Genomic DNA, 66,966 nt, shown 5'->3' with positions numbered 1-66,966 from the left:
CCCCCCCCCCTCCCCTCTCCTCCCCTCCCCTCTCCTCCCCCTCCCCAGAGGCAGCCATCCCCCATATATGACGTAATCTTCGCTTTGTTGGTGTTCGTGTAAGACAGCTAAGCTCTTGCCTTCGTGTGCCTGCCTTCTTCATGCACCAGATGGCATTGGGCATCAGCCTCATTCCGTTTCTCATTCCTGTCCTTCATTTTTTAAGCCCACCTTTTACTGGGGTCTAATAACCATACAGAAGGGAGCATGAGTCCTAAGTGAAGAGCTCCATGAATTGTCACAAAATGGACTCACCATGTAACCACCCCCCAGAGGGTTGAAGGGCATGTTTCCAGCACCCCAGGGCCACCCCCCAACCTCCCTCCCCATCAGGTGGTTCCTCTCCTGGCTTCCAGTAGTGCAGGTTAGTTTTGCCTGGTTTTGAACAGCTGTTTTTTTTTTTAATTAATTTTTTTAATTTAATATTTAATAGATATTTAATAGACAGTGCAAACCATAGTTTCATCTGATTATAAATGTATGAGTTATCTATCAGTTATCACAAACAGCAACAAGGACCTTAGAGCTACGTTAGAAAAATGTATAGCTGGGACTTAACTCTAACAATCTCACGCGCTCTCAAGAGAACACCATCCGTTTCAAATCAGTGTCACAAACTCCAAAAAGACCAGGGGAGTGGGAGTGAGGAGTGGGCCAGAGTGGGAAACACAGGGGCCAGAACACAGGTGATGGACAGAAATACAGCTCTCAAGGAAACCAAAATCAGATGCATTATTACAGCTAAGGACAAGGAAAAGCTTATGGCTTTTAAAAAACAACTCCTGGGCTTCCCTGGTGGCGCAGTGGTTGAGAATCCGCCTGCCAAGGCAGGGGACACGGGTTTGATTCCTGGTCCGGGAAGATCCCACATGCTGCGGAGCAACTAAGCCCGTGTGTCACAACTACTGAGCCCGCGTGCCACAACTACTGGAGCCCGCGTGCCGCAACTACTGAAGCCCGCATGCCTAGAGCCCATGCTCTGCAACAAAAGAAACCCCCGCAATGAGAAGCCCGCACACTGCAAGGAAGAGTTGCCCCCACTCGCCGCAACTAGAGAAAGCCTGGGCGCAGCAACGAAGACCCAACACAGCCAAAAATAATTAAACAAAATAAATAAATTTATTAAAAAAATACAAAACAACTCCTGCCAGTACCATACAAGTCTTACAAAGAGATGTGTGACAAGTCAGCTGACTTTAAAGGACAGAGGCTACATTTTCAGGTCATTTCAACTGCAAACGGTCTACCCTATCCATTGAGGTTCAGCAGTGGAGTCAGTGTAGTCCAGAAGCTCAATGTTGGATTTGCAAATACAGTTTATTTTACAGAAAGTCAACATTATAAACAGCAGGCACCCCCCCCCCCTTGCCTGTCCCACTGGGTGCAGACCATGCTAAGCAGAGTGAGCAGTGATGCTGCCCTACTGCTTTGGAGGAAGATTCGAGAGTGATGGAACCTGCCTGCCCTGCACACGCACGTGCCTGCCCTCCGCGCAGGCCATCAGACCGGGCCCAGCCCGCACTGGACCGGTTAAGTGGATCCAGCCCAGGTCTCCAATTCCTTCACGTCGTCGTCTTCCTCTTCCTTCTTCTTGGTGGGTTTTGTTGGTAGGGATATAGAGGGAACATTTGGTAGAGGGACTGTTTCCGGTCCACTGATTTCCAGCATATTCTTGTCTAGTTCCTCCTGTTCTAGTTCTTCTAATTCTGTCACGAGCTCCTCCTCGTCAAACTCTTCTCCAAACCCTACAGATTTTGAAATAGCTGTTGAAGTTTCTTCTGCAAGTTCCTGCTGGTCAGCAATGTCCTGCGTTAACTCATCAGCTTTATCGACGTCCATGTTGTCGTGGGCAGCCTTCATGGCCTTGGTGGCATAACCCACGTTCTTGAGCACTTTGGTGCTGATGTTGGCATTCTCCAGGGCCTCTCGCTGGAACTCGATGGTTGACAGCGTGCCGTTGATCTGTACCAACTGCTTTCCATACCTCTTTTTGCGCTTCAGTGCCTAGAGGGCAGCACACTTGATTTTGGTGTCGTGCTTCTTGGCGGCCATCAGCTCCTGCTCTATCTTCTTCTCCAGGAATTCTTCCTTCTTACTTAGCATCTCCTCTGTGTTCCAAAGCCTCTGGATGGCCTCCCGGGGGTGGGGGGGGTCAGGCCGCCCTTGCCGGCTTTACCCCCTCCAGCCCCGAACAGCTGCCCAAACACTGACACTGCTGCTGCTGGACGTGCCAGCCTGCCCTGCCACCCCCTGCTGCCGCAGCCCTCCTGAACAGCTGTGTATTTTTAAGCTGTGGCTTTCTCCTGGTTTCCCTGGGAACATCTTGCTTGGAACCTGCCTTTCTACTAAGCTCCCCCTGCCCCATCCCGCAGGCCCACACCCCAGCTCTCCCTTTTCCACTCCACCTCCTTGTCTCCCAAGCGATGCCTTGGCCCCCAGTGTGCCCACACCCCCTGCCCTGCTCGGTTCTTGTGAGGTCCAGACGATCAGGTCCCTACATTCTTCCTTTTCTCACCTCCAGCCTGCACCTCCTCCAGGGGAGAGAGTCTTCGCCTGGGGACCCAGTCTGACCTTGGGACAGATTCTATACAAATGGCAGGTTCCTGTCCTGCCATTCTCCTGCCCTCACTAGTCACTCTGGACAGGCTACATCTCCTCTCTGAACTTCTCCACTGGCGCTTCTTGTACCTACCACCCAGGTTTCCGGGTGGGATGGTGGATTAATTTCCTAAAGCTGCCATAACAAAGTATCACAGACTAGATGGCTTAAAACAACAGAAATGTATCCTCTCTCAGTTCTGGGAGCCAGAAGTCTGAAATCCAGGTATCGACAAAACCGCATCTCCTCTGAAACCTGTAGGGGAGAATCCTTCCTGGCCTCTTTGTAGCTGCTGGTGGTGGCTGGCAATCCTTGGAACTCCTTGGCTTGTAAATGCATCACCCCAGCCTCTGCCTCCATGTTGTATGGCCATCTTCCCCCTGTATGTCTCTGCTTTTGAGGACACTAGTCACATTGGATTAAGGACCCACCCTACTCCGGCATGAGCTCATCTTAATTGATTACATCTGCAGCTATTTCCAAATAAGCTCACACTCTGAGGTCCTGGGGATTAGGACTTCCACATCTCTTTGTGGAACATGATTCATTGTGTAACAGATGGAGTAAGGAGGAGCCTAGAGGGAGGGGAGGAGGCCTGAGATCAAGTTTCCAAGCCAGGCATCCAGCTTGTTAACGTCCTGCCTCTTCTCCCTGGTGCAGAACCCGGTGGTTGTGGGTCACTACCTCAACACCCAGCTGATGGAGACAAAGGACCATCGGCGATACCGGTCCCTGTTCATGGCTGGATCCAAGCACTACCTCTCGGACCCAGCCCGGGACAGGCTCATGCAGTGAGTGCCACTGGAGCTCCAGCAGAGGGGCAAGGGCACAGAGGGGCTTACTCTGGGCTGGGCTGGGGGCTCCAGCATCTTGTGCTTGGTTCCCATGGGAGCACAGCTGCCGCCCCTAGTGCCAGACAAACAGCTGTGGTAGTGGATGGTAGTGGAAAGAGTTCAGATCCTGGCTCTGATGCTTACTGGCTGTGTGAGGCGGGGCACATCGCTTAACCTCTCTGAGCCTCACTTCCCTCAGCTGTCAATGAGCAGGGGACGGTGGAGACCCAAATGGAATATCTGTCTAAAGTTGGTGGTAAGGAGAAAAGGAACTCCATCGAGGCTAACTCCTCCACCCACAACCCACACAGTCTAGGATTGCCTTGCATGGCATCACCACATGGAATCTGCTTCTTGGTGTTGAAAACGGGGCTGGTAAAACTCACCTCAGGAAGTTGTTGTGAAACCTAAAGGCAAAAGTGCATGGAATACTGTGGCTAACTGTAAAACAGCTTGCAAATGTTAGCTGCCGCTGCCGCCATGTCTTATTGACCTAAGATACCATCAATTGCCGTATAATCTCAACTTCAGAAATGTTAAAATATGAATAAACATGCACTTTAGAACTGGAAATTCTGTCATTCTGTCATTGGAAATTCTGGTGAGAGCATGAGGACCAGATTCTGGGGGACCAGATCTAAATATTTAAAAACAGCTTTTAGGGCTTCCCTGGTGGCGCAGTGGTTGAGAGTCCGCCTGCCGATGCAGGGGACACGGGTTCGTGCCCCAGTCCGGGAAGATCCCACATGCCGCGGAGCGGCTGGGCCCGTGAGCCGTGGCCGCTGAGCCTGCGCATCCGGAGCCTGTGCTCCGCAACGGGAGAGGCCACAACAGTGAGAGGTTAAAAACAAACAAAACAAAAACCCAGCTTTTAAATATTTTTATCAAAGTGGACCTGTTTCTTCTTTTTTTTTTTTTTTTTTTTGCGGTATGCGAGCCTCTCACTGCTGTGGCCTCTCCCGTTGCGGAGCACAGGCTCCAGACGCGCAGGCTCAGCGGCATGTGGGATCTTCCCGGACCGGGGCACGAACCCGTGTCCCCTCCATCGACAGGTGGACGCTCAACCACTGCGCCACCAGGGAAGCCCATGTGTCTTCTTTCTTGATTGACACTCTTGTTTTGGTGGATTCCTTAGAAAGGGTAATGGAAGGTGCCATTTTTGATAGACTACATACCTGAAAAAGATTCTTCTTCCTCTCTGCACAGCTGATCAGTAGTTTGGCTGGAAGTAAAATATAAGTTGGAAATAATTTTCCCTGGGAATTTTGAAGGCTTTGCTCCATTGCCTTCGACCTTTAAGCATGGTTGTTAAGAATTTTGATGCCATCTTGGTTTCCTGTCCTTTGTATGCAACCTGCACCTTCCTCTCTGGAAGCTTTTAGGATCTTCTGTCTCTAGTGTACTGAAATTTCTTGACGATGGGTCTACTGTGAGTCTTTTTTCATCCACTGCTTTGGGTACTTAATGGGTTCCTTCCTTATGGAAACTCAGGACCTTCTATTCTGGGAAAATTTTTTGTGTTTTTGTCTTTAGTGATTTCCTCCCTTCTGTGTTCTATTTTTAGATGAATGGTAGACATTCTGGTTTGATGCTCTAGTTTTCTTATCTTTTTTCCCTTATTAAAAAAATTTTTTTTTAAATTTTTGGCTGCATTGGGTCTTCGTTGCTGCACACGGGCTTTCTCTAGTTGTGGTGAGCAGGGGTTACTCTTCGTTGTGGTGCATGGGCTTCTCATTGCGATGACTTCTCTTGTTGCAGAGCACAGGCTCTAGGCATGCGGGCTTCAGTAGTTGTGGCACATGGGCTTAGTTGCTCCACAGCATGTGGGTTCTTCCCAGACCAGGGCTTGAACCCGTGTTTCCTGCATTGGCAGGCGCATTCTTAACCACTGCGCCACGAGGGAAGCCCTTCCCCTTATTTCTTATTTCTTTCTTTTCTCTCCTACTTTCTCTAAATTTTGTTCCACCCTGCTATTGCCTTTTGAAAATTTGGCTCTTATGTTTTTCAGTTTCTGAGAGTACTTTTGCATTGTGGATTGCATTTTTTTTTCTTCTACTAGTCCCCAGTGCTCTGTCACGTATGCAGTGTGTTCTTTCATTTAAGGATGACAGTGAGTCTTCCTTCAGTTTCCTTTTGCTCCCTGAATTGTCTCCACTTCTTCCCAGTTCCTTTTTCCTTTCACTTGATCATATTTGGGAGGAAAGCATTAAGAAATGCTGTGAGTCTGGGTAGGGCTTCACTGGGAGTGATTGGATCGGGCTCTGGTCATTCCACTGGGACACCTTCAAAGTCAATGTTTCTAGGGGCTTTCTGTGGGACCATTCAGCTTCTCTAGAAAAGGATCCTGCATCCTGGGGGGCAGGGGACAGTGGTGAGTGTGGTTGCTGGTGTTTAGGGGAAGGAGGCTGGGGGTCGCAGTCAGTATATGGACTTCCACCTACTCTGCCTGTGCTCACTATGGTGCCTGTCTGCCCACCTGCCACTGAGCTCCCCCAACCGTCCCCCACCCTGAGTCTCTCTCAGCACTAACCCTCCAGTCTCCTGCTGGGTGGGTGAAGCGTGTGTGTTGAGGAGTGTCCAACTTTCCCCTTGTTTTTGATTATCAGTCTTGAGCCTGCTTTGTGAGACACTGGTGCCTCCAATTCTTGGACCTCTCTGGGGTTTGCAGCAGGAGCTGGCAAGCTTCTCATTGGCTCCCCTGCTGAAGGTAGCTTGCTCTTAGGCCCTCTCAGCTCTGTTGATGCCTCCCTGCACATTGCATTTCCCCGAAATATGTTAACACCCTTGTCCCCTGATAACACTTCTCCCTTTCTTGTTTGTCTATTGAAAAACAATTCCTTTATAGTTCTTTTAGCAAATTGTAGGAAGGAATAGAGGTAAATGAGTGGATTCATCTGCCTTGTTTGACTGAAAGCCATGTGGACCACTTTTAGTGTGCAAAAGCATGTTCTTGCCTTTTCTAACCAAGGTGGTTAGCCTTCTTTTTTTTTTTGCGGTACGCGGGCCTCTCACTGTTGTGGCCTCTCCCGTTGTGGAGCACAGGCTCCAGATGCGCAGGCTCAGCGACCATGGCTCACGGGCCCAGCCGCTCTGCGGCATGTGGGATCTTCCCGGACCGGGGCACGAACCCGTGTCCACTGCATCGGCAGACGGACTCTCAACCACTGTGCCACCGGGGAAGCCCGGTTAGCCTTCTTTTGCAGTTGTTCAACTGGACCACACAGAGAGGAACAACTTGCCCAAGGTCACACAGCTGGTAGTGATAGAGCTGGACTAGACTCCAGTCCTTTCCTCCTAGATCAGGGCCCTTTCCACACACCAGTGCCCTTGTGAGGATTTGGGGGCGGGGTGTTGCTGGGAAGAGTGCCACGCTCTGATTCCAGCAGGACTACCTCTCCCAGCCACCCTGTCAGCAAAGCCCCATCCTACATACTATTTGCTCAGCAAAGGGCTCTAGAGAAGGAAAGGTTGCCCCACCCCCACTGGACCCTCAACTTTCTCCCCCTGCACATCTGCCTTCCCCTCGGGTCCAGATGTATCCTTTCACCACTGTTAAAAACATCCAACACTCAGGCCTGTGAGTGCTACAGGATTTCCCTTGTAAACTGGCTTAGAATTCTGTGTCTACTACACAGCTGTGCGACCTAGGACATGTTACTTGGAGACAGACTTTCATCTGAAAAGTGAGAGTAAACAAAATAACCACCTTGTAGAGTCTGCTTTAAGGACTGAAGGACATAATGCATGTAAATGTGCCCTGCCCTGTGGATGATGTTTTGTAGGTATGTTGTAAGTGCTGGCTTCCTGGGCCCTTAGCCGCTGCTAGGCCTTGGCCGAATTCCGTCTTGTTAATACAAGGGTAAGTTCTTTTTTTTTTTTTTTTTAATTTTAAAATTTTATTTAATTAATTTTTTTATAGAGCAGTTTTTATTAGTCATCCATTTTATACACATCAGTGTATACATGTCAATCCCAATCTCCCAATTCATCACACCACCTCCCCCCCCGCCGCTTTCCCCCCTTGGTGTCCATGCATTTGTTCTCTCCATGCATTTGTTCTCTACATCTGTGTCTCAAGTTCTGCCCTGCAAACCAGTTCATCTGTACCATTTTTCTAGGTTCCACATATATGCGTTAATATACAATATTTGTTTTTTGCTTTCTGACTTACTTCACTCTGTATGACAGTCTCTAGATCCATCCACGTGTCAACAAATGACCTAATTTCGTTCCTTTTTATGGCTGAGTAATATTCCATTGTATATATGTGCCACATCTTCTTTATCCATTCATCTGTCGATGGACACTTAGGTTGCTTCCACGACCTGGCTATTGTAAATAGTGCTGCAATGAACATTGGGGACAAGGGGTAAGTTCTTTACAGAGGCTGAAAATGCACATCACCCTGGAAAAGAAACTACAATGGCTTAAATCACCCTTTGTTGTCAAAGATCCAAGGAAAAGACTACTAAGATGGAGATTTGATAGAGACAGGGAGAAACAGGAGGGCATTTCACCCTGAGGGAGGGTGGGAGCTTTGAAAGAGGAGGCCAAAAACATTAAATGTGACAGTGAAATACCAAAGGTTTCTCATGAAGTCAAGAACAAAACAGGGATGCCTATATCAGTGGCATTATTCAACATTGTTCTGGAGGTTCTAGCAAATGTAGTAAGACAAGAAATAAAAATATTGGTAAAGAAGAGCAAAATCATCACAATTTATAATGGTATGTGTGTTTACCTAAAGAAATCCAAGAGAGTTCATTTTATTTATTTATTTAAATTCACTCTTTTTTTAAAAAAAATAATTTATTTTTGGCTGCATTGGGTCTTCATTGCTGCATGCGGGCTTTCTCTAGTTGTGGCGAGCAGGGGCTACTCTTCATTGCTGTGCGTGAGCTTCTCATTGCGGTGGCTTCTCTTGCTGCGGAGTACAGGCTCTAGGCGTGCAGGCTTCAGTAGTTGTAGCACGCAGGCTCAGTAGTTGTGGCATGCAGGCTTAGTTGCTCCACGGCATGTGGGATCTTCCCAGACCAGGGATCAAACCCATGTCCCCTCCATTGGCAGGCGGATTCTTTACCACTGTGCCACCAGGGAAGTCCCGAGAGTTCATTTTAAAACTGCAAAGTAAGGAAGCAAGTGCAATAAAGTGTGTAAATAGTTTCCTTTGATACTGCAGCCACAACAAATAGAAAACTTAATTGAGAAAAAGAAAAAGATTCCATTCTTATGAGCTACACAATACAATGCATTGGGATAAAATTAATCAAGTATATTCAAGGCATAAATGAAGAAAAATATAAACCTTTACTAAAAGATGTTAAAGAAGGCCTGAATAACTGGAGCGAATACCAGATTCATGGATGGAAAGGCTCAATATTGGAAAAATAGTAATTCTCCCCATTGATGTACAAATTTAGTGCCATTTTTAATCAAATTGTAAGGGGTTGGTAGGGGGAATTGAATACATTTATTATAAACTTTGTCTGAAAGAGTAAATACATATGAATATTAAAAAATAGGAGACTAAAAATCCCATTAACAAATGCATTGCCACATGCATTTGACAACACACCATGGAGGACTAGGCCCCAGACTGTTGACCATGGTTACACCTGGGGGATCTTTTGCATTCTACCTTGTTTTATTTCTGAAATGTTTGAATTTTTCAAAGTAAACATATATTATTTTTATAATTAGAAAAAAACAAATAAAAAAAGGACAAGAACTCTTGAGGCAGACTACACCAATTATGGGTTCTTGTGGACCCATCTCTAGCCAAGAGTCACCCTTTGTCTTCCAGACCTGTTTTCCCATCTGTAAAAGGGAAATACTTTATACCCTACAGGACATGGCTGGGCATAATTAAGGCTTATGAATGCTACTGAATGGAAGCCAACCCTCAGGTGCCTGTGGGTGTCTGATGGTCAGGCCGCTGCATGATCCTCCCTGGGACTCAGGTTCATTGTTCATGAAGCCCCAACTCAATTGGACTCTTGGGTCAGGAGGACTTTGCCACAAGGCACAGAAGGTAAGTCATAAGTTGGGAAGAAGGATTTCCTTATATGCTCTTTCATTGATTGATTCATTTGAAAGACCTGTTCTGTGCTTGGTTCTGCCCTGAGTATTGCTGCACTGCTGACTGTTTTCAGGTGATGAGAAATGTTCTCTCATTCATTCACTGAGTTTTTTATTTCTGAGTTCATATTTTAATTTCTAAGAGTTATTTTTGTTTTCTGAATGTTCCTTTTAGTAACAACGTGCTCATATTTCATGGATACAATGCTTTCTTATCCTTTGAAGATATTATTAAAACAAGTTTGCCTGACATAGTCTCCTTCTGTTTTTCTTTTTTTTCATGTGTTTGTTTTGGCCTCAATCTTCCATATCAGAGATTTTTCTCAAATATCTGGTGATCCTTGACAGTGCACTCATGTCTAATTGAAAATCCTACTAGAGACTCTGGGGCACTTGTTGACCATTGGTTCACCATAGCATGACCAAGCTGAGTGTTTTCACTGGGGGAATTTCAGTGTCAGTTTGTTAGATCTTTTTCTCTCGGCCTTGGCTGGAGAAAGCTCTTCTGAGAGATGTAAACCTGGCTGCCAGAACGTTACGTGGGGGAGAAGAACTTAGAGATCTCAATATTTAGTGATCAAACTCCCATTTGATTCCCCGTTTTAAATAGGATACTCGTGACATCAACTCTTCCCGGTATCATCCTGTCCAGAGAACCTCTCTGTCTCCAGAGAATAAATTCTGCAATCTTCATTCATGAAGGGTATTCATCTGGCTGCAGAGAGTGGAGAGGGAAGTTGATATTACACAGACATTCAACCCATATCCTTGTGCTAGTGCACTCCCAATTCCAGAGGTACCTAGTGCTGCCAATTCCTCGGTCTTTTGGAGTGAGGGAATTCTTAGCTTTAACTTCTTCTATTTTAGGATTTAGCATTCTTGGGTATGCTAACATAGTTACCATTCTTCCATCTGCTTTTCAACTTCCTAAATATTCTCTCTTACTGCTGCTGCTTCTATGCTTTTTGTCCTTGTGGGTATATGATTTTAAATTTGTATTCCTTTACTCCTGTTTTAGTGAGATTTCAGGAGGGATGGAGGTTAATATATGCATTCAATCCACTAAAAGTGTGGTGAAATTTCTGACTTTCAAAAGTAAAATAAAAATCTTGGAGATGTCAGATCTAAGAAGACAAATAACCTACGATCTAGATAAAAGACAATCAGACATGTTTTGGGCCTCTCTTCTGAAACATGAATGATAGAAAACACTGTTTATACAACAAGAAAAAGACTTGAGACTAGAATTCTCTATGTAGCCAAACTATCATTCATGTGCAAATAGAGATGCACAAGAATTTGGGATGTATACCAAATGTACCTTTTCTGAAAATATTACTGGGGGATATACTGCAAGTGAAAAATGAATTAGCATAGGAGCTCAACAAAGGGCAAGACATAAAATGTAAGAATATATCTAGCTATGATTTACCAGATAAATGTGAACAACAGCAAAAAGTGGTAATACAAATACCAAGCAAAATAGAATTCAAGGCAAAAATATTAAATGGGACAAAAATGAGTATTTAATCATGGTAAACAATGAAATCCATGAAGAAGTTATAAAAACCATGAACCTTCACACACTCAAAATAACAGCAACAAACTCCCACAATCATAATGGGAATTCCTTTTTTTTTTTTTTTTTTTTTTTGCGGTACACGGGTACACTGTTGTGGCCTCTCCCGTTGCGGAGCACAGGCTCCGGATGCGCAGGCTCAGCGGCCATGGCTCACGGGCCCAGCCGCTCCGCGGCATGTGGGATCTTCCCGGACCGGGGCATGAACCCTTGTCCCCTGCATCGGCAGGTGGACTCTCAACCACTGCGCCACCAGGGAAGCCCGGGAATTCTTAATAGACCTGAGAACTTGACAGATAAGGACATGTAAATAATTATTTGGAGGATTTGAATAGGTGTGTTTTACTACACATCATTTTCATATATTCATGGAACACTTATAAAAGTTAATCTAAGAAAATTTCATTTAAAATATCTAAATTAAAAACACCCTACATAGGGCCTCCCTGGTGGCGCAGTGGTTGAGAGTCCACCTGCCGATGCAGGGGACAAGGGTTCATGCCCCGGTCCGGGAAGATCCCACATGCCGCGGAGCGGCTGGGCCCGTGAGCCACGGCCACTGAGCCTGCGCGTCCAGAGCCTGTGCTCCGCAAGCAATGGGAGAGGCCACAACGGTGAGAGGCCCGTATACAGAAAACAAACAAACAAACAAAAAAAACACCCTACATAGAAAATTCTAGGTTACTTTTTCTAAACAGAGTACAATAAAACAAGACATTAACAATAAAAGGATAACCCTCAAAACCAAGTACTTGGAAACTAGTAAGTAGTCTTCTTAAAAGCTCTTGGGTCTAACAGAAAATTTAGTTTGAAATTACAGTCCATTTAGAAATTAATTACAATAAAAACTCTATATCAAAACCTATGTAATATTGTCAAAGCACCCATTAGAGGAAAATTCATAGCTTTAATAGCTTTTAATATTAAATATGAAAGATTGAAACCAACAGAAGCCATCATTCTATTCTAGAAGTTTAAAAAAGTCAAAATAAATTTAAAACTAAGGCAGGAGTAAAGAATTAATGAGAACAAATCGAGTCTGGAAGGATGGAGGTGCTCTCACTGGGGCCTCACAACTCCTCCATGTTGATGTGTTGTTGTCAATCCCTGCTTCGGCTGTAGGTTGCAGGCCACGACTCAGTGTGGGTGTGGATGGAAAAGTGTAGGGTCCACAGACTGCGAGGCTGCTGTAGAAAGGCAAAGAGCGATGGTCAGGGCTGTCTTCCCATCTTATACGTGAGTGCCTGCAGAGGTGGGGGAAATGGCTCAGAGGCCTGCAGCCAAACAGGCAGGGTGGAGACCAGGGCTCTGACTCAGATCCTGTACTTCAGCCTCTCCTCCTTGGCCAGGTTTGCAGAGGCCATGGGTGTGGAACACAACTTGGCCTTGAACAATTTGCTGTCTTCAGTCCAGGCGAGGGAGGGCGTGTGTGGGAGAGTTGTAAAGTCTCCTTCAGGAATGTGTAGTGGCAGCTAATCTTTCTCACCTGTCACTGCCAAGCCTCACCTGTTTCTTCCTGCCAAACCACTGGTTCTGGGCTTCCAGCGAGGCAGCCTGGGATTTGACTCCCGTGTGGAAAGGCAGCCTTTTGATTTCCATTATTTAGAGCTATACACACAGGAGGTGCTTCATAAATGTGGCTGATGGACCAATGGAGCAAGTTTTCCACCTGGTCACCTTTCTGGCTCTTACAGCCTGGTCTCTTTACTCCATCTGGCCACCCTCTGGCCGTGTGGACATGCTCACTTTGCACTCCAGCCAGGCCACGCTTTGGCCACACTGTGATCTGTTCTTGAAACACTCTTCTCCTAGTTTCTGTCTGGAAATTTCCTATTTATCCTCCACAACTCTGCTTAAATATGAAGGCTTCCCTGATTTTTCCAGACAATGCCTCTTTATTCTCAGCCTCTTGTGCATTCCCAGTTTGGAACACTTTCCCTTTATATTGTAATTATTTATTCACATGCCTGTGGTCCCTACTAAACAGAACTTCTCTATTCTCAAACTCCAGTGTCTGGCTGGCATGTGTAGAAGGAGCTCAATGCATAGTTGTTAAAGGATGAGTCAGTGCTCCATGCAAGGAAACTTCCAGTTCGATCTGGCAGAAGCTTATTTTTCCTAAGTTTTTTCACTTGACATTTTTTTACGAAAAATTTAAACGTACACCAAAATAGAAAGGATTTTACAGTGTACCCTTGTATATGCATCACTTAGATTCTACCATTCATGTTTTATTCTTCTTGTTTTATGACATAGCTTCCTGTCTGTTAATCTATTGATCACCTATCTATGATCATCCTTCTACCTATCTTAATTACCTTACAATCTGATAAATTTCAAAGTAAATGGCAGACATCAATACTTCCTCCTAAATACTTCAGTAGGCATCCTAACTTTTTAGTATTTTTAACTAAAGTCACATTCCTTGTCCAGAAATCTGAAATTGAAATCATAAGTATCCATTTTTATAACAATAATAATAATAAATTCTTATATCACTAGAGTATATTTATAATATTCAAAGTGATTTTATATGTATTTACTGTATACAATAACTTTAAAAGGTAGGAATTACTCTCAATGTTTTTCAGTTGAGACAACTGAAATTTGGGGAGAGGAAGGGATTTCCTAAAGCTGCTGCTAGGCAACAGCATTCATGCATGTAATCTTCAAAAAGTAATTGAGAACTTGCTATGTGGCAGGCACATCTTGGGACATGGCAGAAGAGAACCAGACAGACAGCAGTTCTGTCCCAGAGTGGCTCCCACCTTTCTGGGGAAGGCACTCAACCCCCGTTCTACAGTTACAGGGTAGTGTGAGAAGGATGAGGGCAGGAGGGGCCTGGGACTTTTCTATGTCCAGAATGCTCTCCCCACTCTTTTACCCACAGCGTTCTGGAGAGTGAGACCAGGAGAGAAGGCCCTTTGAACCCAGGAAGGCTAAGGCACAGATAGCCTTCACCATGGCCAGTCTTCCTGTCCTCGCCCCACCTGCTCACACCCGGTCACTCCCCTTGTACCTCCTGGGCCTCTGTGCATGCTGCTTTGGTGGGAGATTTGGAAGTTTGAACAGGAAAGGGGGACTCTTAGGAAATTCAGCACAGAATCCCCCTTCCCCAGGGTTCCAAGCTGTGTTCTTTCCACAAGTGTTCACTTCTTTCAGGGAGGAGAAAAATTGGGACAAAGGAAAGCGCATGAACAAAGGAAAGGAAGCCAAAAATCTCAGGACCTGTCCGGAAAATCCTAGATGGTTCGATTTGGATGATGTATGGAGTGTGTAAAGGGGAATCGCAGAGAATAAGGCAGGTGAGATTGTTTAGGTCAGTCCTTAGAGGGCTTGATTGTGAAGCTAAGCTGCTCAGACTTTATCTGACCTGTGAGGAGCCACAGAAGGATTTTTGTAAAAGTTAGATTTATAATAGTAAAACTTACAGCCAGTAAAATTCACCCTTTTTAGGTATATAGCTCTATGAGATTTTTTTTCCAGTTCTGTGAGTTTTGACAAATGTATATAGTCATGTAATTAATCACCCAAACAAGCAAGATAAAGGATATTACCATCACCCCTAAAAGTTTCCTTGTGCCATTCGTAGGCCCCAGCCCCTGGCAACTACTGATGTGATTACCAGCCCTATTGTTTTGCCTTTTCCAGAATGTCATATAAATGGAATCATGCCGTATGTAGAATCTTGTTTCTTTCATCTTGCATGGTGTTCTTGAGATTCATCCATACTGTTGCTTATATTAGCAGTTTGTCCCTTTCTAATGCTGACTTGTGTTCTCTTGAATGGATATACCACAGTTTATCCACTTTCAAGGAGAGGGCCATTTGGGTTGTTTCCAGTCTGGGCAATTCTGAATAAAGCTGCTATAAGCAGTCCCATATAGGTCTTCATGTAGACATATGCTTTCGTTCTTCTTTGGGAAATATCTAGAGTAGGATTTCTAGGTCACTTGATAAATGTATGTATAACTTTATAAGAAACTGCCCAACTATTTTCTGAAAAGGTTGTATTCCCACTAACAATGTATGTGGATCTAATTGCTTTACATCCTTGTCAACATTTGGTATTGTAAGGCTTTTTTTCCTTCCAAATTTAGCCATCCTAATAGGGGTATTTCCTTGTGGTTTGAATTTGCATTTCTCTAACGACAAGATGTTGGGCATTTTTTCATGTACCTCCTCCATATCTCTTCTTTTGCACATTTTAAAAAGCGGTTACTTGTTTTCTTCTATTAAGTGTTGAGAGTCCTTTATATATTCCAGGCATACATCCTTTATCAGACATGTATTGTGCAAATATTTTCTTCTGGACCCTCAAAAGGGTTTAAATGGGAAGTAACTCTTGTGTTTTAAAGACGTACTCTGTGGCATTGTTGGGTAGGGGAGTGGGATGGGGCTGGATGGAGACGAGGAGGCCGACTTAGTGTCAGGTGAGAGCTGAGGCTCTGAGCCAGGCCAGGGGCAGTGGGCTGGGGAGGACTGAAGAGCAGAAGGCACGGAGACCCACCGGATGATCATAAAGGCCTCTTTGGCCCTGTAAGCCTGCCCTCCCGCCTGCCTTCCTTTGACAGATATTTGTGGACACCACCTTTCAAGCACCTGAAACAGTCTAGGCATAGGGGAAATATCAATAAAGACATCAAAGTCCTGTCTTCATCAAGTTTACGTCTTGGTGGGAAAGACAGACAATGAACAGACACATACATGTGTGCACCGTAATGGCTGGTATATGCTGTTGGACACACAAAGCAAGGGGTTCTTATAAAATGCCACCTTCCAAATGGCTTCTGAGATGAAACCAGAGAGAGTCCTCATGGGTTTCACTCTTAGGAAAGAATCCGAGCAATGGGAGGGATGTTAGACTGTGGTCAGGGGCTCTGGGCTGGAATTCTGGTCATCAGGGTGACCTCAGGCAAGTTCCCTCCTTTTTGTGACCCTCAGTCTCCCTATTGGGATGGTCTTTTAGGTGCTAGGATTTTGTATTTGAAGTTCTTACAAACCGGTTTGGGGGCTCTGATGAACCAAAGTAGGTGCATAGCAGAGGAATTTCCTCCTTAGAACCAGGCTGTTTTGTTGGAAAAGCTCTAGAGGTCATCAATTTTGGCCTCTCAACTAACGTAGGATCCCCTAGGAAGCACCCTGTTCATCCCCTGTGGGTGCCCCTCCAGGGATGGGGGGCTCAATCTCTTCCAAGGGACCAGTTCCATTTTCTCTTTCTCTGTCTTTTTAAAGGGAAAGAATCACACCTTTTACTAGGGGGAAGTGCCCTCCAACTGTGGATTACAATTCAGATCCTATTCCTTAAAGCCGCACATGAAGGACAGCTTGCAGTGACCGGAGGACCCAAAGGCCTGAAGACAGATCTGGGGATGGGAGGGTAGGAGTGGGAATGGGGGTTCTTGGAGAAAGGACACATGGGAATGCCTGGGAGAGGGGAGAGGTGTGGTGGGATCACTTTTCCTGGAGATGTCTACCAGGAGGTCATGATGTCTGCTGGGCCAGATATCTTTTGATACAAGAGATCAATTATCCTGAGAATCAGCTAGTGACATGAACATGGGAGCCAGACAGCAGATGGACTAAAGGGGTGGAATGTGGTTGACACTCTTGGAACCCCTTTTATTCTAAAGCCAAAGTCCTTGGATCCCTGATCAGTAAAACCCAAAGAGAGTTGGGAGAGTGGAGCATGTGTCCTAAGGTGGCTGTAGGCCCTGTCTGGGAATACTCCATCTCCATCCCAGGATGCTCCTGGAAGCTCAGCAGGGCCAAATGCCATGAGGAGGCTGCTGACCTCCAGGAATCATGCAGCCATTGGGAACAAACAGTTCCACTCCCAAAGTCAGAACTCGAGGGCACGCCAGTCTAGCCCAGAGGTGGGTCTGTGCGGGTTGGTCACAATGTCCTGAGTTTCTGCCCTCACTGTTTTTGGACAGTGAGAGATTGGGTGGGATGGCAGGAGTGTGTTGTCTTTAGAAAAGAGGAGACAGACTCACAGCCTCAGCCACAAAACTCACATAATGATAAAAAATACTTCAAACAATCTTAAGAGCATGAGTGCCTTACAGAAGTTACCTCGTCACTCATGTCAAAATGACTGTTTTGGGAGAAGTAAAACTGAATTTATTCACAGGCATGTTGTCTATTGAAAAAAAAATACTACTGAATCCTCAAAAAGGTTGATAAGCCAAACTAGGTGCAAGTAGGTCTAATAAGTCTGCAACGTTTCAGGACATAAGATCAATATACCCAAATCAACTATTGCTATACACTAGCAATAAACAACCAAAAATTGAAAATTGAAAATGCCATATATAATAGCATCAAAACTATCAAATATTTAGGTATAAATTTGACAAAAGAGGTATAAGACTTGTACAGTGAAAACTATAAAATTTCTCTCTGCTGAGAGAAATTAAAGAAGACCTAAATAAAGGGAGAGATATACCATAATCATGGATCAAAAGACTCAATGTCGTTAAGATGCCAATTCCCTCAAATTCATCTGTAGATTCAATACCAATCAAAATCCTAGTAATTTTTTTTATTATTACTTTTTTTATAAGCAAGTTCTTATTAGTCATCAATTTTATACCCATCAGTGTATAAACGTCAATCCCAATCACCCAATTCAGCACACCACCATCCCCACCCTCCTGGCGTTATCCCCCTTCGGTGTCCATACGTTTGTTCTCTACATCTGTGTCTCAGCTTCTGCCCTGCAAACTGGTTCACCTGTACCATTTTTCTAGGTTCCACGTACATGCGTTAATATACGATATTTGTTTTTCTCTTTCTGACTTACTTCACTCTGTATGACAGTCTCTAGATCCATCCACGTCTCAACAAATGACTCAATTTCGTTCCTTTTTATGGCTGAGTAATATTCCATTGTATATATGTACCACATCTTCCTTATTCATTCGTCTGTCGATGGGCATTTAGGTTGCTTCCATGACCTGGTTATTGTAAATAGTGCTGCAACGAACATTGGGGTGCATGTGTCCCTTTGAATTATGGTTTTCTCTGGGTATATGCCCAGTAGTGGGATTGCTGGGTCATATGGTAATTCTATTTTTAGTTTTTTAAAGAAGCTCCATACTGTTCTCCATAGTGGCTGTATCAATTTACATTCCCACCAACAGAGCAGGAGGGTTCCCTTTTCTCCACACCCTCTCCAGCATTTGTTGTTTGTAGATTTTCTGATGATGCCCATTCTAACTGGTGTGAGGTGATACCTCATTGTAGTTTTGATTTGCATTTCTCTAATAATTAGTGATGTTGAGCAGATTTTCATGTTCTTCTTGGCCATCTGTATGACTTCTTTGGAGAAATGTCTATTTAGGTCTTCTGCCCATTTTTGGATTGGGTTGTTTGTTTCTTTAATATTGAACTGCATGAGCTGTTTATATATTTTGGAGATTAATCCTTTGTCCGTTGACTCGTTTGCAGATACTTTCTCCCATTCTGAGGGTTGTCTTTTTGTCTTGTTTATGGTTTCCTTTGCTGTGCAAAAGCTTTTAAGTTTCATTAGGTCCCATTTGTTTACTTTTGTCTTTATTTCCATTACTCTAGGAGGTGGATCAAAAAAGATCTTGCTGTGATTTATGTCAAAGAGTGTTTTTGCTATGTTTTCCTCTAAGAGTTTTATAGTGTCCAGTCTTACATTTAGGTCTTGAATCCATTTTGAGTTTGTTTTGGTGTATGGTGTTAGAGAGTGTTCTAATTTCATTCTTTTACATGTAGCTGTCCAGTTTTCCCAGCACCACTTATTTAAGAGACTGTCTCTTCTCCACTGTATATCTTTGCCTCCTTTGTCATAGATTAGTTGACCATAAGTGCATGGGTTTATCTCTGGGCTTTCTATCTTGTTCCATTGATCTATGTTTCTGCTTTTGTGCCAGTACCATATTGTCTTGATTACTATAGCTTTGTAGTATAGTCTGAAGTCAGGGAGTTTGATTCCTCCAGCTCCGTTTATTTCCCTCAAGACTGTTTTGGCTATTCGGGGTCTTTTGTGTCTCCATACAAATTTTAAGATTTTTTGTTCTAGTTCCGTAAAAAATGCTATTGGTAATTTAATAGGGATTGCATTGAATCTGTAGATTGCTTTGGGTAGTGTAGTCATTTCCACAATATTGATTCATCCAATCCAAGAACATGGTTTATCTCTCCATCTGTTGGTATCATCTTTAATTTCTTTCATCAGTGTCTTATAGTTTTCTGCATACAGGTCTTTGTCTCCCTAGGTAGGCTTATTCCTAGGTATTTTATTCTTTTCCTTGCAATGGTAAATAGAAGTGTTTCCTTAATTTCTCTTTCAGATTTTTCATCATTAGTGTATAGGAATGCAAGAGATTTCTGTGCATTAATTTTGTACCCTGCAACTTTACCAAATTCATTGATTAGCTCTAGTAGTTTTCTGGTGGCATTTTTAGGATTCTCTATGTAAAGTATCATGTCATCTGCAAACAGTGACAGTTTTACTTCTTCTTTTCCAATTTGTATTCCTTTTATTTCTTTTGCTTCTCTGATTGTCGTGGCTAGGACTTCCAAGACTATGTTGAATAATAGTGGTGAGAGTGGACATCCTTGTATTGTTCCTGATCTTAGAGGAAATGCTTTCAGTTTTTCACCATTGAGAATGATGTTTGCTGTTGGTTTGTCGTATATGGCCTTTATTATGTTGAGGTAGGTTCCCTCTATGCCCAATTTCTGGAGAGTTTTTATCATAAATGTATGTTGAATTTTGTCAAAAGCTTTTCCTGCATCTATTGAGATGATCATATGGTTTTTATTCTTCAAGTTGTTAATATGGTGTATCACATTGATTGATTTGTGTATATTGAAGAATCCTTGCATCCCTGGGATAAATCCACGTTGATTATGATGTATGATCCTTTTAATGTGTTGTTGGATTATGTTTGCTAGTATTTTCTTGAGGATTTTTGCATCTATATTCATCAGTGATATTGGTCTGTAATTTTCTTTTTTTGTAGCATCTTTGTCTGGTTTTGGTATCAGGGTGATGGTGGCCTCATAGAATGAGTTTGGGAGTGTTCCTTCCTCTGCAATTTTGGGGAAGAGTTTGAGAAGGATGGTTGTTAGCTCTTCTCTAAATGTTTGATAGAATTCACCTGTGAAGCCATCTGGTCCTGGACTTTTGTTTGTTGGAAGATTTATTTATTTATTTTGCGGTATGCAGGCCTCTCACTGTTGTGGCCTCTCCCATTGTGGAGCACAGGCTCTGGACACGCAGGCTTAGTGGCCATGGCTCACGGGCCCAGCCGCTCTGTGGCATGTGGGATCTTCCCGTACCGGGGCATGAACCCATGTCCCCTGTATCGGCAGGCGGACTCTCAACCACTGCACCATCAGGGAAGCCCCTGTTGGAAGATTTTTAATCACAGGTTCAATTTAATTACTTTGATTGGTCTGTTCATATTTTCTATTTCTTCCTGGTTCAGTCTTGGAAGGTTATACCTTTCTAAGAATTTGTCCATTTCTTCCAGGTTGTCCATTTTATTGGCATAGAGTCACTTGTAGTAGTCTCTTAGGATGCTTTGTATTTCTGCACTGTCTGTTGTAACTTCTCCTTTTTCATTTCTAATTTTATTGATTTGAGTCCTCTCCCTCTTTTTCTTGATGAGTCTGGCTAATGGTTTATCAGTTTTGTTTATCTTTTCAAAGAAACAGCTTTTAGTTTTATTTATCTTTGCTATTGTTTCCTTTGTTTCTATTTCATTTATTTCTGCTCTGATCTTTATGATTTCTTTCCTTCTACTAACTTTGGGTTTTGTTTGTTCTTCTTTCTCTAGTTCCTTTAGGTGTAAGGTTAGATTGTTTATTTGAGATATTTCTTGTTTCTTGAGGTAGGCTTGTATAGCTATAAACTTCCCTCTTAGAACTGCTTTTGCTGCATCCCATAGGTTGGATCGTCGTGTTTTCATTGTCATTTGTCTCTAGGTATTTTTTGATTTCCTCTTTGATTTCTTCAGTGATCTCTTGGTTATTTAGTAACGTATTGTTTAGCCTCCATGTGTTTGTGTTTTTTACGTTTTTTCCCCCTGTAATTCATTTCTAATGTCATAGCGTTGTGGTCAGAAAAGATGCTTGATATGATTTCAATTTTCTTAAATTTATTGAGGCTTGATTTGTGACCCAAGATGTGATCTATCCTGGTGAATGTTCCGTGTGCACTTGAGAAAAAAGTGTAATCTGCTGTTTTTGGATGGAATGTCCTATAAATATCGCTTAAATCTATGTGGTCTATTGTGTCATTTAAAGCTACTGTTTCCGTATTTATTTTCACTTTGGATGATCTGTCCATTGGTGTAAGTGAGGTGTTAACGTCCCCCACTCTTATTGTGTTACTGTCGATTTCCTCTTTTACAGCTGTTAGCAGTTGCCTTATGTATTGAGGTGATCCTATGTTGGGTGCATATATATTTGTAATTGTTATATCTTCTTCTTGGATTGATCCCTTGATCATTATGTAGTGTCCTTCCTTGTCTCTTGTAACATTCTTTATTTTAAAGTCTATTTTATCTGATATGTGTATAGCTACTCCAGCTTTCTTTTGATTTCCATTTGCATGGAATATCTTTTTCCATCCCCTCACTTTCAGTCTGTATGTGTCCCTAGGTCTGAAGTGGGTCTCTTGTGGACAGCATATATATGGGTCTTGTTTCTGTATCCATTCAGCAAGCCTGTCTCTTTTGGTTGGAACATTTAATCCATCCACGTTTAAGGTAATTATCGATATGTATGTTCCTATGACCATTTTCTTAATTGTTTTGGGTTTGTTTTTGTAGGTTCTTTTCTTCTCTTGTATTTCGCACTTAGAGAAGTTCCTTTAGCATTTGTTGTAGAGCTGGTTTGGTGGTGCTGGATTCTTTTAGCTTTTGCTTGTCTGTAAAGCTTTTGATTTCTCCATCGAATCTGAATGAAATCCTTCTTGGGTAGAGTAATCTTGGTTGTAGGTTCTTCCCTTTCATCACTTTCAGTATATCATGCCACTCCCTTCTGGCTTGTAGAGTTTCTGCTGAGAAATCAGCTGTTAACCTTATGGGAGTTCCCTTGTATGTTATTTGTTGTTTTACCCTTGCTGCTTTCAATAATTTATCTTTGTCTTTAATTTTTTGCCAATTTGATTACTATGTGTCTCAGTGTGTTCTCCTTGGGTTTATCCTGTATGGGACTCGCTGTGCTTCCTGGACTTGGGTGGCTATTTCCTTTCCCATGTTAGGGAAGTTTTCTACTATAATCTCTTCAAATATTTTCTCGAGTCCTTTCTCTCTCTCTTCTCCTTCTGGGACCCCTATAATGCGACTGTTGTTGCGTTTAATGTTGTCCCAGAGGTCTCTTAGGCTGTCTTCATTTCTTTTCATTCTTTTTTCTTTATTCTGTTCCACAATAGTGAATTCCACCATCCTGTCTTCCAGGTCACTTATCCGTTCTTCTGCCTCAGTTATTCTGCTATTGATTTTTTCTAGTGTAGTTTTCATTTCAGTTATTGTATTGCTCATCTCTGTTTGGTTGTTCTTTCATTCTTCTAGGTCTTTGCTAAACATTTCTTGCATCTTCTCGATCTTTGCCTCCATTCTTTCTCCAAGGACCTGGATCATCTTCACTATCATTATTCTGAATTCTTTTTCTGGCAGGTTGCCTATCTCCACTTCATTTAGTTGTTTTTCTGGGGTTTTATCTTGTTCCTTCATCTGGTACATAGCCCTCTGCCTTTTCACCTTGTCTATCTTTCTGTGAATGTGGTTTCTGTTCTACAGGCCGCAGGATTGTAGTTCTTCTTGCTTCTGCTGTCTGCCCTCTGGTGGATGAGGCTATCTAAGAGGGTTGTGCAAGTTTCCTGATGGGAGGGACTGGTGGTGGGTAGAGCTGACTGTTGCTCTGGTGGGCAGAGCTCAGTAAAACTTTAATCCTCTTGACTGTTGATTGGTGGGGCTGGGTTCCCTCCCTGTTGGTTGTTTGGCCTGAGGCAACCCAACACTGGAGCCTACCTGGGCTCTTTGGTGGGGCTAATGGCAGACTCTGGGAGGGCTCACACCAAGGAGTACTTTCCAGAACTTCTGCTGCCAGTGTCCTTGTCCCCACGGTGAGCAACAGCCACCCCCCGCCTCTGCAGGAGACCCTCCAACACAAGCAGGTAGGTCTGGTTCAGCCTCCCCTGGGGTCACTGCTCCTTCCCCTGGGTCCTGATGCGCACACTACTTTGTGGGTGCCCTCCAAGAGTGGAGTCTCTGTTTACCCCAGTCCTGTCGAAGTCCTGCAATCTAATCCCACTAGCCTTCGACGTCTGATTCTCTAGGAATTCCTCTTACCGTTGCCAGACCCCCAGATTCGGAGGCCTGACGTGGGCTCAGAACCTTCACTCCAGTGGGTGGACTTCTGTGGTATAAGTGTTTTCCAGTCCATGAGTCACCCACCCAGCAGTTATGGGATTTGATTTTACTGTGATTGTGCCCCTCCTACCGTCTCATGTGGCTTCTCCTTTGTCTTTGGATGTGGGGTACCTTTTTTGGTGAGCTCCAGTGTCTTCCTGTCGATGACTGTCCAGCAGCTAGTTGTGATTCTGGTGTTTTCACAAGAGGGAGTGAGAGCACGTCCTGCTACTCCACCATCTTGGTTCAGGCCCTTGACATTGTGGCTTTATTATCAATAACCTTTTGATTTTTTCACTGTCGTACACATTTGCTTTTTATCTTAGTAGAGAAATTTCTGAAAATTATTAGAAATAGCCAAATTTTAGTATTTTTCTATTCTTATGTAACAGTCTACCTTGATTTTGCTCATCCAAAACAATAATTCATCTTATTTGACTCAGTCCTGTGGAATCACTCATTTTCTCAACATTCAGTTCAACCTTTTACCCACTTGCCAATGCCTCTTTCCTACACTCCTTCTTGCTCTCATCCTGTCTTCCTAAAAACTTACTCTTAAGTATTTTATTAACAAGGAGGCATAATTGATGAAAAACAACTTAATGTTTTCCCTTCTGAAATTATTTGCATTTTAACCCTTATATTAACAAGATGGGACTCTAATGGAGGAATTGTAGGCATCCATCAGAAGGTTGGAGCAGACCCCTATAAGCAAATCCTATAAAGTGGTGCTTATTCTTCTTATTTTAAGGATTTGGGGGTATTACCTGCTCTGTTTACTCATCAGTTAAGCTGCAAATATGCTTGATATACCTCAAGTCCTTCATATGAGTCAAGGTGGCAAAACAGAGAGTTAGCAATTTCAGGCAGAGATTACCTGTTGTTGTAATGCTGAGATGCCTAGCACAGTGCCAAGCCTACAACGAATGCACAACTATCTGTTGTTTAACTGGTCAACCAAGAGTGATTCAGGCTGTGGTCATTGATCTCTAGACTGCTGACTTTATTTGCTTTTACTGCCAATCCCTGCAATTCTGTTATAGATTATATGCAGGAGATGGTTGTGAGCTCTGTTCATGGTTCCTTCATATATAGAAGAATGAATGGTCTTACAAAATCAGGAACATGCCTAATCGGGCATGATCAATTATTAACTCCATTTCCAGCCCCTCTCCCCACCCTGGAGGATGGGGGCGGTGGTGGCAGGGGCTGAAATCATGGCTTGGCCTTTCTGGTGACCAGCCCCCATCCAAGAGCAATCCAGGTGCTCACCCGGAGTCACCTCATTAGAACAAAAGACACCCCATTACCCAGGAAATTCCAAGAGATTTAGGAGTTCAGTGTCAGGAACCAGGAGTATCTATCTATCATCTATCTATCTATCTATCTATCATCATCTATCTATATCTCTATCTATAGATAGATATACATTTATATCTATATTTATTTATTTATTTATATGATCTTGCAGTGCCCCGTTTTTTTTTTTTTCTTTATCATTCCCTTGGATCTGCCCCCTAGGGAAACCCATGGGGAGGAGTATGATGGGCAGAGCAGGATTCAGCTATTTCTGGGTTCTTTGGCTCAACTATCTTCAAACCATCTCTCATCAGCAGTTCAGGCTGCTATAATAAATTACCACAGATTGCGTGGCTTATACAACAATTTATTTTGCATGGTTCTGGAGGCTGGGAAGTCCAAGGTCAAGGTGCTGGAAGATCTGATGAGAGCCCTCTTCCTGGTCTGCAGATGGGCATCTTGTATCCTCACAAAGAGGGCTAGCTGTTTCATTTCTCTTCTTAGGACGCCACTCCTATCATGAGGGTAATTACCCTCATGGCCTAATTACCTCCCAAAAGGCCCACCTCCCAATTCCATAACACTGTCAACATATGAATTTCAGGTCACAAACAGTCCATAGCATCAAAATACCACCTCCTAGAAATCAACAAAGCCTCCCAATCTTTCACAACCTGCAATGACTACAGCGGTCCTACAGGATGAAACCTGTAGGCCATCTTAACACCAGGACATAGCTAGAAAACATGTTTTTGAAACACATCTACATTTAACTTGTGTAGTGTGTGTACGTGTGTGTGTGTGTGCATGCGTGTGTGATTTTTCTTATATAAGCCAAGTTTGGAGAACCAACTGTTGCAACTCTGGCATGAATGTTGGTGTCTGGACACTGCCCACAGTGCCCACAGGGTCTGGTGGGGCAAGACGGTTCCCTTGCAGAAGGAACTGCTTTGGGTCAAAGCAGAACCCTCTGCTGATCCCTAGTGGCTTCCTTTCTGAGCTGAGTTCATGAAGAGATTCCTGACTCCCCACTATGTGTGAGGCTCAGCCAAGGGTCTCATTTCACTGTTTCTAGACCTGGAACTACGGTCTTAACTAGCTTGGGGTGAGGCTCTTGAAGCATTTTGATGTTTTAAGACTAATGAGTCTGCATCCTTGTTTAACTCGTTAATGGCCTCAATGTGGCCTCCAAGCAAATCACCTGACCTTTCCTGAGCTTCACTTTCCTCATCTGTAAAATGGGGATAAAAACTGACCTGCTTTTGTTACAGGACGGTGAGGATTAAAGAAGATATTGTATGTTGCATGCTATTCAAATGTAAGGTGATATTTCAGGTTTCAACTACAAAATCTGTTTTAAGGACATTAAAGATTTCTCCTCCTTTAAGGAGAATTTACAAATCCTGATTTGTGAAACTGAACAATTGGAAAAAGAATTTCCTAAGGGGTTCCTCTCAAACAACTTTAGGATGGGACCCTGACATCACATATATTTTAGGAAAATGTCCATCATGAATATCTATGCATTTGCATAAAACTTTATTGCACTAAACTCAACCCGTGTGTCTCTGTTCATTTAAGCCTGACGACCTGTAACAATTAGGGTGAGCTAAATTGCTCTAACAATTAGTCCTGAATACGCAGTGACTCAACTACAGTGAAAGTTTATTTCCTGTTCCCAGACCAGGCCTAAGTTCAGGTTGGTGGGCCGTTCTCCATACAGTGATTCAGGCACCTAGCTCCTTCCCCTTGTGACTCTGCTACCACCTATGGCCTGGTTGTCTTCTGCGTCCAAATAACAGAAGAGCCAGGAGAACCTCACACAGGGCTTTACCACTTCTGCTCACATTCTCCTAGAGCGACTCTAACCCAAGGGCCCATCTGAGGGCGAGGGAGGCTGGGAAATGTAGTCCAGTGGTGTGCTCAGAGGGAGGAAGGGGTTTTAGTGGACAGTTGGTGGTCTCTACCAGTGTGTAAATGAGGAAAGAGTCTCAATAGGATTAATTGATTTGCCAAAATTAGTTAGGTCATCCAAGTGACAAAGCCAGGACTGCGGCCCAGAGCTTCTGTCATGTCTGGTGCCTTAAAAAGCACAGCCCCACCTCGATCTGAGCCCCACCTCACCTGAACTCTTCTCACTGGTCTCCTAGCTTCCAAGTTTCTCCTTGTACTCTGTTCTCCACCCTGCAGATAGGGGAATATTATCAACATCTACGCCAGATCATTGTGAGGGTGACGGAAATTCAAAGAGTTAAGAAAATCACCCTGGTCCCTCTGCCCTAACACACCTGTCCCTTCCCCCACGCCATCTTCTAGCCCTCGCGGGTTCAGAGGGAAATTGGAGCCTGCACTTGAGCCAGGAGTGCCTCTACGTCGGGGTCCCCAGAGCAAGAAACGACAAAGGCTACTTTCCAGATCACACTTTTATTCTTACAGAAGCGGGGGCCACACAGCCATAGGGACATGAAGTGTTCAGACAGTAGGCACAGCGCCTGCAGCTGCAGAGCCTGCTGGGGGGTGGGGGGGACCCAGGCCTTTTTCCGTGGTCCCCACGATTAAGGAAAAAACTAAAAATCACACAGCATTCACTGCCACCCCCATCCCCACCCCTTCCCTCTCAGTAACAGCTAACTAGATTATGCATCCTTCCAGCCAAAGAAACTGGCTAGAATCCGGATTTTACAGAAAACCTTCATGCAGAGAAACTCAGCGTTCCGGAAGGGAGAGGCCTCTTCTTATACTTTCCACACACGCTGCCCCACTCCCGCCATGTGCCAAGTTTAATTCCACCTGAAACCACCATCTGGATGGGTAGTGACGAGACTGGCTACAAGAAAGAGCTGGTCACTCAGCTCAACATGCTTGGAAGACTGCCCCTTTCTAGGCAAGATATCACTGAAGCGAAACACTAACCTGAGGCTGGTGTGATCCCCAGACCCTCCCTCCCTTCTGAGCCCCGGGTTCCGAGTGAGGTCTGCGAAGGGCAGGATTTTGCTTTGTAGGACTGAGGATAACAGAAGCTGCTGGCATCTCTGGCCACACTCCCAGGGGCCCAGGGACGGAGGCCCCACTGGTGAAAGGATGGGACCTTATCTGTTGGGCTAACCTAGCTCGGGCTCACCATTCCTCTACAGTAAGTAGGATCATCAGTTTAGCGCCGAGCGGGAAGCCCACGGGCCCACTAGGAGAGCGAATGCCAGTATTCACGTGCTTTGCATACAAGCGAGAAAATGAGGTTTCTTATTTTTTTTCTTACGCCCCCTCCAGAGGCTAAATGGGGAAGAGTGGTTCCTCTGCCATCTGAGTGTCCTGAATGCGCCCAGAACTCCCAGGACCACGCCAAGACACTACAGCGCGCCAAGCCCAGGGCAGGATGAGTGAGCCTCGGCAGCCAAAGCACGGCTCTGGGAGGATTCTGGCAACCTGTGGTGACAAGATTGACACTTCCCTGCAGGCCATGGTTGTGCCTTTCTGAAAAGATGAGAGCTGGCCTTGGGCTGAAGGAAGGACCTTAAACGGCAGACAACCCCCAAGCGTCCACTTAGATCATTTGTTTTTCCTCTATCCACACAAGAGGCTTTTCATGGGGTTTGCAGTCGTGGTGTTTAAGACAGCTCTGCACTTCTACAGCAGAAGGGCCTCAGGTGGTCTTGTGTGTGCTGATGTGACAGATGAGGAAACTACAGCTCAGAGGGACAAATGACTTGCCCACGGGTGCAGAGCTCGTGAGGAACACAGCAAGGACTGAAACCCAGGCCTCCTGGCTCCTGGTGCAGTGGTCTCTCTCTCTCTCTCCCAAAATGTCACTGCCTGGCACAGTTCACTTAATTCCAGCTTCCCTTACATAATTCCCTCTCAGATTCTGGGTTTTCAGCTGAGGCTGGGCAGTTCTTAAGACAGAGCTGCATGAACAACCAAGCTCTACTAGGCGGGCAGGGACCTGGGAAGGTTTCCTTCCCTCTGGAACGGAAATGGAGCTAACTTTTCTCTGAGCTTAGGATTTGTAAGGCACTAAAATTAACTACAGTTGGGGGCCGGGGGAGAAAGAAAAAAAGGGGGAGATGAGTGGTTGGAGAAATCAAGTTGATGCTGTTTTCTTTTAGCCCCGCAGTGAGGAACCCCACGAAGCCGAGTGACGGCGGGCTCCATTTTCCTGCTTGGCGCGGTCCCACCCACCCCCCAACTCCCACCCCTACTGCAGAGCAGAGGACACAGCCCCACCATGGCAAAGCGGGTTCTGGGAACAAGAGCCATGGAGGGTGGAGAGGCAAGAATGAGCCCAGGTCCTCTGGATTCAATTCAGAGCAGAGGCCACTCACCCAGCCTGGGCAGGTGTCCCAGGCCTGGGCCTGGCCAGGATTCAACCCTGAAGTGTCTTCTCCAAGGACACAGTCCCCTCTCAGTGGACTTGGGCAACGGCTGCAGTGGGCCTGCAACCCTGAGCGTGAAGGAGGAAGGGGCAAGGCGCCACCGAGCACGGCAGGGAGAACTTTGGAATCAGACCTGGCTTTGGCACAGCACATCTTGGGCCCGCCCGCCTGCCCGCCCCATCTGTTGCCCTCCCAAGACCCCAGGGATGGAGAGGAACCTTCCTTCCTTCCCTCGGCGAGGAGGTCTTGCAGCTGACAAGTGATGGCAGCGCAACTCGAGGGCACCCCCTTCAGCCAAACCCGAGCCCAGGTGACCTAACATGGAGCCTTCCCGGACTCAACCACTGAATCCAAAGCACTTTAGTCCGACGTGACGCTGAGTGGGAAGCCGTGCTAACAGCAGCTGCCGCTTCTCCGGCACCTCTGCTGCGACAGGCGCTTGACTTAGATGACAGTAGCAGGAAGACAGCATTACCCCCTTTCAACAGATGAGGAACAGGGCTCAGAGTGGCTGAGTGACTCACTCAGAGTCACACAGCTAATGAGTGGCAGAACTGGGAACTAGACTCAGGTTTGTCTGACTCCAAATCTCATGTCCTGTCCACTGTACTTGGCTGCCCCTGGAAGCTGGGAGCAAGCTGTCGGGGCCACCTGGGTGGGGTTTCTGGAGGGGTTTCTTTCTGAAAGTGTGGATCTGGCAGAGCAGCCAAGCTTGAGTGAAGGGAAGATAGATGCCTTCTGGCCCTGGGGACAGGGTCCGCCCTCGCATCCGCCTCCTTCCGGGTGGGCTCCGGCTCAGTGCCTGGCAGCCTTGCAGATCTTGTCATAGACCTCCGGGAAGGCGTCCTGGCAGCCGAGCTGTTTCCGCAGCCTATGGTACAGGGAGCCGTCAAACATCTCCCAGAACTCCTCCCGGTCCATGTAGCAGTCGGCATACAGCATCTGGAACCTGCAGCGCAGACACAAGGGTGAGGAATCGGGGACAGGGGTCAGAGGGGCGGGGAGGGGAAAGGGGAGCAAAGAACCCCAGCCATCCCTAATGCGCCCCTAACGCACCGCCTGCTCTGCAGGGCAGGACGTGCTTTTGGAGGATTTCTCTTGTTTAATCCCCCTAATGAGCTAGTGGTTGAGGCTGGTGCAGGAATTCTTATCGCCATTTTACAGACGGGGAATCTGGGCTCAGGGCTTTAAGTGGCAGTGGAGGCAGAGTCAGTAGAATGCAGGGCACTGCATGCCCGTCTCCCCGATATGCTCACCAGGCTGCCTTCTCTCTCTTTTTTGACGTTCAATAAACTGCACATAAGGAAAGTGTACAACTTGAAGCTACAAGGATATATGGCACAACACAGGGAATATAGCCAATATTTTATCATAACTATAAATAGAGTATGGCCTTTAAAAATTGTGAATCACTAAATTGTACACCTGTAACATATAATATTGTACAGCAACTATACTTCAATAACATAAATAAATAAAATAAGCAAAAATATTTTTTTAATAAATTAAAAAACAAGAAACGTACTGCTTGATAAGTTTGATGTATGTCTGTAACCTTGAAACTGTCACCTCAGTCCAGGTAACGGCCATATCCATCACCCCCAAACTTTCTTCATGCCCCGGATTCCCCTGTGTTGTCTGTCCGTCACCCTCCACAATCCCAGGCAGAACTGCCTTCTGTCACCATGGGTTCATCTGCATTTCCCAGAATTTTATATAAAAAAAAAATATATATATATAAATAGAATCATACAGTACTCTTTTTTCCTGGCTTCTTTCCGTCAGCATAATTATTTTGAGATTCGTCCACATGGATTTTGCACGTCCACGGTTTGTTCCAGGACGTTTCTGAGCAATGCTCTGTCCAGGCCTCTGTGTGGCTTTCGTGGTCCTGAGTCCCCCCCGCTCCTCAGCTTTGGCCTCCAACCTGGAGTGGGAGCCCCTGGACACGTCTAAAGCACCCCCATCAGTGCTCTGTGGCTGACGGCCACACTCTGGGCACTCGCTCACCCGTGCACACTTCGGACGAACTTCTCCAACTGCCTCATGCAGGACCGGGCTTCAAAGTGCTTCACGCGCGGCTCCCCGTAGGCACCAATGTCGACGTAGAGCTCGGCCTCGTTTCCCTTGGGGTGCACCAGGCCCGGCTGGCTGGGCAGAATGAATGGGCACAGCCAGATGGGGTAGACCTGGGGGGCCAGGGAGGGCGTGTTGGTGCTTTTCCTCCCCCAGGAGGCAGGCTCTGCAGCACTCCCCTCTCTCTGCTGCTCACACGCCACCCTCACCCCACGTTCCCGCTGAGCTCCCGGCCCGGCTCACGTGGATGTCGCTGTGGAAGGTGTGCAGGGCCTGCGGCAGGCATTTCATGGGCACCAGCATGTCCTGCACCACGTGGTGCTGCTCGTACAGCTTGCGCAGCGTCTCGCCCTGGGTCAGCTTCAGGAGGGAGATCTTGGGAGGCACCATCCAACCAAAGAGGTAGCGGAAGACGGGGTTGTTGCCAAAGGGGATGATGTCCTAAAAGACAAGGGTTGGGGATGGAGAGAAGGAACTCAGCAGGGCCCAGTGTCCCCATGTGCCTGGGGCTGGGTCCTCCTCTGGTACTGGACAGAAATGTGACGGGTCCACTCCTATCTGGGGGGGCGTGGTGGTACCCAGCCGGATCTGGGTTTGATTCCCAGCTCCGGCATTTACCAGCTATGATGATGATCTTGGGCTGGGGACTTAACCTCCCTGAGCTCAGTTTCCTGATCTGCAAAATGGGGCTTGTGAGAATGAATGGTGAGATACCAAATGGAAGGTACTCAGGCCATTGCCTGAAGCAAAATAACAACGAAGCTATCGTTGCTGTTCTAGTTGCTGAGGTCAGTGTGGCCGGCACAGAGCAGGCACTCCATAAATGTTTGAGAATGCTGCTGAATGGCAAGAGGGATGGATACTCAGAGAGCTTAAGCAATTTCCCTAAGGTCACACCGCCAGAGACGGCTCCCACCGAGGTGGGGAAGGTCTCGCTCAGGTTCAACGATGAGCCCTTCGGTTTACAGCATCTCCTGAGAGGCCTTCTCTGACGCCCCTATTAAAATGTCACTGCTTCCCACCCCTCCATACACACAAACAGCACATTCTTGCTCACCTGTCAAGGCCAAGCTTGACAGCTACCTTCTATCCTAGGCAGAGCTAGCCACTTTCTCTTGTTCCTGTGGCCCTGCACAGTGCAACCCCGCCTGCCTCCCCCAAGCTGGCCTCTTGGGAAACCCCCCTGAGCAGGGCTGTCCTTCCTCTTCCACTCCTCAAACTTCCACAAGGGAGGAGGCCCCCCATTCACGATCGTCCTCCCTGCCCCCAGTCTGCCATCTTCCCGAGGGCAGCCAGTGTGCACCTGATACCCCATCCCCATAGCTCCTGGGCCCTCGAAGCCAAGGACATTCCTTCATTCGTTAGACAATTACGAGGCGCCTGTGTGCTTAGGTGCCAGGTTCTGTGCTGGGTGCTGGGGATACCCAGATCGTTGAGACGTGGTCCCTGACCTCAGGTGTGAAGAGCTGCAACAGAGAGATGCAGAGGCAGCTCATAAAAGGGTCCACATCAGACTAGGGTCAGAGGTGGCTGCCCAAAGAAGCCCCCATGCTAAGCTTCAGAGGCTGCATGACTCTTCCTCTCCCCTCCCCTCCCCTGGAATCATCTCCTCTGATCACCAGCCCACTCCCATGAGGGAGGGAGGGGCCTGTCTGCTCTCTTCTCTGTTAGATTCCGGCTCCTACACCAGTTCCTGGCTCACAACAGGAGCTCAGGAAATAGCGTGGCTTTTATTGTTCCCTTGGTTGTCCTTGGAAAAGCCACACAGGCCCATAGCAGAAATCCCCCCTCAAAGGCTAAGCCCTGACCCCATTTCCCTCACAGCCCTGACCACTCATCATTCCTCCTCCATCCCAATCTCTTTCCCCTCCACAAAGGCAACCATTCTTAGGAATTATTGGTGTACCCTTCTAGAGACATTCGATGCACAGACAAGTCCATGGGCTTTAAAAGAACACAAGCCGCAAATGGCAGCATCTACTGGCCTCCTGCTTATCACTGTATCCTGGGTGTCAGCACACGGAGCGCTACTGCATTCTTTGTCCTGCGTGCCTGACACTGTACAGACAGACCTCATTTTATTGCACTTCTGATCTGTGATCAGTGATCTTTGATGTCACTACTCTGACTTGCTGATGGCTCAGATAATGGTTAGCATTTTTTAGCAATAAAGTATTTTTAAATTAAGGTATGCCCTTTTCTTTTTTAGACATAATGCTAGTACCCACTTAATAGACTACACTATAGTGTAAACATAACTTTTATATGCGCTGGGACAACATTGTAAAGCAATTATAGTCTAATAAAGATATTAAATTTAAAAATATATGCACTGGGAAACCAAAAACCAATAAACCAAAAACCAATAAACTCACTTTATTGTGATATTTGCTTTATTGCAGTGGTCTGGAACCCAACATGCAATATCTCCAAGGTCACCCTTCACGGGGTGGGGCTGCAAAGTCCTAGCCCCCTGGCCTCAAGGTGGGATAGCCCTGGAGGGCCATCCAGCCCCAGATCTCCCTGTGGGTTGGCTGAGGTCTTTGTTGTGGCTGCCTGACACCTCCGCTTTTCCCTCTGCCCGGCCCTGCTTCCCTTTCCTCTCGCAGTTGAGGATCGCCAGAGTTCTCCTGAACAAACTTCCTGTGCGCACATCTTGGTAGTAAAACACCCATCCTTACCCATCCTTCCAGATTCTTCCTTTAACTTCAGGCAGTACAGGCTAGAGTTTAACAGCACAACAAAAATAGAAGACAAACCTCATTTTGAAACCTAGCTCTGTGGTTTTAAAACCCATCCAGGAGTTCTCTGCTATTCCTTTCTTCAACAGGTGGAGCTTAATTCCCCCCTCCTTGGGTGTGGGCCAGACTTGGTGACTCCATTCTAATAAGAGAGTATGGTGGGAGCGGCGAGGTGACAAGACTGCGTCATGGAAGGCACTGAGGACCCCTCCTTGGTCTCTCTCTTGGATCACCTGCTCTGGGGGAAGCCAGCTGCCCTGCTGTGAGGACACTTGAGCAGCCCAGGTGGCAAGGAACGGAGGCCTCTTGTCAACAGCCACGTGAGGGACCCTTCCAGGAAGCAGATTCTCCAGCCCTACTAGAGCCTCCAGCACACCAGCCCTGCCGACACCTTGACTGCAGCCCTGAGCCAGAAACACCCACATCATCGCTCTCCAATCCCTGAGCCTCGAAACTGGGCAGTTGTTTTAATCCTCACAATTTGGGGTTAATTCATTATGCAGCAGTAGATAACCAATACACTCTTATCTCTTACTGAGTTGTGTTACTCTGGATAACCTAAACCAGTTTCTTCATCTGTTAAGTGGAAACAGCACTAGGACCTACCCTCACAGGGCTGTTAGGAAGACGGAGAGAATGCATGTAAAGTGTCTGGCCTAAGAACTAACATGTAAGGAGTGATTCATGTTAATTGCTGCTGTTACCATGCTGATGTGCTCACATACTTTGCTGGCCCCTCTTTCCTTTCCTGTCTCTTAAATATCCCTGCTCTTGACAAAACCACACCTCCCACATCCTTAACACTGCTCCTGGCAGGGATAAAGAGGGACTCAGGGGTCTTCTGCCTTTGGCAAAACTTTCCACCAAACGTTCTGGGCCTGGACACTGCTCAAAGGAGGACTAACACGGATGGGGGAAGCCCAGAGCTCCCCAGGCCTTGACGAAGCCTCTGCTGCCCACTCCTCCACCCCTTACCACTGCCCCGTCACATCCTGCCTGAGAGACCTAGCCCACGATTAGAAGTGACCCGACACCTCCTCCTAGGAGACCACCAGGTGTAATTCCTTCATGCCTGACATCCCTATTTATCTCAGTCACGGTGGACTTTTGGGTGCCTCCCACAAGCACCTTTGATGTGCTACAGCGATGCAATGTCTTTTAACCTGACCCCACTGGCCACTGTCCCCCCATCTTCCAAACCCCTCCCCTGTGCTCTCTCATGGTCTAAACAGCAGCAACCCCCCTCCATCCTCAAGCTCTTCTCTCGACCGTCGTGTCCTCTCCTTGCTCTTAGCTGGAACCTGGCTGGCCCCTGCAGCCCTCCGAGGTGGTATCATTTTCTCTCCATGAGCCTCTGGGGTAGACGGAGGTGAGGTGGGCTCCTCATTACTGCTTCTAGGTCTCTGCCCCTCCCATTCCCTGAAAACCCTCAGCAGCTTTGCAGCCACCTGCCCATCATCTCCACCCCCATCATCTCCCTCGTTCCCAGATCACTACCACCTTCTTCAACACTCATCTTATCACTGATGCGATTTAATATCCACCTCTATGATCTTTCCCACGCCCCAGCCTCCTCTCTGTCCTCCAGCGATCTTACCTTCCACCTGGCCTCTGCCCTGACTCTCATGTCACACTCCAGAGCAGGGGATGACGAACTATAGCCCGTGGGAATCGGTCTGCAAGCGGATCCAGCCTGCTGGCCAAATCTGGCCCCCTGCCTGTGTTTATACATAGTGTCACTGGAGCACAGCCATGCACGTTTGTTTGTGCACTGCCTGTGGCTGCTTTTGCGCTACAAGGGCAGCGCTGAGCAGCTGCGACAGGACGTATGACCCGCAGAACCTAAAGCTTTTGCTATTTGGCCCTTTAAGAAAGTTTGCTGACCTCTCGATGTTGTCCTATTGTCTGTATTCATTGCCTCTGCTGACTTGGAAAAAGAAAAAGCACGTCAGAGCTGTGAGCTGAGTTTATTCAGTGTCTCACTGACCATAGCCTGGGAGACCCGCTCTCAAACAGCTCTGAGAAACCGTTCCGAAGAGGTAAAGGCCAGAGCAGTATGTATGGGATTTTGGCGAAGCGTACATGTAATCAAGCACTGGTCTTGGTCGAAGGTTGTTGCTAGTTATGAGGAACAGCCGTCTTATTAATGGTTTTGGTACTTTTCTAAGTATGGGAAGATCCAAGAATTTGGGTTCATAAAATTTTCTCCTCAAAATATCTACCTATCTGAAGGCTGTCTTTATCTGCCAGTTTTCCCATAGCACACAGTGCCTCATTACTGACCTTTGCCCTGAATTCCTTTCAGGGGGTGTTGACGGCAAGGCCTAATGACTTCGTTCCTGCAGAACTGGATGGTAGGCAACATTCTTCATTTGGCGTCTCCACAGTTTCAACTCCAAGCGTTCGCCCTCTGACCATCACTAACTCTCCTTCCTGCTGCCCATGCCCTCCAGTGCTCTGACGTCAATTCTTCACCCCAAGGGGCACCCAGGCCACCATATCAGTCCCTTCAGCCCGCACATCCTCACTGCCCTGCCTCAGCTGGCTCGGATTTCATCCTGATCATGTCCTGGCTTTTCCAACTCTGCCCCACTTGTCATACTCATTTGCAAAACCTCAACCGTGGTTAAATCTTACTTTCTCCCTATGCTGTACCCCGTCCACAGAGCTGAACGTGTGAAAAACCACAACCACCAGGGCTGGCCTCACTGTAGACTCGTGGTCATGAATCTTTGGCAGGCCCAGTGCTGCCCAGCAATCCTATGACATTTCCCCAGTTAATTCATTCCCACTCTCCAAGGGACAATTTCCCATCTCCTCTCTCCTCAATCCTTCAACAACCCCTCACCCCCTCATCTCAGCTAAAATCCTTGCTTCCTATCTCATTGAGAAAACAGAAGAACTCCCACACCCTCCCACCACCAAATGGTCCTCCTGTTTGTAGCAACTGTTCCATTAACACTTCCTCCCTCCTGTCCAGTGGGTAAATCTCCATGCTCTCACCTAAAGGCAACCTCTCCACCTGAGCACAGGATCCATCCATCCTCAAGGTTCACCCTGCGAGCACACCCTCTCCCCTGCACTGCCAGCACGTCAACATGCGGTAACCTCTCCCTTCTTGAAAGTCACACATGGACTTCCCTGGCGGTCCAGTGGTTAACACTCTGCACTTCCATTGCAGGGGGCACGGGTTTGATCCCTGGTTGGGGAACTAAGATCCCATGTGCCGTGCGGCACAGCCAAAAAAAAATCAAAATAAAAAAAACAGTCACACAAAATATTTCCTCTCGATCCTACATCCCCCTCTGGCTCCCACCCTACTTTTCTGCTTTCCCTTATACTGAGCCTTCTCAGATTTCCATTTTCACTGTCTCCACTTCCCTGTCTCTGTTTTCTCTCGAACCCACGTCAGGCTTTCAGCCCCACGGCTCAAGGTCATGAGTGACCTTCTCACGACTAAGACCAGGGGTCGATGCTTTGTCGTCATCTCACGCAGGGGCATCTGACACAGCTGTTCATCTTCCTTCTTGACACGCTGTCCTCAGGTAGCTTCCGGGATGCCAGTCCTCCTGGGTTTCTCCTCCCCTCGGGCTGATGGCGTCTTCTCCTCTGCTGGCTGCTTCCTCCTCCCTCAACTTTGCAGGGCTTGGCCCTGGGACTCCTCTTCTCTAACCTCCCTCACTCATCTAGTCCCACGGTGTTAATTAACATTTCTCTGCTGATGATACCCAGTGATATGGATTTCTTTGACCTCTGCCCTGAAGATCTGACATATGTGCCAGCTGCCCACTCAACGTCCCACCTGCATGTCTGAAAAGCATCTCATGCTGACATGTCCCAAACCAAACTTCTGATTTTCCTTCCCAGACCCCTCCCCCATGTTGTCCATAGCAATCAATGGCACCTGGGGTCACCCAGTTGCTTGGGTCCCTAACCTTGGAATCACACCCAAGGGCAATTTGTGGGAAATCCCGTTGGTTGGTTCAACCTTCACAGCGCCTCCCAGATCTGAGACCCCTTTCCTCCTCCACCGCTACCACCCCGGACGACAGAATCTTCTTTCTTCCGCTCTCCCACTCTTGCCACCTCCACCCCATCCACTCTCCACATAGCTGTCAAAATTATCCTTTTAAAACAAACATCAGGTCATGTCACTTTTCTGCACCAAGTCCTCCACTGGCTTCCTTACCACACAAGGTAAAACATAAAGACCTACAAGGACCCACATGATCTAGGCTATGGCTGCTGTCTGACAGCATTCTCCACCATGGGTCTAGCTCAAGGGCCTTCTTGCTGTCTTCAGAAACACGCAGCCTTGCTGTGACAACCTGCACCTTGCTGTGATGCAAAAGAATGGAGTTGGACCCGCACCTCACACCATATACAAAACTTAACTTAAAATGGATCAAGCACCTACATATAAGAGCTAAAACCATAAGGCTTTTAGAAGATAACGCAGGAAGAAATCTTCGTGACTTTGGGATTTAGCAATGGATTCTTAGATACGACACTAAAAGCACGAGTAACAAAAGAAAAAATAGATCAACTGGACTTCATCAAAACCAAAAACTTTCGTGAATCAAAAGACATTGTCGGGACTTCCCTGGCGGTCCAGTGGTTAAGACTTCGCCTTCTAATACAGGGGGTGTGGGTTCCATCCCTGGTCGGGGAGTAAGATCCCACATGCCTCACGGCCAAACGACCGAAACAGAATACTGTAACAAATTCAATAAAGACTTTAAAAATGGTCCACATCAAAAAAAAATCTAAAAAAAAAAAAGACATTATCAAGGAAGTGAAAGACAACCTACAGATTGAGAGGAAATACTTGCAAATCATGTATTTGATAAGGGTCTAATATCCAAAATATATATAGAACTCTTACAAGTCAACAACAAAGATCAATAACTCAATTAAAATTGGGCAAAGGATCTGAACAGACACTTCTCCAAGGAATATCCAAATGGCCAACAGGCACATGGAAGGATACTGAACATCGCTAGTCATTAGGAAAATGCAAATCAAAATCACAGTGCGATTCCACTTCTTACCCACTAGGATAGCTATCGCAAAAAAAACCAGAAAACAACGAGCGCTGGTGAGAATGTAGAGAAACTGGAACCTACACGTGCTGCTGTTGAGAATGTAAAATGGCTCAGCCACCATGGAAAGCGTCTGGCGGTTCCTCCATAGGTTACACACAGAATCGTCACACGACCCAGCAGTTCCACTCCTAGGTGTGTATCCTCCAAAACTGAATACTAGTACCCAGACAAGTTCTTGTACATGAGTGTTTGCAGCAACACTGCTCACAACGCCGATAGGTGGAAACAACTCAAACGTCCACCAGCAGGGGAGTGGAAAAACCAACTGTGGTCCAGCCACGCAATGGAGAATTATTCAGCCACAAAAAGGAAGGATGTGCTGATACATGCTACAGCGTGGATGAACCCTGAAAACAGGCTTAGTGAAAGAAGCCGGGCACAAAAGGCCACATGTTGTATGATTCCATTTAAATAAAATGTCTAGAATAGGTAAATCCATAGAGACAGAATGCAAGACTGATGGCTGCCAGAGTCTGGGGAAAGGGAATGGGGAGTAACTGCTTAACGGGTGCAGGATTTCCTCTTAGGGTGATGAAAATATTTTGAAACTAGATATAGTGGACACATAACGTCATGAATGTACCAAAATACCACTGAATTGTACACGTTAAAATGTTTGATTTTATGTTTTCACTTCAATTAAAAAAAAGAAATAAAAAGCTACCCACTCAGCCCATCTGAGGACCTGTGCTCTGGCTCCTCCTCTGCCTGGTGTGTCCTCCCTACGTTCAGGTCCCGCTCACAAGGCATCTCCTGAGAGGCCTTCCCTGGTCGCTTATTTAAAATGTCACTGCTCCCCGTCGCTCATCACACAACAGCAAATTCCTGCTCACACATCAAGGCCACGCCTGACAGCTACCTCCAGCCCTGGGCAGGACCAGCCACTTCCTCTTCTCAGGCCGCAGTCTGTCTGCTCGGCTGGGCTACAGCTCCTCAAGGACAGAACAGGTCTGTGTTCCCCAAAGCACTGGGCCCCGCGCCCCACCTTCTGGCACAGGCAGGTGTGTGGGGAGAGCCCGCTGCTTTAAGGCAAGGTGGCTGCTCCTGAAGAAGGAAGCACTGTGCTGCTGGGTAAGAGGCTGTTCTGGTCCCTAGGACAAAGCCGCTCTTTTCCCCCAAGGGAGGGGAAGCCATCCTGGTTGCCAGCCTGGCCAGGAGCCAGGACTACCAGGAAATCCTAGCCTCACCTGGAGCTCCCAGAAGATGCTGCGCGTGTGGCGGTGGTAGTAGTGTCTCAAGGGGATGTACTCCAGGCCCTCGCGGTTTGTCTTCAGGTAGTTCTCCACGTGCTTGAAGAACCACGGCTTGTAGTAGTTGCCAATGCTATTCAGCTGCAATGACAGAGGGCACTGTGTCAGGCCACAGGCAAGCCCCAATGCCATCGGGGCGTAACAGTGATACCCGGCTTCTGTTCAGCACTCCTGGCCTCTCCAGAGCTCTTTCATGTCTAGTATTGCCTTGGAGGCTCTTGAAAGCCAGGCGAGGTTACTAAGCAGAGCCGGCATTCTCTAGCAGAGAGAGCAGAAGCTCACAGAGGTTAAGTGGTGAGCCCTGGGCCCAGCAGCGAACTCCTGACAGGCTCGAGAGCTCAGCCTGCTACTCCTCCTCGGTGAGAGAACTGAAGTGTCGATGTCTGTAGCCGTCGGCCACAGTGCAGCGCTCCATACAGGCGTGTTCCTCCCCACCTCCCTCCAGCGTCGGCATGAACACTGAGCGTGGGTCATCCTCCCCACTGGGTCCCACAGCCGACAGCACTAACTGACCACACGTTGCTCTCCCTGCTGCCCTGGACCAAGCTCCACATCCTCTGGCCACAGTGCTCCCCCCACGCAGCCACCATCAATGGAGGAAGCTCACAGTAAAGCTACCGTCTTCCCTGGCACTGGGCCCCATGGTCTCCAAGCCTAAATCATATATTTAGCTGGTGTTTTCTTCAGCCCTAAATGGTTCAGGACTCTATCTACTGTGTGCCCTGGGATGACTTAGCTTCTCTGAGCCTCAGCTTCCTCACCCATGAAAGGAACTGTGGGCCGATGCTTTTGAGACAGGCAGGGCAGCAACCTGGAAGGGTCATGGGCTTCAGGTTGGGCGGCTGAGGCCAGACCCTGGCTGTCACCCACTAGCTGTGTGACCTGGCGCAGGACACTCTGAGCTTGTTTCTTCACGTGTAAAATGGCAATAAAAATAAATACTTTGTGGGAGATCTCTGTGACTATTAGAAATTACATACACACACACTGCAGACGCTCGGGCCCATGTCATACCAGCTTCTCTTGGGGTGGGAGAGGCACCCGAGTTTTATGGGGCAGGCGAGATCACACCCAGCAAAGGGCAGGAGGAAGCAGAGAGTGGAGGCCGCGTAGGAGAGGCCGCGTAGGAGAGGTAGAATGTTGCCAGGGGACCATCAGGGAGGGAAAGACAGGAGCAGAGGCAAGAAGTAAGCAAGCCCAGGGTGGCTGGAGAATAATCACAGCACGGGCTAAGCGCCCACACTCCAGGGAGGCAGGACCAGTACCCGAGTATTCACTCTTTGTCCCCTCCATGACTTTGCATACATTCATTATCTCTTCCATGACCTTGCACACATTCCTGCTTTATCTCCTCCACAACCTTGCACAGCAGGGCTGTCCCTGCTTCACTAACCAGGAGAAAGAATCATCAAGGTTGAAGGGACTACCCGAGGTCACAAGGCTGGCAAGAGGCAAGGACCCAAGCACATTCCATGTTGCAAAAGAAGGCCAAGGCGGATGGCAGAGAACCTTGAATGGTGGGTTCTGGAATGTGGGCATTATAAAAAAAAAAAAAAAAAAAAAAAACTATTAATTTTTTTCCTGATTCTAAAAGCAACGTACGCTCCTTGTGAAAACTTCAGACACTGCAGTAATGTGTAACCTGAGAGATGCCCCTGCAGCCTCACCCTCCAGAGGGAACTACTAAAAACCGAAGTGTATTCATTAGGTTTTATTTTCACACACACACAGATTTATATAAATGGGACTGCCGTGTGCCTACTGTTTACTGATCTGCTGTCTCCACTTATAATGCACTAGGCTGATCCTGGCAGGTTACTTAGCCTCTCTGAGCCTCATTTTCAGTACAGGCAGAATGGTTAGAGAGACTACAAGAGATAAGGCAGGAAGTGCCAAGCACGGGGCCTGCCCACAGCAGGGGCACAGTATTCAGTTCCCGGCCCTCTCACTGCACCCAGCCCCTCGACAGCTCCCTCCACCCTGGAGCCAGGCAACCTCTGCCCTCCACCTCTGGCAGCCAACACTTGCAGCCCATCTGGGGGTCACCGCTGTGTGCAGGCCACTCTGCTGCTAGGCCACTCTGCAGTGGGGAAACCAGGCCACAAAGTACCCAGGAACCGGGCTAAAGAGCCTGCCTGTCCAAGTCAGTTAGAGCGTGGAAAGTACGGGGCAGGGCAGAAGTCACCATAGGCTGGCCTCCACCTGCGAATGCAAAGGGGAGTCAGATCCAACAGGAACAGAGCAGCTTGATCTAACCCCAGGTGGACCTGGTCACACACCGGCAGAGGCACCAGCTGCGTGATGAACCCGAGACTCGGGGGTACCCGCACTCCTGGTGTTCGTGGACTCATTGGTAACTCTTTGTGCCAGAGAAGCCTGGGACATGATAAAGAACCTGAATGGCACGTCTCTCCTGGGGCACACGGCGGCCGTGGCAGCCAAGAGGCGGCAGGAGTTCCAGTTCCAGCCCAAGCACTTAGATAACAAGCCACTTCCTATCTCTGGGCTCCCCTGTAAAACGGGGGTGGCTGCCTTCCCCCAGGGTGGACAGTGCCTGGGCACGCAGGGACAAACGCCCAAGCAGCCTGCCGAACAGGCATGTTTGGGAGAAATGCTCTTCAGATGAAACACGCACATGCCTCTGGCACCCATCACTCTCCCCCAGCCCCAGGCCCCGTTCTCATCCGGCATCATGAGAACACTTTGCAAAAGTCTATGGCCCGAGGCCCGGCCCCTCTGCCACTGATACCAGGCAAGCCTCTGGGGAAAACCTTGGTCTTCCTGGGAAATAAGGGAACTGGTCAGAGTGTTCAAACGATTTAAAAGCTGTACAATCCCTTTTGCCCAACTGCAACCTTAGGTGGCACCTAAAACATCAAAGAGATGACTTTCAGTACAAAGGGGGTGGTGATACCCCTTGGTCCCGGCCCTTAGCTTATCACCACTGGCAGCCTCCAGAGGAACATCTCAGACAAGGTGGAAAACCTCTGGACGAGACCTCCTTGCCAGGTGACTAGGTTCAGAGTGACACACTGCCTGGCCTTTGGCCCGACCTGAGCTCAGGCAGAGCCAGGGCCCGGGGACACCAGAACATTTGGGCTCAGTGTCTGAAGCCCCACTCCTTCTCCAGGATCTCCATCCTCCAGTGCTCACTAGTGTCCCATAAAGAATGGTGCTTGATCAAAGTCTGCAGGTGATGACAAATTCTAGAAGCTGGTATGGCGGGAAACAAACACCCAACCAGGACTCAGAGACCCAAACTTAAATCTGCCCCATGCTTGCCGTGGGTCTTCAGAGGAGCCTCTTTCCCCTTCTGGGCCTCCGTTCCTTATTTGGAGAGGGAATTGTATCAGATGATTTTTGAGTCCTTTTGGATTTTAAAATGCTTTAAGTATATAGGGATAGATCAAGAGCCTTAAAAGTGCCTATCCTTTGCTGTACTATTTCTACTTGAAGGTATTATTCAAATTATAGACGAAAGATGTCCACTGCTACGTTAATTAAAATAATGAAAACCAGGGTGCCACTTTAATTTCCAACTATGGGGCAGTGGTTTAGTAGAGGATAGGGCATTTGCTCACTGCAATGTTTCTGCAGTCATTAAACATGAAGGTAATGTTAACGATATGTAGAAATGCTTATCGCACTAAACCAGAAACTACAAATTTGAACTGGTGATCACAGCTGAAGACAAACAAACCGAAACACTGTGCAAAGAGATGGTAACCTTGAAAGTACCTGAGAACTGCAAAATAAGACGAGCTACTATTTTTAACCCTATCAGATTGGCAAAAATGAAAGAGTGATGCTATCTAGCACTGGCAAGAACGTGGGGGAAAGGTATTCTCACACACCACTGCGTCGCTGGAAGTGGACAGAAGCACACATTTCTGGCAGGTCACTGGTCATGTCTATCAATATTTAATATACTCAAACCCCTGGGCCAGGCATTCCTTTTTTTGGACTCAATCCTACAGAAATGCATGTACAAGAGGCCAAGGATAGATGCAAGAGAATCTTCAATGCAATATTATTTGTAAGAGCAAAACATTTTAAGCAAAATAAATGCTCATCGGGAAGCAATGAGTTAGGCTAATTACAGGCAACAGAAAGCATGGGATAAAACGAGGGCGTGGGCATGTACACACGCGTACATGCGCATGCACACGCACAGGCCTTGAAGAGTGCAGTGTTACAAGTGGTTACCCTGGGAGCATGCTTGGGTGAAGAGATGCACTTTAACTTTTTCTTTATATATTTCAACATTGTTGTACTACTTTTGTAAAAGCTTTAAAAATATCTGTGCATCGAAAAGAGAGGAAATAAATCTATCAAACACATTAGCAAGAGCTGGATTGGGTCATATTTATAGGTGGGGTCTTTTCTTTCCTTTTACTTCTGTACACTTTCCAAGCCTCTCATAATAAGCACAAATCCTTTCTCAATGGAGAAAGAACGGCTATTAAAAATTACACAGTGTATGCTGAAGGGGTGTGAATCTGGATTCTGAGGCATCAAATCAATTACTCAAATCTTGGCTTTGTCGTCTTGTAGAAGTTTACATGGCCTCTTGGAGCCTTGGTTTCTTCATCTATAAAATGGGGTTACTGTGAGGATCAAAGATTACGCCTATCAAGAGACACACACGTTACCTGGCAGATGGTAGGGGCAGAGTAAATGGATACTTTGGTCACAGCCTAAGACGGCCGACTACAGATCCTGCTGCCCAGGTGGGCTGACCCAGGTTGCAGCCTCAAAGAGCGTGGCTGCCAGGGTTAGGGTGGGGAATCAGGCTCCATCCCAGCCCATCCAGGCCCTCCTCCTCCGGGCCTACCTTGCCAGGCTCTGCCTCATCGGTCATGACCCCCGTCATGATTACAGCTTCCTCCAGGGAGTAGAGCAGCCCTTCCACGAAGTGGTTCTCCTGCCGCTGGGACTCACGGGTGAACCTGTCACAGATGGCCTCCAGGCCGCACACCGGCTCAAACCGCAGCTTGACGTACTTCTTGGCGGGGATGATGCGGATTTCGGCGGCCACCAGGAAGCCCAGGGTCCCGCAGGACCAGGGCACAGCGTAGAACAGGTCCGAGTTTTCCGACTGTGAGGCGGAGTGGACACATGCTGAATGTTTGACCCCCAAAACCCGGTGCTGCAGTGAGTCATCAGTGGGGCGCAGAGGACCCGGGGCCAGGACAGGTCCCTGTCCTGGCACTATCTGTGTCAACCTGAACAAGGACCTCGCAACTGCACTTTCTGGGCCTCAGTCCTCCCCCTGCAGCTTCAGCATGACATTTGACCTTACACTGCCCTCTGTATCAGGGATGCTCAGGGAGAGTGCATCCTCTCTCCTCCACAGGGGCTATCCCTGGACCACAGGCTACCCAGGAAGAGGCCAGGACCAGCTCTGCCCAGAGTCCTAAAATGAGGGACCCAGGGCCAGGGGTCCCAGGCCAGGCTAGAGAGAGATGAACCCTTAATGAGGGTCAAGGTAGCCAGAGGACATTAAAATGGGCCATTACTGAAACTTACAAAGCCTTTCCCATTCCATTAGCTGTGAATTCCCCCCTCCCCAACCACAGTCCAGGGCGAGCATTAACATTCCTGCTTGAATGGGTAAGGAGAATGAGGCTCCAAGAGGTGACAATGGCTCACCCAAGGCTTCCCCCCAATTCAGTGCAGTGACGTCGGGCTCAGGCAAGGCCGCCTGACACCTGATCCAGCGATCCTCCTTCTAACCTCATGATTTTCTTGTTTTGGTATTTGTCTTGGAGACAAACAACTTTTCATCTGGCCGTTCTAAGGGAGCTTCTTTGATTCTAATAAAGCTCCTTGTGAAGAAGTCTAGCCTTGTCCAGGCTTTATGGAGAGGACAGTCCTGTGTGGTCTCTGCCCACGCTGAACGCCCTTGGTGCTGGTGTGGTGGGTGCGGCGAGGTGGTGGGGTGAGGGCCATGCTGGAGCAGGGGAGCTCTGCAGCAGGCTGGCAGAAGTCTCTGCAACAGCAGCCATGGGCCTCCCGATGCCCGTCTGGGCCACCACCTGATCGCGCTGTCAGCTCATAGCAGTAATGACCAGGTGTCCGCCGTACACCCGGCTCTGTGCTAGGAGCTTAACATACGGCATCTATGTTCTCCTCCTGACAACGCATTTGCCAGATGAGGAAACTGGGCCTCAGAGAAGGGAAGTGATTCATGAATGCCTGTCTCCCTTCTCTGCTCATAATAAACAGGTTAGAAGGCAGGGCCCAGCGAGCGTTTCAGGAAACGTGCTGAACTGGTGTGAATCCTGAAAGAGGTCTATCTCGTCCAGACCAGAGCTCTCAAGGCTGGAGTCCTGCCCTGGACTCTGTGAGGCCAACAACTCTGGTGGCTCTCAGAAACATTCACTTCTAAAGGGTCACACTGTTCCTCCCATCCCAGGGGCTCCTTAGATATGCTCAGTGAGATCTGAGTTTATTTAAACTTTCAATCTGTCCTGCTCCGTAACTGTTTGCATCCTACTTTGGGCTGGGGAATTGCCTTTTATATCTCCAAAACAGCCCCTCTTATTACTGTTGGTTACACCTCACCACTGGCATAGAATGTTGATGCTTGGGCCTGACTTCAAGACAGTATGGTGACATGAATTGCTAAGGGCATTGACTTGGGAGCCCGATAAGCTGGGTTTGAATCCCAGCTGTGTGGGATTTACTAGCTGTGTGACCTTGGGCAAGTTTATTAACCTCTCTGTGCTTTAGTTTCCTATCTGTAAAATGTGTCTAATAATAGTACCCACCTCATAAAGTTGTTTAACAATTAAATGCCTTAATATACACGAGGCATTTACAACAGTATCTGAACACATATCAGGGGCTACATAAATCTCTGTTATAATTATGGATACAGACCCAGACTGGACAGTTGTATTTGAAACGAAGCACCCCCAGGGGAGCCACCTCCCAGGGGTCCTTAATGCCCAGAGCAGGCTGGTGGGGGCATCCCCCATCTCTGAACTCACCGGTGTGCATCGCACAAAGCTGCCATCAGCCAGGACCAGCTCGTAGGCAGTGCAGATGTGCTGGAACAGGCCATACTTGTGGGATGAAGACTCGATGCCTGTGCCCATGATCAATCCCCCTGCAGAGACATGTGCATTAGCCAGGCAGAGCTGGAAGGGGGTCGGGGAGAGCTGGGAAAAGGACACCTTGCTGGAGCTGGGGAAACTCAGAGCATGAAGGAGGCATGACAGGGCTGGCAGATCTTAGGGGAGATTTCCCATCTCTATGGATGTAGAGAGCAGGAGAGAGAAGGAGGGCCTAAGATGTGGGCATGAGGGCTTGCTTAGAGGTGGGAGACCCCGTCAAGGGCGCTCACGCCATCACCTCTGGCCAGACACAACCTAGAAACCTGTGCATTCATTTCAACAGGGACATTGATGAAAGGAGGGTTGGTTGGGTGGGGGAAGCCGTGTCCCTTGGGAACAGTTAAAGGACCTGAAGGTGTTTCCCCTGGAGAAGAAAAGGCTCTGGGACCTTGAATCCTATGGAAGGAGAGACTAGACTTATTCTTTGTGTTCCACAGGGCAGAACTGGAGCAATGGATGCAAGTCACAGGGAAGCAGGTTCCAAACAGCGATTGAAAAGTGCATTCTGATAACGTAAGCTGTTCAGACATGGACTGACAGGCAGTGAGTGCCCTGTCTTTGGTGCTGGACAAGCAGACAGGGTGACATCCGTCACAGATGGGACAGTGGTGACTCCTGGACCTGATGGAAGGTGGGCCGAGGTTCCTCAGCTCTGATGCTAGGTCTGAGTTCTCACCCACTGTGAGGTCATCCAACTCGGGCAACACAGGCAGAGTCCAGCCAATGGAGGTCAGCAGGGCAGTCACCTGACCCATGGTCACCAAGGGCTCCACGCGGACAATCTGCTGACACAGAAGAGAGACCCTGGGTCACAAGGAGGCTGCCAGGCCTAATGGGGGCTTCTGTCTGCAGAAGGTGTTATCCCAGACCTTCCCAAACAATCAATATGGGGATTCCTAGATGGGCTTTAGAGCCTCTTTCCAGAGCATTCCGCCACCTTTAGTTACAGTGAATGGGCTTTCTGGTGCTGGGTTAGGTAGTGTTCAATCTTGTTCTTTCAAATACCTTTATATTTAATACTTAGTTTATTTTTCTTGTAGAAGAAGAAATACTCATTTATTTGGAAGAAACAGCATATACGAAGAAGATAAAAATCATTAATCCTAGTTCTTCGAAGTTATCAATGTTAATACTGGAGTATATCTCCTTTCAGTCTTTTCCCATGCATATCTATATTACTATTTTTATGTTTTGATACAACACACACACATGCCCACAAATGCAAACACACATAACACAGACTTTTTAAAAAAAATTTAATGCTATACTGTGACATGATCCCTTGTCATTAAATGCTCCTGGAAAACATGATTTTTGTTCAAAGGACAGGGCAATATTAATTCAGTATCTGGCATCATTGGTTTTCTTGGCTTTGTGCATGTTAGACCTGGTATTTCTACCGATACAGTATTCCTATAGTTTCTCAAACTGTTCAATTTGACATAATCTTCAATAGGAACTAATGCTTCTCTTTTTCTAGGGTGTGTAAAATTCAGAACCAGGAAGATTCATCCCCTCTGACCCTAAACATGGTCCTAAAGTAAACTGCTTGGGGAAATTGGATCCCAAAGATTACAGGTGGGGAATTTTGTAGTGTGTCCATATTCCACTGTAGATCAAAGAAGCCCAACTAAAAGAATTGTGGACTGACTGACAAGACAACTGTGTATTGAGCAAAAATTCTTTTTGAAAGGGCTATCTTGAAGATTATGACCCAAACACTGGAAGAACTGAGGTGACCGGCAGTAGAAGGAAATCCTTAAAAATTTATTGACTTAAATAATTTTGCCTATGTTACACATATAAAAAAAAAAAAGTTTGTGCTTAAAAAAAAACATGATTTTTAATGGACACACGAATACGCCATCAGGAGGACTTCTGCTTTCAGTCAAGATGGAGCGAAAAGAACCAGTTTAACCTGCTGCCTGGAGAAAAAAAGGACAAAATGTATGAAACAGGAGTTTTCAAAACAGTAAACATCAGGCAGGGAAGTTAATGATTGCTGACAGGAAACAAACCAGGGTGAGCTCTATGAAGGCCCCAGCTAACTGCCTGGAGTTAGGCGGTGCAGGAAGGGAGAGCCCAGTGCACTCTGAGTCGAGGGCCCTAGAAGACCAAGGTGAATAGAGTCTGCAGGACAGAGTCCTGGAGAGGAGAGAACTGCAGAGAGAAAACTCTGAAGTACAGCGAAGACTGCCCGTTGAGTATTCAACTGAGGACTGATGGGTGCATACACAGGACAAAATTACCAGAGGCTGAGGCCAGGGGAAGAGCCTGGCAGGTAACAGTGCCAGGGGCTCACACAGGGCAGGAAATAGTATCTGTTCCCACAAGCCAGACTGGAAAACTTCATGACTCCTTGCCTGAGCAGCGGGGAATAATTGCCCCTAGATTACATGCTGCTCCAGCCCCACCTGAAAAATCAACACCAAACAGGATCAAACTGTTTCTCAGTAACTCGGCTCTATCTCAGAACGAAGCTCACTAAGGTCTACAGGGGTACAAAAATATCCAGCACCCCACACAAGGTAAAATTCATGATGCCTAGAATCCAATCAAAGTTCACCAGGCATGCAAAGAGGCGGGAAGATTCAACCCATAATGAGGAGAATAATCAATCAATGTGTTTTGATAAAACAGACCCAGTATTGACATAGATATTAAAATCAGCAAACAAGGACATTAAAATAATTATTGATACTGTATTCCCTACGTTCAGAACGTTAAGTACAGACATTTAAAAGGCAGTAAAAGGATCCAAAGCAAATTTCTAGAAATGAAAACCACAATGTTAGAGATGAAAAATACACTGGTTGGAACTGACAGCAAATTAGACACTGCAGAAGAAGAGTGATGAATTTAAATACACAGCAATAGAAACTATCCAAGATGAAACACATGGAGGAAAAAAACCTTTAATGAACAGCATATCAGTGAGCTGAGCTGTGGAACTACTTCAAGTGGCCCAACATATGTGTAATAGCAGTCCTCAAAGGAGAGAGAGGAAGGGAAAGAAAAATATTTGGAGAAAAAATGACCCCCAAAATTTCAAACTTGATGAAAAATTATATGACTCCAGAGCACAAGAATTATGAAGAAAACTATACCACAGCACATTGTAATAATTGCTCAAAACTAGTTATAAAGATAAAATCTTAAAAGCAGCCAGCGGAAAAAGATAAGTTACATACAGAGGAACAAAGATAAGGATGAGAGATTTCTTGTTAGAAATAACGCAAGCAAGAAGACACTGGAGGGCTTCCCTGGTGGCACAGTGGTTGAGAATCTGCCTGGCAATGCAGGGGACACGGGTTCACGCCCTGGCCCGGGAAGATCCCACATGCCACAGAGCAACTAAGCCCGTGCACCACAACTACTGAGGCTGCACTCTAGAGCCCAGGAGCCACAACTACTGAGCCTGTGTACCACAACTACTGAAGCCCACACACCTAGAGCCCGTGCTCCGCAACAAGAGAAGCCACCACAACGAGAAGCCCTCGTACTGCAACGAAGAGTAGCCCCTGCTCGCAACTAGAGAAAGCCCGCACGCAGCAACAAAGACTCAACGCAGCCAAAAATAAAATAAATAAATAAATTTATTTAAAAAAAAAAGACACTGGAGCATCTTTAAAGTACTGAAGGAAAAAACTGTCAACCTGGAGTCCCATGCCCACTGAAAATATCTTTCAAAAATGAAGGCAACCTCATACCCATTAGGACGGCTATTATTAAAAACAAAACAAAACCAGAAAATAACAAGTGTTGGTGAGGATTTGGAAAAATTAAAACCCTCATGCACTGTTGGTGGGGATGTTAAAATGGTGCAGCCACTATGCAAAACAGTATGGCTGTTCCTCAAAAAATTAAAACTACCATGTGATCCAGCAATTCCACTTCTGGGTATATACCCAAAAGAATTGAAAGCAGCGTCTTGAAATGCTATGTGTACACCCATGTTCATAGCAGCATTATTCACAATAGCTAAAACATAGAAGCAGCCCAAGTGTCCATGGATGAATGAGTGGATAAGCAAAATGTGGTATGTACATACAATGGAATCTTATTCAGCCTTAAAAAGGAAGAAAATTCTGCAATATGCTACAACATGGATAAACCTTGAAGACATTATGCTAAGTCAAATAAGCCAGTCACAAAAGGACAAATACTGTATGATTCCATTTACATGAGTTACTTAGAGTGGTTAAAATCATAGAAACAGATAGTAGAATATGGTTGCCAGGGTCAGGGGGGAGGGGAGAATGGGGAGTTATTGTTTAATGGATATAGAGTTTCAGTTTTACAAGAAGAAAAGAGTCATGGGGATGGGTGGTGGTGACGGCTGAATGACAAGGTGCATATATTTAATACCACTGAACTGCACACTTAAAAGTGGTTAAGATGGCAATTGTTATGTGTATCTTACCACAACACAAGTTGGAAAAGAAATGAAGACAAAATAAATTATTTCAGACATACAACAGCTGAAAGATTCATCACCAGCAAAATCACCATTTAAGAAATGTCAAAGGAGGTTCTTCAGGCAGAAGGAAAATGAAACAGATGGAAATACAAATCTACAAAATGGAATGAAGAAATGGTAACTATATGGGTAAGTATATAAGATTTTTCTTATTATTTAAATTTCTTTAAAAGATAACTATTAATAACAACAATAATGTAGTGTGGGGTTTATAACATGTATAAAAGTAAAAGGAGGACAGCAACAGCACAAAGGTGGAAAGAAGAGAAATGGAAGCATATTATTCTAAGATTCTTATACTGTACATGAAATGGGATACCATCACTTGAAGGTAGAGTGTGACAAGGAAAGTATATACCATAAATCCTAAAACAACTGCTAAAAAAACAAAACAAAGGCTTATAGCTAGTAAGTCAACATAAATTATAAAAATTATTCAGTAATCCAAAAGCAGACAGAAAAAAAGAAAAAAGGAACAAAGAACAAATGAGACAGATAGAAAACAAAGAGCAAGGCAACAAATTTAAACCAAACCGTGTCAATAATAACATTAAATGTAAATGGTCTTAAATCTGAATTAAAAGGCAGAAATTGTCAGATTGGATAAAAAAGCAAGACCTAATTATATGCTGCCTACAAGAAACACTTTAACTATAAAGATACAAATAGATTAAAAGGAAAATGATGGGGCTCCCCTGGTGGCACAGTGGTTGAGAGTCCGCCTGCCGATGCAGGGGATACGGGTTCATGCCCCGGTCCGGGAAGATCCCCCATGCCGCGGAGCGGCTGGGCCCGTGAGCCATGGCCTCTGAGCCTGCGCGTCCGGAGCCTGTGCTCCACAACGGGAGAGGCCACAACAGTGAGAGGCCCGCGTACGACAAAAAAAAAAAAAAAAAAAAGGAAAATGATGGAAAAAGATACACCATGTCACCACTTAGTCAAAAAATGCTGGAGTGGCTTCATTAATATCAGACAAAGTAGATTTCTGGGCAAAGAATATAACTAGTAATAGAAAAGGTCATTTCACAGATACATGCACCCCTATGTTCATAGCACTATTTACAATAGTCAAGACATAGAAACAACCTAAATGTCCACTGACGATGAATGGATAAAGAAGATGTGATATATATATACATTGGAATATTACTCAGCCATAAAAAAGAATGAAATAATGCCATTTACAGCAACATGGATGGACCTAGAGATTATCATACTAAGTGAAGTAAGTCAGAGAGAGAAAGACAAATACCACATGATATCACTTATATGTGGAATCTAAACTACGACACAAATGAACATGTCTACGAAACAAACAGATTCACAAACATAAAGAACAGACTTGTGGTTGCCAAGGGGGAGGTGGGGTGGGGGAGGGAAAGATTGGGAGTTTGGGATTAGCAGATGCAAACTATTATACATAGGATGGATAAACAAGAAGTCCTACTGTATAGCACAGGGAACTATAGTCAATATCCTGTGATAAACCATAATGGAAAAGAATATGAAAAAGAATATATATATGTATAACTGAATCACTTTGCTGTACAGCAGAAATTAACACAACATTGTAAATCAACTATACTTCAATAAAATAAATTTTTAAAAAAGGTCATTTCACAATGATAAAGAGATCAATTGGGCTTCCCTGGTGGCACAGTGGTTAAGAATCCGCCTGCTAATGCAGGGGACATGGGTTCGAGCCCTGGTCCAGGAAGATCCCACATGCTGCAGAGCAACTAAGCCTGTGTGCCACAACTACTGAGCCTGCGCTCTAGAGGTTGCATGCCACAACTACTGAAGCCCGCATGCCTAGAGCCTGTGCTCCGCAACAAGAGAAGCCACCACAATGAGAAGCCCACACACCACAACAAAGAGTAGCCTCTGCTCACCGCAACTAGAGAAAACCCACGCGCAGCAATGAAGACCCAATGCAGCCAAAAATAAATAAATTTGTTTATAAAAAAGAGATCAATTAATCAACAGGACATAAAAATCCGAAACATTTATATACCTAATAACAGAGCTTCAAATTACATGAAGCAAACACTGAAAGAAGTGCAAGAGATATAAACAAATCTACAATCACAGGCAGATTTCAATATCCCCCTTTCAAGAATTGATGGAATAAGTAAAGAGAAAATTCATAAGGATATAGAAGACTTGAACAACACTATCAACCAATTTGACCTAATTGGCCCAGTACACATCACCCCAAAACAGCAGAATACCCATTTTTTTTTTTTAAAGGCACAAGGAACACTTACGAAGTAGACCGTATTCTGGGCCATAAAGTATGTCTCAATAAGTTGAAAAGCATTCTAATCATATAAAGTATGTTTTCTGACAACAACTAAATTAAATTAGAAATCAATAACAGAAAGATCTCTGGAAAATCCCAAATATTTGGAAACTAAATAACATACTTCTAAAAGACCTCTGGGTCAAAGCAGGTATCAAAAAGGAAACCAGAAAGTAGTCTGAACTGAATGAAAATGAAAAGGTAAGATACCAGATTTGCGGATGGCTCTAAAACCGTGCTTAGGTGGAAATTTATAGCACTAAACATCTATATTAAAAAAAAAAAGAAAGGTCTAAGTCAATGGCCTCTGCTGTCACCTTAAAAAACTAGACAAAGAAGAGTAAAATTAAACCCAAAGTCAGCAAAGAAAGAAATTAACAAAAATCAAACAGAAGTCAATGGAATAGAAAACAAACAAACAAAAAGAGAGATCAATGAAACCAAAAGCTAGTTCTCTGAGATCAGTAAAACTGATTAACCTCTAGCCAGACTGCTCAGGAAGAAAAGAAAGCAGACACAAAATGACCAGAATCAGGAATGAAAGATATGACATCACTACAGATTCTACAGATGTTCACAGGACAGTAAGGGAATACTATGAATAACTTTATGTCAATCAATTATACAACTTAGTGAAATGGACAAATACCTTTAGAGACACAAATTGCCAAAGTTCACTGAGGAGAAACAAATAAACTGAGGAGCCCTGTATCTATTAAAAAAAATTAACTTGCAGATAAAAACTTGCTCACAAACAGAACTCCAGGCCCAGATGGCTTCACTGGTTAATTCCACTAATTATTAAAGAAATAATACAAATTCTATACAAACTCCTTCAGAAGAGTGAAAAGGAAGGAATACTTCCCAGCTCATTCTTTTGGACTTATTATTATAAAGCTATAGTAATCAAGACAGTGTGTTCTTGGCATACAGATGGGTGAACAGATCAATAGAACAGCAGAGTCCAGAAACAGACCTGTGTATATGGACAACTGATTTCAACAAAGGTGCAAAGGCAATTCAGTGGAGAAAGGATTGTGTTTTCAACAAAACAGGCTGGGACAATTGGAAATCCACGTGCAAAAAAAATTTTTTGGGACCCATATCTCACATCATATGCAAAAATTAACTCAAAATGGATCGTAGTTCTAAATGTAAACCCTAAAAAATATAATACTGCTGGAAGAAAACAGAAGAGAAAGCCTTTGTGACATGGAGTAGGGCAAGATTTCTTACATAAAATGTCAAAAGCACAAGCTATAAAAGAAATTACTAAATCCGACTTCATCAAAATTAAAAATTTCTGGTTTTCAAAAGACAAGCCAAAGCCCGGGAGAAAATATTTACAAATTGTATATATGATGAAGGTCTTGTTTCTAGTAAGAAAACAAACAACCCAATTAAAAACTTTTAGCAAAAGACTCGAACAAGCACTTCACCAAAGATATACAAAGGGCAAATATGCACATGAAAAGATGCCCAATATCATTCATTAGTCATTAGGAAAATGCAAGTTAAAACCACACTGAGATACCTACTATACACCAACTGAATGGCTAAAATTAAGACTAACCATACCAAGTTTACGATGATATGGAACAACTGGAATACTTGCGGGAACGTAAATGCTACAGCTACCTCGGAAAATACTTTGGCAGTTTTTAAAAAGTTAACCATACACCTACCATATGACCCAGCTATTCCACTGCCGGGTATTTACCCAAAAGAAACAAGAGCATATGTCCACCCCATGACTATATACAAATGCTCCTTGCCACTTTACTTGTAACAGCCCCAAACTGGAAACAACCCAAACATCCATCAATAAGTGAAAGAATAAACAAACTGTGATATATATATATATATATATATATATATATATATAAAAATATATATATAAAACCAGAATGTACTTCTGATACATGCTTCAACATGGATGAATCTCAGAATAATTACACTGAGTGAAAGAAGCCAGACAAAATAAAAGAGAGTACATAATGCATGATTCTATTTATATAAAACTCTAAATACAAACCCATCTATAGTGATGAAAAGCAGGTCATTATTTGCTTAGGGATGTGGGGAAAAGAGGCAGGGAGGAACCTGAGGAAGGGATTACAAAGTGGCATGAAGAAACTTTTGGGGTGATGGTTCATTGTCTTGATTGTGGTAATGGTTTCACAGGTGCATACATATGTCAAAATTTATTATCAATTGTACATTTTACGTGCAGTTTATTGTACGTCAAGTATATGTCAAGAAAGCTGTTAAGGAAAAAAAGGCACAGGGAAATTAAGCAACTTGGCCAAGGTGTCACAACAAAATGCCATGACGTGGATATACCATATTTAACAACTCACTACTATTCGATATTGTGTTGTCTTTGATTAAAAACAAAGCCGTGATACAATCTCTCTCTCTGAGTTGTTTTTAAGTTTATTTCCCTTTTCCTTGAGCCCGGTTTCAAGAAGTAGAAATACTAGATAGGCCAAAGAGTATGCACACATCTAACGCTATTAACAAGTGGGTCCCCAGAAAGCTTGGAATGAGGCCCACCCTCTGAGCCACCTCCACAGCCCAATTTTTACCAGCATGCTTCCTTACTGGGAAGAGGTAAATAGGTTCATTTTTGTCTCTTATTTTTGCCCATGATTTCCCCATCCCTGTCTTCCTGTAGAACTGCAGATAATCAAAGAATCCCCCTGAGCTCTCATTTTGCCCACCTGTGAGATGGGGCTATGACCATTCTCTTCCAAAGCTGTGAGGCTCTAAGGATGGCAATGGTGGGCAGAGCCTTCTGTGATGACCAAGGGCCTTGGTCCTGTCCACTCTGAGACGGCTTTGGCTAAAATCATCTCCCCGTGAGTCATTTGCACCAGGGGCAGTGCCCCACCCACTCCCAGAGCCAGGGAACCATGCCACTCTCACCTGTTTCTTGGTGTCCACCTCCAGAATGTCCATCAGGTTGATCATGATGTTTTTGTGTGTCTTCTTGTACTTCCCAACCCGCAGTGAGACGGTGAGCCAGCCAGGGCGCCCTGTACACATGAAGGTCTTGCTGCCCTGCTCCTTCCATTCCCGCACCTGCAGACATGAGAAGAGGCTGAGCTGGGCCTGCCAGAGATCCCCTGGGCAGCTCACAGCCTTGCTTTCAGGAGAGGGAGCTGGGAATTTACCGAGGCCCTGAATCCTTCCAGGTACCAGGAGGAGCGGAATGATGAAACACCCACTGGCCCTATCCTCTGGACTCTCCCTGGCTAGTGAGGCCGACAGAAAAGCCAAAGTGCTGCCACATCACAAAGCAGAATGAAAAAAGAGCAAGAGAACAGGATCAAAGCACTTTGAAAACATTTATTCTCACTGCAAAGTTCAGGACAGGTTTCGTAATGGTAGTAATAACAACCGCACAAATGATAACTGTTTACTAGCTGCCACCATGGTACCAAGCACTGCTGTATCTTGTCTCACTTAATTCTCACAACAACCCCAGGTGGTTGGGATGACCTGCCTCCTTTTGCAAACGAAGAAAATGAGAGGCAAAATAACTTGTCCAAGGTCACACAACCACTGAAGGGCAGAGACCAGATTGACCATCAGAACTAACTAACTTTAGGCCTGGAAGGATAAATGGACTTGAATTAATAGTCAACAGAGTAACAGCTAACATTTACTGAGGCTTATTAGGTGCCAAGCCCTGTTCCAAGCATTTGCGCGTGTTAACTCATGCATCACTAGCAGGGGGAGAGAACAGGCAGGGGAGGCCCACCAAGCCAATGGAAGGAAGAACTTTTGCAAAACCCTTCTGTAAGTGACCAGAGCACAAAGTACAGAGAAGAAATGGCCCAGGAAATGACAAGCCCATCAGGAACATGGGAGGAAGCGGACAAGGGCAGGGAGGTGGAAATCTGTTGCTGGGACCTGCGACCACCCATGTCCTCTTCATCTGCTTGTAACACTCCCATCTTCCTTTGGTCCAGGTGAAGCTGATTCCCCTCCTGCCCCAGGAGGTGGGCACATGACTGAGGTCTGATTCTATCCTCCTGGCCACAGTGACTGGTTCAGGGATGGGTCTGTGATCCAAGTGAAGCCAGTTAAGACCAATCCTGGGAGAGGCCCTCTCACTTCACTTGGGTTTGCTAGGCTGGTTGGACGTAAGCCAGAAATTGCTGGGGCCTCCGCAGGGAGACAGCCTCCCTGTGAGTAAAGTCAACTCAGAGGAGAGCAGAGCCAAGGGATGGCAGCTGGAGACGAATCCTGGATCCGGTGATGTCTGAGCCACTTTTACTCCTGGAATTTTCAAGACCTGGGTCAACGAAATCCCTTTTTACTCAAGCCAGTTGGAGTTGATTTTCTATCACTTGCAACCAAGAGTCCTTGGAAAAAGCTGGACTGAAGCTGGTCAGGCAAACAGTTCGATGTGGGGAAGAACTGTTCTGCGATTGGAGAGGCCAGGGCGCCACGTGAAGCAGAGGTGTTCGTGCAGAGGGGTGTTACTGAGGAAGGGATTCCTGTGAGTAGGGGGTAAAGGGATGACCAGGCAGACCTTGCCCCTGCCTGACTCTGCAGTCCCAGGACTTAATACAAGATCAGAGGTGTGGAGGATGGATTGGGACAGCTGCATGCAGCCTGGAATGGGAAGGGGGGCAGTGGGGCATGAAGTGAATGTGGAGACCATCAAGCCTGAAACATTGGTTGGGTTGGATCCTGACCAGAGCCAACCAAGATTTCGGGCAGGGAGGCAATCCTGTGGAGTGTTGCCCTTATGACTAAGGGCAGGCCAAGGAGAGGTGGGGAGGGCCCAGGGAACAGGCAACTGGTCAGGTAGCTATTATCACATTCCAGGTGTGAGGCAACGGAACCAGACCTCCAGGGTGGAATAAAATGGGCTGGGAAAGAAGAAATGTCACAGTTCAGGCTCTGAAATCAAGCTGTCCTGAGTTCCAGACCCATTTACTAGCTATATCATCTTGGGAACATGACTTACAGTTTGAACCTCAATATCTCCCACCTGTAGAACAGGTACAAGACCTACCAGGGTGGTCCTTTTCCGGTAAGCTGCCTGAGGTGACCTCTAAAAATGATTCGGTATTCACTTGACCCAGAAAACCCCACAAAATCATGCAAATCAAGAGGTTCGAATCTTCGTGTTCACTTTAAGAACACTGGTGAAACTGTCCAGGCCGTTAAGGGTATGCATAACCGAAAAGCCACCAAGTATCTGACGGATATCACTTTACAGAAGCAATGTGTGCCATTCCGTTGTTACAATGGTGGATAGTAGGTGTGCCCAGGCCGAACAGTGGGGCTGGACGCGGGGTCAGTGGCCCAAAAGGAGTGCTGAATTTTGACAGCACATGCTCAAAAATGCAGAGAGCAATGCTGAACTTAAGGGCTTAAATGCAGATTCTCTGGTCATTGAGCACATCCAAGTGAGTAAAGCCCCCAAGATGTGGCACAGGACTTAACAGAGCTCATGGTCACATCAACCCATACATGAGCTCTCCCTGCCACACTGAGAAGATCTTTACTGAAAAAGAGCAGATTGTTACTAAACCAGAAGAGGAGGTTGCACGGAAGAAAAATATATTCCAGAAGAAACTGAAGAAATAAAAACTTATGGCCTACGGAACTTCCCTGGTGGCACAGTGGTTAAGAATCCACCTGCCAACGCAGGGTACATGGGTTCGAGCCCTGGTCCGGGAAGATCCCACATGCTGCGGAGCAACTAAGCCCGTGCACCACAACTACTGAGCCTGTGCTTTAGAGCCCATGAGCCACAACTACTGAGCCCACACACCACAACTACTGAGCCCATGTGCCACAACAACTGAAGCCCGCGCACCTAGAGCCCGTGCTCCACAACAAGAGAAGCCACCACAATGAGAGCCCCCGCACGCCGCAACTAGAGAAAAGCCTGCGCGCAGCAACGGAGACCCAATGCAGCCAAAAATTAATTAAACAAAACAAAACAACAACAAAAAAACTTATGGCTTGGGAATAAATGCCACACACAAAAAAATGCAGGGCTTCCCTGGTGGCGCAGTGGTTGAGAGTCCGCCTGCCGATGCAGGGGACGTGGGTTCGTGCCCCGATCCGGGAAGATCCCACATGCCGCAGAGTGGCTGGGCCCGTGAGCCATGGCCGCTGAGCCTGTGCTCCGCAACAGGAGAGGCCACAACAGTGAGAGGCCGGCGTACCGCAAAAAAAAAAAAAAAAAAAAAAAAGCAAATAAAAGTTAAAAAAAAAAAGACCTAAGTTTAAAAAAAAAAAAGTGTTGCTGTGAGGATGAGAAATAATGGTCATCAATGGCATGGGGTGTGGCACAGGGCAGGTCCTCAGCAGCGGGCCAGTCTGGCAAGGCCCGTCATCTTCCTGTCCCTAGTGAGCCCTTTGGTTTAGCTTAGGTTCCTAAGCACTCACTGTGCTGCTTTGGGCCAGGGCCCATGGGATAGAGGGAAGTCAGATAGCAGTCTCTGCCTTCAAGGAGCTCACACTCTGATGGGGCAGACAAGCAGGTAAATCAAGAATCTGAACACATAGAAAGAACTAGGCAACAGGGTGCATTTGGGACAGAGGGTAGGCTGGGCTCTGGAGCTGTGACTGTGACCAGCGCAACCCATGGCAGCCTGAGTAAAGCGCTTCCAGATGTTGCCTGCTCCCACCTGGCCCAAGGTCTATCCCTCACAGGGATGGCTCTCCGCATCCATCTTCATGCTCTTGGAGGCAGAACCCAGCCAGCAGCAAACAGAACATGGAGGCTGCTACACCTGTGGCGAGGGTGGCAGCAGGAAACAGAAGCTCTTTGCAACCTGATGCCAGTAAGAGAGGAACATAAGGAGGAGCAGAGGGAGCCAAGAAACTGCCCAGGCCTGATGCCCAGGCCTGATGCCCATGCCAGCTGTGGCCATGAAGGAGGAGGCGCGGCTGTGAGCGGCAGCAGGGGCAGGGGTTCTGTGGGTGCTGACACAGGGGAGGACGTATAGAGTTACTGGGGGGTGGGCACTGCCTTGTCAAGAGTGAGCGCCTGGCGCAGGGTCTGTGAGGCTCCCCACCCTGGTGTGGGGCTACCTTTTCACTTTAGTCCTCTATTATAAGAAGGCGGAAAGCTCCTTCTTGCTAAGGAGTAAACTCCAAAGTGAAGGGCCTTCCCCAACCTAGTTCCAAACTGACTTTCCAACCTTCTGCCTCTCTTCTCCTATGCTCACGCTTTCCCCCAATCTCTCCCCCTGCTTCCCAGTCTCCAGCGCCAGGTGAACCTTCCTGAAGACCCCCTTCTCCTCTGAAATCGATTGGGCCGGGTGAGAGCTACTTGAGCATGGCTCACCTACCCTCTCTTATGATTCTTTACATCCCTGCAGATCCCCACACGTACTCTGCACATAGTAGGCACTCCATAAATGTCGGAGCAATGCTCTGTTCTACTCTTTTGCTTACTCCGTTCCCTCTCCGGAAGCACCCCTCCCCCCAGTTACATTTTTGTTTAGTTCAAATCCCACTCAAACGCCACCTCCTCCGTGAAGCCCTGGCTCCCCTGCGCCGCGCACCACTTCGCGCCTGGCTCCCGCCCCACCCGGCTCCGCTCACCTGCTTCTGGATGTCCCGCACGCGCTGCTCGTGCAGCCGCGGCGCGCTGCTGAGCTTGAACACCACCCAGGCGCGCACATAGTAGTAGATGTCGAAGATGAGCGAGAGCGGCAGGAGGAAGAGGCACACGAACACCCAGCGCTGGTGGATGAGCACGAACTCCAGCCCCTTCACGCGGACCCAGAGCAGGAAGAGCAGAGCGCACACTGCCAGCGACACGGCGGGCTCCATGGTGGAGCCGGCGGCTCACCGCGCGGGGGAGGGGATGCCGGCTCGCGCCGCTGGTCACCGCCACCCGCTCTTCGCCGGCCTGCGCTCGCTGCTGCCCGCGGCCCGCTCCCCGCGAGCCCTAGGACACCTCGCCGCCTCGCGATTGGCTCGGGTCGCAAAGGTTCGGTGGGCCGAGACCCGGGTGGTGACCAATGGCGAGCCGCGCCGGGGATCGGACCAGGAACCTGCTGCTTTTATTGGCTGCGGGAGTCAGGCCGCTCCACCCTCTTCTCCTCTCAGACACGCTGGGAGGGGGTGGCCGGGGACCCTGCGCTGGTGGGGTCTACGGCGCTCTGCGGCTCCGGGATTCAGGTTTCCCGGCCCTGGGGACTGAGGAGTCGCCCCGCCGCTGAGGGGCGCGGCTGCAACCTCCTCCCCTCCTCCTTAGGTGGCGCCTTCTCGTGAGGCGCGTTAAGCGGTCATGCGTTCGGTTACCTCCCGGGGGTTCGGGTCGGGGCGCCCCACGCCTTGGGTCCGTCACCCTGCAGCTTGGCCGAGGATGCCCGTACCGGCCAGGGAGGGTGGAAACCTAGCCTCGACCTCCACAGGTCGTGTCACTTTATGCCCTCATGGCCACGAGATGCACCTTTTCATTTTTCGAGGCGCTTTCTGTAAATTCATTTGAGTTACGCAACAGTCCAGCGGCGGGTAGTTGTGAGCCCGTTTTATAGATGAGGAAACATCCTAGAAGGGTGAAGGCCTGCCTCTGAACTCCCGAGGACTTAAGAAACGTAGGCTAGGGTTGGCGCTCTTCCCCCTCTCCCGCTATACTGAGGGGGAGGGGAGGACTGGGGGAAAGGACTGAAGGAAGGTACTGGCTCTGTAAACTTATAGTTCCCGCTCTGCCAGGCAGCGTTGCAGGCCCTGGGACAGGGTGGTGAGCAAAGCAGACGGCCCAGCCCTCAAGGAGCAGCCAGTCCAGAGGAGCGTGACGGTTACCAGCAAAAGCTTAAATCCAGTGTCATTTGCATTCCACTGCAATCCTGTAGAGAGACAGTTACTTCTTATGAAATTTACGAAGTGTAGATTTTTTTATTTTAGAAGCCAAACATGACTTACCAGGCCCTTCAGTGGCCTTGCTTGCCTCCACACTTTCCTCTCTTTCGTCTCTGCCCTAACAGGCACTCTTTGGACGTTCCCGGGGCCCCACTATCTCTCATTTCAGGCCTTTGCTCAAGCTGACACCTCTGGAATGCCCTTTCCCATCCTCTTCATAGAGCTAACATTACAGGTCCTTGAAGTCAACTCAGGGACACCTCTAAAACTACATTTATGGCACTTCCTTCTCCTTTCAAGTGCTCATAAAATAGAGGGTGTCTATGTCATGATTTTTTTACATTATTTCATAATCATCTCTGGGTGTCTCTCACCCTCACAGACTGAGCTTTAGGATAAAATGTCCACTTTTGTATTTCTAGTTTCTAGCATAATGCTTGGTGCATAGTGGGCACACCAGTGTTTGCTGACCAATGAATGAAGGAAGAATGTAGGCAGAGGCTCAAATATTCAAGTAAATGTAAAAGTCAAAATAGAGGCTGTTTGCATTAGAGTTCAAAAATGAATTGTCTAGACTTGTACTCTCTTACACAATAGCTTCTAGCTACTGGTATGTGGCTAGTCCAAACTGAGACATACTTTAGGTGTAAAACACACACTGGATTTCAAAGACAGTACAAAAAAGAGAATGCAGAATACCTCATTAATAATTTTGATATTGATTACTTTTCCTTTTTAAGTCTGAATAATATTCCATTTTATGTACCACATTTTGCTTATCCATTTATCCGTCCATGGACCCTTGAGTGGCTTCTGTGTTTTAGCTATTGTGAATAATTCTGCTATAAACATGGGTGTACCAATATCTTTCTGAAACCCTTTTAATTCTTTTGGCATATACCCAGAAGTGGAATTGCTGGATTGTATGGTAATTCTGTGTTTAATTTTTGAGTTGCTATATTGCTCCACAGTGGCTGTACCAGTACTTGTTGCTTTCTATTTTGATTTTTTGACAGTAGTCGTCCTAATGGTTGTAAGGTGGTATCTCACTGTGGTTTTGATTTGCATTTACCTGTTGATTAATGATGTTGAACGTCTTTTCATGTGCTTTTTGGCCATACCTATATCTTCTTTGGAGAAATGTCTGTTGAAATCCTTTGCCTATTTTTGAATTGGGGCTTTTTGTTGTTGTTGAGTTTTAGGTGTTCTCTGTGTACTCTGGATATTATCCCTTATCAGATACATGATTTGCAAATATTTTCTCCAATTCTGTGGGTTGTTGGGCCCATTAATTTTTGCACAAGTCAAGGAAGCTCCCTTTGATAGGGAGTCTACTCATGGATTACTGTTAATAAATGTATATTAGTTACATAAAAACCTAGTTAGAATGCTTAGGAATAGGATGTTCTGGTTAACAAGTACTCAGGTTAACTGGAAATTAAGCAAAATCCCTTTTACAGTTTGACCATGAAACAATCTTTCTAAAATGTGAGTCCCCATTTCTTGCTTAATGAATAGAGCCTAAGGAACACAAATAATTTTACTTATTAAGGAGCTCAGTAAACACCAGAGTCCTAACAAAGAGCATTTTATTATATTTGTACAGTACAGCTACTGAGATCATCTGGTCTTCACAACCAGCCTGAGGGGTGGCAATACAGAGAACTATTAATCTGTGTTGTTTTTAATAAACGGGGTCATTCAGACGGAGAGAGCTTGAGAGACTTGCCTGATCAGCGTCTTATTCTGCTGAATAGAGAAGCCCAGATATGGCTCCCATTTTCTGGATCTTTCCATCACTTGAATCTGCTCCCTTGATTATTGTGTGACACACCATATCTTGTGGTTAGGTTCTAGAGATACGAAGTGCAAGCTTTAGAATAGGGTTTCTTGGGCTTCCCTGGTGGTGCAGTGGTTTAGAATCCGCCTGCCAATGCAGGGGATACGGGTTCGAGCCCTGGTCTGGGAAGATCCCACATGCCGCGGAGCAACTAGGCCCGTGAGCCACAACTACTGAGCCCACGTGCCACAACTACTGAGCCCGCGTGCCACAACTACTGAGCCCGTGTGCCACAGCTACTCAAGCCCGCGTGCCCAGAGCCCGTGCTCCACAGCAAGAGAAGCCGCCGCAATGAGAAGCCCACGCGCAGCGATGAAGAGTAGCCCCCGCTTGCCACAACTAGAGAAAGCCCGCGTGCAGCAACAGAGACCCAGCTCAGCCAAAAAAATAAAATAAATAAATTTATTAAAAAAAAAAAGAATAGGGTTTCTTTAAGTGTGGTCTGAGACCATCCACATCAGATTGCTGGCTAAAATGCAGATTCCAGGACCCCACCACATCCCACTGAGTCAGAATCTCCCCAGGTGAGGCCCAGGAGTCAGCTTTTTAACAGGTCTCCAAGTTATGATTACACGTGCTAACATTTAGGAGATTGGACTGAAACATCTCTACATTAGGAGATCTGAAACATCTCTAAGAATATTCTTTGTTTTTAAATGAAGCCCTAATAAGAGATTCTTTTCCCTTGCAAAGTGCAGCTTTTGCCTAAAAGCCCAGTTTATCTGGAAAACCATAATAAGCTAACTTCCAGATAATCAAGACTTTGTTGTCTTATCACCTTGTGTATCTTAAAAACAGTAAGCAGTTTTTGAAGTCTCCAGGACAAGACTTTAACTCCATTCTAGGGGAGCTGGCTTTCTTATGCTCGTGGTCAGAGTCATTCATTCATTTGTTCCCTCAACCTCTCACTGGTGATGCTTTATAACTCAAACAGCAGCAACAATAAGGGTGTTTATTCTCTCATATAGCCAGAAGTCTGAGTGTAGTTTGACCCAGAGTTAGTTAAGTCATTAGCTCAATGACTTTTTTTTTTTTTAATTTATTTTTGGCTGCGTTGGGTCTTCATTGCTGCACGAGGGCTTTTCTCTAGTTGCGGCCAGCGGGGGCTACTCTTTGTTGCAGTGTGTAGGCTTCTCATTGTGGTGGCTTCTCTTGTTGCAGAGCACAGGCTCCAGGCATGTGGGCTTCAGTAGTTGTGGCTCACGGGCTCAGTAGTTGTGGTGCACGGGCTTAGTTGCTCCACGGCATGTGGGATCTTCCTGGACCAGGGCTCGAACCCGTGTCCCCTGCATTGGCAGGCAGATCTTGACCACTGCGCCACCAGGGAAGCCCCTCAATGACTTCTTGAAAGACCCGGTTCTTCCTGTCTTCTGCTTATTCTGTCTTTCCCGGGTCAGCTTCCCTGATAATGGCCAGAGTGGCCAAGGTTCCAGGGGCTCCATCAGATACAGCAACATCCTGAAGAAGGGGAATCAATTTTAGATGGAAATTAACCGTGTCTGCATTCTTCAGTGATTATTGATGTGCAGGAATCATGCAAGGTCCTGGGGTTACAGTAGTGAACTAGACACAATCATTGTCCTGACAGATCATTGTGGGGGATCTGGACAAATGAATAGGCAATTATAAATCAATGTGTTAAGTACTATGATAAGGAATTATAGGGTACTATGGAAGCACATGAAGAGTTGTATACATTTTATATATATATATATGTCTATACAGTTGACCCTTGAACAACATGGGTTTGAACTGCACGAGTCCACTTATGTGTGGATTTCTTTCACTAGATACATACTACAGTATCACCTGATTCCCAGGGGGTTGAATCTGTGGATGCAGAACTGCACACATGGAGGGCCAACTGTAAAGTGATAGGTTGGGGGCAGAGTAGGAGAAAAGATGAGTGCTATGGACTGCATGTTTGTGTCCCCTCGGATTCATAAGTTGAAACCCTAATCCCCAATGTGATGGTATTAGGAGATGAGGGCTTTGGGAGGTAATTG

At 46.4% G+C, this 66,966-nt stretch overlaps 2 protein-coding genes, 1 non-coding gene and 2 pseudogenes across 4 annotated transcripts in view; 3 read left to right on the top strand and 2 right to left on the bottom strand.

The window, feature by feature from the left end:
* The window catches only part of LEXM (lymphocyte expansion molecule), a 32,436-nt gene extending 16,000 nt beyond the window's left edge, over window positions 1-16,436 (top strand). The window contains 2 exon segments of the mRNA XM_029226999.1: window positions 3,299-3,429; window positions 16,364-16,436. Of these exon segments, the coding sequence (XP_029082832.1) occupies window positions 3,299-3,429; window positions 16,364-16,436 (204 nt within the window).
* LOC114898860 lies at window positions 1,570-2,998 on the bottom strand (annotated as a pseudogene).
* Window positions 16,437-27,239: 10,803 nt separating the features above from the next.
* Window positions 27,240-62,185, bottom strand: DHCR24 (24-dehydrocholesterol reductase). 2 transcript variants are annotated; one of them, XM_029228985.1, is made up of 9 exons: window positions 61,855-62,185; window positions 57,199-57,354; window positions 48,165-48,270; window positions 47,363-47,481; window positions 45,202-45,465; window positions 40,305-40,448; window positions 31,515-31,712; window positions 31,206-31,384; window positions 27,240-30,144 (listed from the first exon to the last, which is right to left on the bottom strand). In XM_029228985.1, the coding sequence occupies exons 1-9, from the start codon at window positions 62,083-62,085 to the stop codon at window positions 29,991-29,993; spliced, it is 1,551 nt and encodes a 516-aa protein (XP_029084818.1). In that variant the 5' UTR covers window positions 62,086-62,185; the 3' UTR covers window positions 27,240-29,990. The 2 variants fall into 2 exon arrangements, with proteins under 2 accessions (XP_029084818.1, XP_029084817.1); XM_029228984.1 differs by having other exon boundaries at window positions 48,165-48,273; window positions 61,855-62,184.
* LOC114900147 lies at window positions 48,772-48,898 on the top strand. The gene has a single exon (XR_003794764.1). It is a non-coding gene; the product is annotated as a small nucleolar RNA SNORA8 (small nucleolar RNA).
* On the top strand, window positions 59,348-59,880 carry LOC114898859 (annotated as a pseudogene).
* Window positions 62,186-66,966: the final 4,781 nt, after the last annotated feature.

Source organism: Monodon monoceros, unplaced genomic scaffold, assembly GCF_005190385.1.
Source record: "Monodon monoceros isolate NGI ecotype Baffin Bay Population unplaced genomic scaffold, NGI_Narwhal_1 Super_Scaffold_18, whole genome shotgun sequence".
Classification (NCBI taxonomy): Eukaryota; Metazoa; Chordata; class Mammalia; order Artiodactyla; family Monodontidae; genus Monodon; species Monodon monoceros.
Note: the sequence above shows the minus strand (reverse complement) of the source record. Positions and strands in the feature narration are given on the sequence as shown.

Coding starts and splice junctions, on each gene's coding strand:
- DHCR24 (XM_029228984.1), bottom strand. CDS start 62,085: ATGGAGCCCGCCGTGTCGCTGGCAGTGTGCGCTCTGCTCTTCCTGCTC. Junction 48,274..57,198: donor AGGTGGACACCAAGAAACAG/GTGAGAGTGGCA, acceptor CTTCTGTGTCAG/CAGATTGTCCGCGTGGAGCC. Junction 47,482..48,164: donor GTTGGATGACCTCACAGTGG/GTGAGAACTCAG, acceptor ATGTCTCTGCAG/GGGGATTGATCATGGGCACA.